This window comes from Vanessa atalanta, chromosome W, assembly GCF_905147765.1.
Source record: "Vanessa atalanta chromosome W, ilVanAtal1.2, whole genome shotgun sequence".
Lineage (NCBI taxonomy): Eukaryota > Metazoa > Arthropoda > Insecta > Lepidoptera > Nymphalidae > Vanessa > Vanessa atalanta.
The window spans coordinates 3,623,955-3,696,043 of NC_061901.1; the positions used below are offsets into that span (position 1 = coordinate 3,623,955).

General features: G+C 38.1%; 7 protein-coding genes across 7 annotated transcripts; 4 read left to right on the forward strand and 3 right to left on the reverse strand.

Annotated features, from left to right (window-relative positions):
• Positions 1-11,823: 11,823 nt before the first annotated feature.
• On the reverse strand, positions 11,824-13,095 carry LOC125075542. The gene has a single exon (XM_047687254.1). It carries the CDS (start codon positions 13,093-13,095, stop codon positions 11,824-11,826), a length of 1,272 nt encoding a protein of 423 aa, XP_047543210.1.
• Positions 13,096-19,567: 6,472 nt separating this feature from the next.
• LOC125075543 lies at positions 19,568-20,221 on the forward strand. Its single transcript, XM_047687255.1, has one exon. It carries the CDS (start codon positions 19,568-19,570, stop codon positions 20,219-20,221), a length of 654 nt encoding a protein of 217 aa, XP_047543211.1.
• Positions 20,222-22,439: 2,218 nt separating this feature from the next.
• LOC125075544 lies at positions 22,440-22,961 on the reverse strand. Its single transcript, XM_047687256.1, has one exon. The coding sequence runs from the start codon at positions 22,959-22,961 to the stop codon at positions 22,440-22,442; it is 522 nt and encodes a 173-aa protein (XP_047543212.1).
• Positions 22,962-24,070: 1,109 nt separating this feature from the next.
• Positions 24,071-24,743, forward strand: LOC125075545. Its single transcript, XM_047687257.1, has one exon. It carries the CDS (start codon positions 24,087-24,089, stop codon positions 24,741-24,743), a length of 657 nt encoding a protein of 218 aa, XP_047543213.1. The 5' UTR covers positions 24,071-24,086.
• A 3,605-nt stretch (positions 24,744-28,348) lies between these two features.
• LOC125075546 lies at positions 28,349-31,543 on the forward strand. Its single transcript, XM_047687258.1, has one exon. The coding sequence runs from the start codon at positions 28,349-28,351 to the stop codon at positions 31,541-31,543; it is 3,195 nt and encodes a 1,064-aa protein (XP_047543214.1).
• A 2,839-nt stretch (positions 31,544-34,382) lies between these two features.
• LOC125075547 lies at positions 34,383-34,799 on the forward strand. Its single transcript, XM_047687259.1, has one exon. It carries the CDS (start codon positions 34,383-34,385, stop codon positions 34,797-34,799), a length of 417 nt encoding a protein of 138 aa, XP_047543215.1.
• A 4,880-nt stretch (positions 34,800-39,679) lies between these two features.
• Positions 39,680-41,149, reverse strand: LOC125075548. Its single transcript, XM_047687261.1, has one exon. The coding sequence runs from the start codon at positions 41,147-41,149 to the stop codon at positions 39,680-39,682; it is 1,470 nt and encodes a 489-aa protein (XP_047543217.1).
• Between the last annotated feature and the right edge of the window lie 30,940 nt (positions 41,150-72,089).

The following is a 72,089-nucleotide window of genomic DNA, read 5'->3' on the forward strand; positions in this document are numbered from 1 at the left end:
AATCCATAGTAAACTCTACAGAATTGTTAACTATTTTAAAAACTATTGGTAATACAGAAAATCTAATGTACGAAGCCAGTGTGAGTAATTTAATTAAATTAGAAAGGATTATTGTAGTTAAAGCATTTATAAAAGGAAACCAGATTACATTTATCTTAGAGATTCCATTAAGCGACGGTAATATATATAACTATTTTAAGCTTTATTCATTACCTAGATTTGATAATACTATTAATAAAACTCTCACAATTATTCCCAAATTCCCATACCTCATGGTAAAAGGGCTGAAATACCTATCGGTCGCGCAGTCCTGCGAGGAAATCGGAGAAAAGGAATTCCTATGCACCGAAGATAACGTCATACCATACACGGAGGAAACTTGCGTAGAGCAATTGAAGAAATTTAGAACTAACATATCCAACTGCAATGCTGTTTCCGTAGATGTGGAAAATATTAAGGTTCAACGAATCAAGGACAATGATTGGATAGTTTACATAAGGAATACAATTATTCTAAAGGAAATCTGCGGTGATAATGTAACCCACAAATCTCTACATGGCTCTCTTATATTGCACATTGACGAAAATTGTATAGTATTCCTAGAAATTTCCGACTCTATTATCGTCGATTCTACGGGAACATCGGTACGACGTTAATACCGATTGCTGATCTTCCCATACTGAAATCTTCAACTGTAACTTGGAATAAAACGCTAGATATGAAGGAGATTAACTTCGATGACTTTAAACAGTTATCTTACATGTTAAAAGTTCAGAATCTGGAAAGTGAAAATAGTGTAGTGAAAATTAATAGCCTAAGTTTGGCCACGGTGTTACTGTATGCAATTCTACCCATATGTGTTTTAGGATATATTATTTTTAAGTATAAATTAAAATTGTTCACTTTCTCGTGAAATAATCCGAATCCTGTAAATCCTAATTCGGATAATTTCGCGCTTGGGGAGGGAGAAGTTATGCAACCAGTACCACGAAGAATATTCACGGTAAAAAGCTAAAAATTGCATTGTTGCATTCTAGTGTTGGGTGGTCGTTGTACTGGGAAACATAACAATGTAAATGAATTCCTGGAATGTAAGATTTTAGTTAAGACAGTGGGAAACATGTATTTCAATAATTAATTAAACTGCGCATCCAAATCTGTTCAGACGTGTTTAATTCAATCCTCAATTATTTTAAATATATGTCGGAATATCTCTATTTTTAATAGTCTGATCCATAATATTTCTCGTATTATATACTGTGGGCTTTATGAGAAGTGTTGGTTCAAATAACAAACAATTGACAATCAAAGATTTTATTAGTAATTACTATTTTATTACGAACACAATTAATTAGACACAATCAATTACAACACTACAACACTGACTCTAATTTATTCAAAATACTTCACTTCACCAATATACAGTCTATATAGAACGCGAGACAGTTTCTAGAAGTGTACTGTCCGCCTGACCGAGCAGAACTAAACTCAGCCCGGAGGACTGCCACGACGTAGACTCTGTCGAGCTCCAATAGATGGAGCTGGCGTTCCAATAGTTGTGATTATGACTTCATTTCCGACACGGCCATCCTGCATTCACACGTCCTCGTGTGTTAATCTGACAACAAAAGAGCCAAAGCAAATACTTGTCCAGCTCGGCCACTCCTGGCCAAATAAAACTCGAACTTTAAATCTGATTTATCTTTATTCAAACAAAATTTAACTTAAAGCGAATACAACTACCAGAGTCATGTACCAACGTCAATCAATCTTTCAACAACCAAACTCACTTTTTACAATACCAACAACTATGTAAGCCACCCTTCACCAACCCACGACTTCTCAAGCTATCAGCAATTACATTGCTTTATCCACGTGTATCATCCTCCTGATGACTACACTACGGTCATAACAGACCCCGACCTCCGCCAGTACTAAACGCGCATCACACACCCACGGTCTAATTGAGATTCTCAGAAGACCGATTTTTACCAGGCTATGACTACGTTATAGCTACTAGTACGGTCGATACTACGGCCCTTCGAGTGCTTACATCAGTTTTCTATCACATCACTAAAATGTTCATCATTATGATCATCACCTACATTCAAATCAATTGGTACATGACCTTCTGGCATCTTCCTTAATCTATCATGAGCGTATTTGTACGTACGCTTACAATTTAAAGATTTTAACGTATAACGGTCACCTTCCAAAACCTCTATTACTTTATATGGACCTTTAAATTTTGGGTCTAACTTAGTTTGGTTTCTTTCTTCATTTGCTAATAAAACAAAATCACCCACGGAAAATTTAGCTACTTTAGCTTTAGTTATATCAAATCGGTCTTTATCATAACTAGCACAGTTTCGAATACTTTCTGAAGCTACTTCACGAATTTGGTCAATATCTACTCTCGTATCTACATCATTACACATTAAAGACAAAGGTCTAGTGACTTTACCGATCAAAAGTTCCAAAGGTGAAGCCTTTGTAACTCTGTTAAAAGTGCAATTAATCGCGAGCTGTACATCACCTATTGCATCCTGCCATGATTTATTTTCATTAACCTCAACTGCCGTAAACATAGTTTTGAGAACACTCATTATACGCTCTACTTGACCGTTAGCGCGACAGGAGCCAGTAGCTATAATATGTAAATTGATATTTTTACTTTGACAGTAATCACGAAATTCTTTACTAGCAAAGCATCTGCCTTGGTCTGCTATTATACGCGTAGGGGCTCCAAACAACGATACACTTTGGTTAACTGCACGGATACTATTTTTAGAGTCGATATTAGTGGTATGGAAAAGTAAAACGTATTTTGTGAATGCGTCAATTAAAACGAAGACATACTCCTTGCGGTCATTTTTACCGCTAAGTTTTCCTGTCACGTCAACATGTACGGTATGCCAAGGAATACTAACTTTCGGAATTGAATGAAGTTCTGCTTGAACCCTACCAGAGTGAGATTTCGCGACTTTACAAGTGATACAATTGTCTACATATTTTTTAACATATTGACTCATACCAGGAAACCAATAATAATGAAAGAGCTTTTCAAGTGTTTTATCAACTCCTAAATGAATAAGAGAATCGTGGAAGTTGTTTATTACAGACCATCTCAAAGCCCGGGGTAGAAAAGGTAAACATTTTGTTTTTCCGTTACGTTGGATTTTACGATAAATAATTCCCGAACGTAGTTCATAAGTCTTAGCAACTGCTAATCTAATCTAATCTAATCGACCACTTTCTAAATCACTAATAATCTTTAAAATTTCTACATCACGTTGTTGTTCAGCTTGTAGCCAGTTTGGGGAAAGTTCTGTGATATTAACACGTTTTTGCTCTATATAAGGAATCCGCGGAATTGATTGAACAGGAATAGGGTTGCGTGAAAAGAAATCTACATGTGACATTCTTTTACCATCTCTATAGACAATATCGAAATCAAAAGACTGAAGATATGCCCACCACCTATGCACCCTTGGAGTCAGATCACGTTTAGTCTGAGATGATTTTAACGAGTTACAATCTGTAATAACAATAAACTTCCTACCATGTAAATATTGTCTAAAATGCTTGATCGAGTTAACTACCGCGAGTTTCTAGTTCGTAAGAATGATATTTACTCTCTGCAGGGGACGTTCGTTTGCTATAATATGCTACTACATGCCGTTGACTAATGACTGGCTCAAAAACTACTTAACCGATAGGAAAATTCGCACGGTAATCGCGGGATTCTCGGGTGAGGAAGCGTCTGTTGAACTAGGCGTTCCGACCGGCTCGGTGTTCGGGCCGGTTGGCTATATAATGCATGTTAACAGAGTGTCGAATGTAGTCGGTAAATGTCGGATGTTTATATATGCAGATGATATGTGTTTATTTTATGCGTCAAAGGAAATAGCGGAGGTACAAAAATATATACAAGAAGATTTCGAAAATATTTATAAATGGGCACATGACAATGGGATTATATTGAACATAGAAAAAACAAAATGTATGCATATATACTCGCCATACAACCAGAAAGCTAAGCACGTTGAAACACAACATCTCGATATAATAGGGCACACCTATGAATGCTTGTATAATAATAAATCAAACTGCAACTGTCTTAAAATAGAATATGTACATAAATTTAAGTACTTAGGCCTAAATATCGATAAACATTTCAACTGGAGGATACATGTAAATTAAATTTGTAATAGTTTAAGAGCAGTGTTAAGTAAATTTTATCATTTAAAACCAGTACTAAATAAACACATGTTAAGAATAGTGTATTTCGCACTCGCCGATTCGCTTATAAATTACGGACTTATAGTATACGGACGGACGTATAAGACATATTTAAAATATATAAGAAAAATACAAATAAGACTGATCAAGTTCCTAGTTAGTAAAAATGTTAAGAAAAGATGTAATAGAGACTATGATAGGCTTTTTCATATATGCAAAATATTATCAGTAGACAAAAAGGTAGAATACTTATTAGGATTAGAATATTATTACAAGGACAAATATAAAATATTAGTAAATAATAAATATAATACGAGAATAGTTACCGACAAAAAGTTATATCAGCCAAAAATAAATAATTACTATGGGGAAAGAACAACTAAATATATGGTACCAAAATTATTCAATAGAAATGTTATGCTAAGACAAAAAAAATGAAATAAGCAGAAAACTGTTAAAGATTAAGTTAAGGGATTTGTTTCTCGATGAAGAAAAAATGTCGCCATTATGTTATTTAAACAAATGTATATGGGAAGTGAATACTGTATTATTATTATTTTTTTCTGTAATAACGAGCGCGTCTCGCCGTTAAGCATACCAGCCTGGCGAGAACTAATGTTTTTGTAAAAACTTTTTTTATAATAAATAAATAAATAAAATTAAAAAAAAAGTGTATGGGCCTTGGCCATACACGGGCGCTCTGCCCGTCGAAGGCGGAGAGGGGAGGCCTGTGCTACCGCTGTGGCTCGGACGGCCACAAGTCAGCGGTATGCACGGCCAAGATGCGCTGCGCGGTCTGCGCGGAGGCCGGCAAGCCTTCGGGGCACCTGATGGGGGCCAGGGATTGTAACCGGGGAGGTTACAATCCCTGGCCAATCACGAAGGGTAAAGCGGTCCAAGGAATCAGGACCACCCCGCGCGAGGAAAGCCGCCAGGCTACGGAGGAAGCTCAGAAGAAACAAGTATGCCAGCACACCTGAGCTTCCTACAGTCGAACGTCAACCACTCCGCCGGAGCGCAGGACCTACTGCTGCAGTCCATGGCGGAGTGGCAAGTAGACCTGGCGGTGGCCTGCGAGCCCTATTTCGTCCCTCCCCTACCTCACTGGCTGGGGGACTCGGACGACACCGTGGCGGTCCTCACGAGGAGCGGAACGGGCCCCACCCCCCTCTTACTCATCGAGAGGGGCTCGGGCTACGTAGTGGTGGGGTGGGGGGAGTACGTCGTCGTCGGTACGTACTTCTCCCCTAACCGCGGCCTGGCTGAGTTCGAGACTTATCTCGGCTTAGTCGCCGAAGCCGATACTGGTTCTCGGCGACTGGTGGTCGCCCGAAATCGCCGACCTTCGGGCGACGTGCTGCCGGGTGCGGAGGGCCTACGTCCGCTGTCGAAGGCGAAACGGCCTCGACACGGACCTGGAAGGACAGATGCTAGACGCTTATCGCCAGTTGAAAAAGGATCTGCGGCTGGCGATAAGCAAGGTCAAGGAGAAGGCCAGGGAGGAGCTTCTGGCGGGTCTCAATCGAGACCCGTGGGGGCGCCCGTACCGCGGCGTACGCGGAAAGTTCCGCACTCAAGGCGCCCCCGTCACTGAGACGCTGCCGCCTGTGACTATTCTTGTATTTAAATATCGGTTTGGCTCGTGATTTCGTCTAGTTAGTTAGGATCCATATAACGTTGACTTTGTGTAATAACCGTGTTCTTCTAGAGCGTCAGAGATTATAAGTTCAATCGACTATAGAGGAGTCAAATAAAACCAGGTTCATCTTTTAAATGCGTTTTTAATATAAATATTATGTTTAATTAATTTGAATAATAATAATCGAATGTATGAGATACCGGTCCCATTTCCTTTAACACCTCTTACGAGTAGCTGGAGGATGTCGCTCCTACCCATCTTTATATATTTAAATGTTTTGAAAAATATAAAAGGGGGAGGAGGTTGAAATGGCCCCGCGCCCGCCATCAACTGTAGATTCCAACCATAGATCGGTGAACCTTCCTCGAACATGGGAAGTGCAATTTTATAGTGTGCAAACACTTTGTTAAATAATATATGAACTAGAACTAAAGTCCAGCAGGTATCACAGTATAAAAGACTAATAGTCTTATAAATAAAACTAGACCGTAGTCCAGTGGATAGCACAGTAATAACTGCGTTATTCAAATCGACGATTAGACTTATAAATAAATCAACAAACTAGACGGTGGTCCAGTGAGTTTCACATTCGTAACTGAGGTGTTTATAAAGTAGCCAATTCCACAACAATAATAATAAAAATAAGGATCAAAGTCCCATAAATAGTCAATCAGTTATAGCTGAAGAAATCTGTAACCAAAGAGTTAAACCCTGGATTATCATTGCATTAAATCACTGTTTCTCATACCAGTTCAAGTGCACGACCGTCAGGCGGCCTAATGCAAGCAAAACGTTTTTCGTTGCTATATCCATTGTCGCAGAGTGTCGTTTTATCGTAAGATAATACGTATTAATTCCAAACATAGTGGAATAATATTCAATTAAACTCATAGATTACCGCGTAGGAATCATTTAAATGGATTTAACATAATTTGTTATATTTTCTACCGTAGTAGGTTATTAAGTATGAATATATATATCATGTATCATAAACGTATAATAGTATTCTTTCTTATAACTAAGACTTATATCTAAGACTTAACTAAATCGAACGTTTTCTTAACTAGATTATAAACCTTATATACGCTTCGCGTATTACGTTTTACTTAAATCTATAACTATACAGTGGATATATTTAACTCTAGCCCACAACAGGCATACACCCGATAGTCGATTACCTAAACCAGCTTAGAACTCAGATCAATATTTGCACGTGATAATCAACTTCAAAGAGATATACGCAGCCTTATTACTAAACCAGGTGTCCTACTACAATATAATATCTTATAATATCCTTAACATTGAGCTTAGGAGGCGTCCCTAAAAGGACGAACATTTTGCTACAAACGACACTTCTCGTATAAAGCGATTAGTGTGCCATATATAGTGTTACCAGCCTGGATGAAATCCATTATTTGGGTCCTTCACTGCATGAACGTATCACTTCAGCATTATTACAGCCTCCGCCCTGCAACATTCGGTCGTGATTGTGGTACTACCGATTGATGAGAGACATCAATAACGACATCGTAACGTCAACCAGCCATAGCTCAGTACCACATAGCACATACACTACTCTAGTAACCCGGTAAGACAGAGTGAGGGACATTACCATATCGCCAAAGACGTTATACAGTAACCTTAAACCCCGAAACTATCTCATGTAGGCAGCCTCATTGGTAACAGAAGGAGGGACACTACCGTATCGCCGAAGACGTTATACAGCAACCCCCGCAACTGCATCACCTAAGCAAATTCAAGACGACATCGCTACGAGGGACACTAATGCAGCGACTCTCGGTCGAGCTACACAGCCTCAGACTACGCGTCGAATCATCAAGAATCCACCAGAGTATATTCAGTACAGTACTCGTGCGCGATCATTTTGCATGTGCATTGTACAAATATATTATAAAGGTTTTGTTATTTAACAATAAAAATCTTAAAACATCAACATCATTAGATCGTTGTCGTTGTGATCGTATCAAGCAGTTATATCAAATTTGAATGAACGGGCTAGTTAGCACACGTTCACTTAATTCGTCAGATGTCAGATGTCAGGTAGATCGGAGAGCAATCGGGGTTGTCGTCAAGCAAAGAAAACAATATGTTTGTCAAGCCAACCGATACTACGGAGCGTCTTTATTACACTAAAAGTACATATAAAAATGTAATAACATAATGATCGTAACTGGGTCATACGAATTGTGTGACGTCAAGTGTCAAAGAACTTACAGGCACGTGTACAGCGCTAGCTTGTACATATTTCCAACTACAAAAAGAGAAAAAATAAGTAAACAAAAATAAGCAATTATCTAAAATTAAAGATACACGTTAGTTATTTAAGTCCCCAGTGCTCGCATTAAGATTAAAGTGAATTTTCCTCGGGATAGTGGGTGATGTCGCAGTGTCGACACTCGTTGTAGAGCCTCGTGTCGCTGTACTTGCGGCTGTCATTCTCGGGATCGGCGAAGAAGATGGCGGGGGCCACGACACTATCTCGTCTAATGTAATGTCATTGTTTGTAGCGGCAGGGTTTGGGTTGACCTCACTAGGTTTCCATTCGCATCTTGGCCTCAGATTAAAATATGCGAGTGTGAGCAGCAACGTCGTCATCAAGAATAAAATTGTATAAATTACAATATAATGTGTAGAGCCATGGGTTTCAAATTTCTTCAAGTCTGACCGCTTCAAATCGTCTATGCTTTTCTTTATTGATTTAAATAATTCTTCATGATTCTCAGCGGTGAAATTGTGAGGCAATGATATGTTCATGAACTCGTTCAGCGTAGATATATCTGGTACATTGATGTGAGTCGTAGGTTGAATGTACATCTGATTGACATAGTCATGTTGAGCGTGAATTGTAAAGGATTCACCTCTAATAGTACAATCAGGGTCAAGGTCGATTACTCCATTATCACGTAAATGTATTATTGTTACATTATTCGGACATATGATTCGTATGGCGCATTCGGTGCAGCAAGAAAACATCCATGTGTCACGAGCGTGTAATTTAATCCATCTGTCGGTGCATACTTTCGCTTCTGACCGACAGTATGGTTTGTTTTCATTGCTAATCTGTAGTTTCATATTACAGAGCGATTGTTCAACTTGCATTGTGTATACAGGATGGTTCAATGGACATAACATTTGTTTATGTGTCTGTCGTATGCACATATTTGTATCCTTTTCTGTCATGGGTATTATTGTGTCCTTGTTCCTCACGTTGACAGCGAGATATTTTGTTTCCGTGGAAGTATAGATGACTTTGTCTCCTCTTCGTTGAGGGATATCGATGACGTCATTCAATTCAAATTGGTCTCTATTTAGCAGGGAAATCTTGATTTCCATTATCAGGAATCTCCTAGTCACTTTAGCTCGTACTTGTAAGAGACCGTAGAGATCTCGAAAATTGTCAGTTGGAACAACAACATCATCCTGTAGATGGCCGGATATAACATTTAATTGTTGCGTAAGTTCTGCCGGAGTTAATAAGTGTATGTTCAGGCGGCCGTTATAAATATCGGTCACGATGTCAAGCAGAGTGTCCTGCGTACGCCGAAGGTTGGAGATAATCACATCAACAGATATTAAAGATGACAGTAGATGGAATGCCTGTAAAGTGCTTTGTCGTTCTTTTTCGACTTGGTGCATCTCAGTAGATATTACTCGCAGATTTTTGTAGATATGCTCAAATTGAGTGTTCATAATTTGTTCGTTTCTTTTCAGGATATTATTCTCCGCTTCGATCAATGATGTTTGGTTTTTAAATAGCTTAAGTAAATGATCTTCTCGCTCTTTTACGGTTTCAATATCCTTCTCGTATCTTCGAGCAAATGTGTCATCCAAGACCCCAAACAGGGTGTTAGCTAGGTAACCGACCCCATTGATTAAGCCTCTCTTGTTTCGTTGCAGGATGTGATGTTGGTTCGTCAGCAATTCGTTATAGTGTCGAAGTTCATAGAGCTCGTGAGCGAATTGCGTCACAACAGGTGCACATGAGTGATCGTTGTTGCAGGTTTTGTTTACCGAGTAGATATATTTTTCAACGGCGGTAATACTATGCCAATATGTTGTCATGTTGTAGTAGGCAATAAGTTTCCATTTGTCCTGTATGATTCGTACGTCAGAGATTTTGTCAAAGAACAATGTGTTATTGTTCAAGCTTTTGATGTAGACATTTGCTTCAATCGTAGATGTTAAACGCATCAGCAGGAAAAGTACCATGTTCATCAGTGTAGTTGGCAGACCTCGATTTTTTTGCAATGTACGTGGTGTCGAGGTGTCATTTTTCTTGAGTTCGTCATTTTCCAAACTGATTTTTGAGAAGTCATGTTCATTGTTTACCGGAAGTGGAATCAACTTGATTATGAGTCGTTTTATTTCTCCACTCTTCGTACGTAGCGTCACGACTCTGATGTGCCCATCCGTTCCTGGATGAACGTCAATCACTCGACCCATAGCCCATTTCGTCGGTGGCAGGTTCTCTTCTTTGATGAGAACAATGTCATTAACCTTCATATTTTCTTGAGGATGTTTCCATTTCGAACGAATTTGTAGGTGTTGTATATTTACAACAACTTTTGGCGAAAATGGTCGGTTCGCCAAAAGTCACGATGCATTTTCTCAGTGTGCTGCCATCTCGTCTGTATACAACGTTCGTCAAAGTCAGTCAGCGGCGAGGATAAAAGTGGTCCTCCTACTAAGAAATGTCCTGGAGTTAAAAAGCTGTCGTCTTCGTTCTCCGTCAGTGCACACAACGGCCGAGAGTTCAGACATGCTTCTATTTGATTGATTAACGTTGTAAACTCCTCAAACGTCAGTTTTTTCTCTCCCAAAACTCGTTTAAGATGGTGTTTAGTACTTTTTACCGCCGCTTCCCACAATCCGCCAGCGCTTGGCCATGCGGTTGTATTTAAGTGCCAAGTGACACCCATCTCGGCAATTTCAGATAGAAAGTCATTGTTGATAGCTTGCAACACTTCTTTGTATTCCCTTTTTCAAAAGGCGTGATGCACCGACAAAGTTCGTGCCGTTGTCACTGTACATGTGCTTTGGGGTTCCCCTTCTTGCACACATACGTTTGCTAGGAACGACGGTGTGCTCAGGTCAGAGACAAACTCGAGATGTATTGCCTTGGTAGAGAAGCAAACAAACACAGCGATATAACCACGAGTGGTTTTTATTCCTCGTCCCTTATTCGCTTTCAATTCCACTTAGCCGGTGAAATCAACCCATGTGTGCGTGAAAGTTCGGGACGGCGTCACTCTGGGCTCGGGTAGGTTAGCCATTATTTGGTGTTGGTTGTGGCTCCTGAAGCGAGTACACTTCACACAGTTTCTCAGGTATTTTTTAACTGTGCCGTTGCCCCCTAAAACCCAGTATCTTTGTCTGAGATATGTCAAGGTAAGACTTGGTCCACCATGCAGTGTTTGCAAATGAGCTTCTTTGATCAAAAGTTCTGTCAGTCTCGAGTCCTTAGGTAAGATCATCGAGTGTTTTGCAGTTTCCTATAATTGCGAATGTCGAAGTCTCCCTCCAACTCGTAAAATATTTTTGTCATCCAAATAAGGCGTCAATGTTAATAAATTACTTTTTGAGTGCACCTTTCCATTTTGTTTTAGTTGCGTTATTTCTGAATGAAATTCTTGTATTTGTACGGCTCTAATTACAAGTCCGGAGGCATATTCAATTTCCTTTGCAGTTAAGTACGTTGCCTTGTCATTATGGTTTTGATGCGTCACCACGTTACGCAAGTTTGTTGTGAAACATAAAACACGAGCTATCACTCGCACAATATGCTTTATTGAACTATATTTATTAATTAATTCTTCAAACATAGTATTTGAAGTTTGAGTGGCGCATATTTGTATATCTTTTTTCAGTTCAAATTGGGGTGTTTCCACCTTTGAGATGTCATTTGTTATGTAATTTTTCAACTACTCAGGTCCTTTCCGAGGTGGAAGCGAGTGTTCGGTGAGCTGTGAAGTAGTGAGTCCTCTCGTAGCGCAGTCAGTGGCATTGGAACTTACGTGACGCCAGCACGATGACGGCATGACATCTAAGATTTCTTTAGTGCGATTAGCGACGAAAGTCTTCCAGCGAGAGGGGTGGCCTTGGAGCCATCCCAAAACCACCAAAGAGTCAGTCCATCCGAAAATGGGAACGTCAGATGTTTGAAGAGCCTTCAAAACTTTTGTCATTAATTTGGATAATAATAGAGCGCCACATAGCTCAAGTCGCGGCAAAGTCATAGTATTCTTGCGAGGCGCCAATTTTGTCTTTGATGCGATTATTCTAACGATAGTTTGTCCATTGTCATTTTGTGATTTGAGGTATATGACGCCAGCATAAGCTCGTTCAGATGCATCACAGAATCCGTGTACCTCGACAGACGTATAGAGATTCCCAATCCACCGGGGTATGTAGAACTTGTCAATGTGTTTCAGATCTTCTCTGATTTTGTTCCAGTCTTGCTGTATCTCAAGTGGAACTTCGTCATCCCATTCCATAGATATCAACCAAAGTTTTTGAAACAATAGTTTGGCTCTAATGGTGAGCGGAGATAGCCATCCCAGTGGATCAAAAATTTTTGAAATATTCGATAGTAATATACGTTTGGTACAAAGGACCGATTCGTCATATTCTTCAATCGAGTGAAATGTAAACATGTCAGTAGCGGGGTTCCACCGTAATCCGAGCGCCTTTGTAGAGTGAGCATTTTTGAAGTCTATTGTTGTCGGATTTATTTGTTCGGTATTCAGGTGTGCAAGTAATTGCGGACAATTACTCGACCATTTTCTAAGGTTAATTTTAGCGCCCTGTAACATCTCGATAAGTTGTCTTTGGACTTCTCTTGCGTGGTCAATCGAATGGCTGCCGCTTAACAAATCGTCGACGTAAAAATCATGAGTCAGGGCTTCAGCAGCAAGCGGAAATTTAGTTTTATCGTCAAATGCTAGCTGTTGCATCGTACGCATAGCTAGATATGGAGCGGCTTTCATACCGTACGTCACGGTGCACAGTTGATATTCTTTGATACGATCTTGAATATTATCTCGCCACAGAATTTTTTGCAGGTGTTGTTGTTCAGGATCCAGCAAAATACAGCGGTACATCTTCTCGCAGTCTGCTGTGTATACATAGCGGTACGTTCGCCATCTGAGCAATAAACTTTGAATGTCTTGTTGAAGCTTGGGACCGCTTTCCATTAGGTCATTCAAACTGTTCCCCGTTTTTGAGGAAGCGTTAAAGACGACACGAAGTTTGGTGGTAAGCGAGTCTAGCTTTTGTACCCCGTGATGTGGTAGGTAGCACATAGGCTCTTTGTGTTCAGTGCATTCGCGCATGTGACCTAGATCTATGTATTCATGTATGAACTGCCCGTAGCTCTAACGTAGTGTGCTATCCTTGATCAGGCGACTCTCGAGCTGTTTGAATTGAGCCACGGCGCGTGCTTTGGAGTGTCCAAGATGCTCTTCAAAGTCAGTTTTCATCGGTAGTCGCACTTCATACCGACCGTCAGGCAAGCGCTTAGTTGTTTTGGTATAAAGTTCTTCGCAAAATAATTCCTGTTGCGTCATCGGTGTGGTTTCGGATGCGATTTCCTCCACCTCCCAGTAGTTGGCGATGTCTTCAACTCCATTTATAAGAACGTGGCAGTTAAAAGTAGTAACAGGCCCAGACAGAATCCACCCTAATCTCATCTGTTGGGCAATGGGCTGTTGTTTAGTTCCCTTGATCAAACCGCTCATTATGATTTCTGCATAAATTTTTGCGTCAAGTAAAATGTCAATTTTGTTTGAAATATTGTAGTCAGGATCACCGAGTTGAATGTGTTGCAAGTGTGGATATTTCTTGGCTGCAAAAGTAGCATGCGGCAAGCTGTTCACTAGTTTTGGCATTACTAAGGCGTCAGTGGTGAAATTGTAGTCATTATAGATCGACATGCAGTGTAGGTGTATTCTTCCCTTGCTTCTTTTTGCTGAAATACCCACTCCTGTAACAGAGGCATTAAAATTTTGGCGTGGCAGTCCTAGGAGTTGCGCAGCATTTTCAGTTATAAGAGTTGTTTGCGACCCTTGGTCTAAAAGTGCTCGCAAAGTCAGGTAGGTATCGTCAATAGCACGTACACGTAATTGTACGGTCGTTAATAATATTTCGTCATCCTTGCTAGTCGCATTGTTTGTCGCATGCTGCCGGCGCTGAGGTACAGAGTTCGATGCCCGTGCAGTTGACGCAATCGGTTCGTTACCCGAGTCATGCAAAGAAGTATGATGACCTCCATTGCAAACTTTACATCGCTTTGTAGAATTACATATGTTTCGTTCGTGCACATACAGGCAGTTTTTGCAAAGTCGATGTTACGCAATTAATTTCCACTTCGCATCTGTTGTCAAGGAGTCATATTTCCGACATTGGTAGAGCGCATGATTTGAATTGCATGAAATACATTGAGTATTGGCAGACGTCACGTGTGCAGCTTTATAAAATTGTGCTCTATTACCAGTTCCGAAGTGAGAATTTTCTTTAACCTTGAATGACGTAGATGATTTCGTCGATGACCAATTTTCGTTCTCTTTCTTATTCGTGGGTTTAAGCGCAATGAATTTCGCCTCTAAAAACGTCATGAATTTGTCAAATTCGGGGAGCTCGCGAGGCATCTTTCGCGATTCCTTGTAGTCACTACGCGTTTCAGGATCAAGTTTCTGGACTAACAGGTAGACCAACAGTGGATCCCAGCTCGACGTGTCCACGCCTAAGTTGTGAATAGCGTGAATACATTCCATCGCGGTGGCGTGTACGCGTTTAATTTCAGCCGATGATTGCCTTTCTATTGGGCGCTGGTTGAGAAACACTTCAATATATTTGTTAAACAATATTTGAATGTTGTGGGATCGGTGATACAAAATCTCCCAGGCAGTTTTGTAGTTCTCTTCTGATACAGTAAGGTGTTGGACGAGGCGATGAGCTTCACCTTTTAATTTGCCTTTTAAATGTTGCATCTTTTGAGAGTTGCTCAGAGTCGAGTTGTCATGTATGCCAGTTTTGTAGAGATCTAAAAACGTAGGCCATTGTTGTAGTCACCGGAAAATGTTGGAACCTCAACCTTAGGGGTGGACTCGTACTGATGCGCTGTAGCAGATATTCTTTTGTTTAGAGATCTTTTCATAGCCTCGAATTTCTCCTCGTACTCGGAAAATTCTTGTTCATACGCCGCATCTTCACCATTTAATATGTTGTCAATTTTGAGGTGCAAAGTGTCAATATTCTTCCATCGGAACTGCAGATTCTTTAATTCGTCCTCCATCTCCCATTTTTCCGTCAGTTTGTCAAGATTGATGTTCTTTATTTGTCGGATTAACGCACGGAAGTTGGTACGTTGCTAACTAAGCAGATCTTGTGTAGAAGAATTTTTCACGTCATCGTCATCGTCCGACGGAGGACAATAATTCTTAATGACAGCTTTAATTCGTTCATACAGAATTTTAGTGTCAGTGTAAATATCTTTCGATATGTACTCTTCAGATGGATCAGGCTTTGTTGCCAAAATGTTGTTATGGTTAATATCAAATTCCGGCCAAAGGCTGTCAAGAGTGCTTACTCGTTTGCGGATGTAGGCTTCAGTCTTCCTAGTAGCAGGATCCTTGTTAAAGTTCTTGTGGATCTTCTTGATGATTTCGATAATTTCCGATTGACGAGTAATAACTTCCATGATTAACTAGAATAAAGTTCACTTCACTAACAGTCACTGTCACGTTCAGATAGCCTGGGCTGATATTCCAGAGGCTGGGGGGTTTTAATCACCTTGTGCCCTTTACGCGTTTCGCCGTCTCAACTTAGGTTGCAAGGATCAACTAAGCCGATGCGCTATTCACACTAAAAAATACAAGATCATCCGGCTCGAAGGACCAAAATGAACGGGCTAGTTAGCACACGTTCACTTAATTCGTCAGATGTCAGATGTCAGGTAGATCGGAGAGCAATCGGGGTTGTCGTCAAGCAAAGAAAACAGTATGTTTGTCAAGCCAACGGATACTACGAAGCGTCTTTATTACACTAAAAGTACATATAAAAATGTAATAACATAATGATCGTAACTGGGTCATACGAATTGTGTGACGTCAAGTGTCAAAAAACTTACAGGCACGTGTACAGCGCTAGCTTGTACATTGAATCTGTTTACTGATAATAATTGTGGAGTTTTAGAACGACCGGTTTACGAACTTACGTCCGTCGATCGACACAGTTTTACATGAAGATTATTGATTTCGACCGCTATACGAACTTGCAACCGTCGATCGTCACAGTTTTACATGAAGATTATTGATTTCGACCGCTATACGAACTTACATCCGTCGATCGTCACAGTTTTACAATATAATATCGCTACAACTTGCTTCGCTTACGGTTCACAAGAATCTGCAACATGGAAGACAAAGTTGACAAGCAATATGTTTAGTTATTTTACAAATTTATTATTAATGAAAAAAGTTAAATCATTATTTATAGCCTTATTGCTATTTGTTAATATACTTGATTTAAATTTCATAATTAATAGTAATATAAGAAATTTAAACGTAAAATTATATTTTAACTAAGATAAGAAGAAAGAACATATGGAACTTGAGGAATTAAATATTATTTCAAGGGCTTCAACGCCTTATAGTAGTCCGCTGACTTTCACATTAAAGCGTGATGGAACCATAAGAGTTCCCTTAGATGCTAGGGAAATTAATAAGAATATGATTACATAGATTTAGTATGACGGGAGATGGGCGGCCATCTAGATACACCTTAATAATATTTTTAGGGAACTATAGTAATAAGTGAGGTTCCCACTTATAATATATATTTTTTGCAATATTTTATACACGTATAATGTAAGAAACAAGATAAAAGGATTAATTTATTTAGGAGTAAATTATATTCCGATAAACTTCATATAATTTAGGGGGTTGGATGTAACGGTCTATACTATACTATTTACATAAATACGTGAGAATGAATTATCGTTATTTTAATACTTTTTTTTATATATATAAAACATAACATCGGTCGCAGCGCCACCTACCGGGTTCAATATAAGCCGTCCGTAGACTCAGTTAAGCACGTATTAAAATTTAATCAAAATTGGTCGAATTGTTTTGGAGAGTTTACATACATGCATACATACATATAGAGGAACATAAAAACATACATACAAATAAATTCATGAGATTGCATAGTAAATGTATACATATACATGGAATAATAAAGGAATGACATTATATCAAGCTTACCTTTTTTCATACGTTTTTGTTGAAACCGTTCGTGTATTCATGGATATGTTCGTGTATTGGCGAAGAAAATGACGTGCCACTTTTTGAGGAAAAATCTCGGCGCCAGCTGACCTGCGTCGAATGTCATACTCGCATAAAAGCATATATAGGGGTATGATGCTTGGCAGCTCGGTTCAAATTGGACGCGTGGAGTGTTGCGCTCGCCGCATCGGCCGCGTGCAATAATGCATATCAAATTACATAATAAGAAATGATACTAGGCGGTGCAGCTGTGCGGGTTATACTGCGAGGCTGCTAGCTATGGTTGATTATTCTGAAGTATGGGAGTGGCGCAGATTCGTGTGTCGGTGTAGTGCCTACTCATATATCAATGGTAGATGCATGGCAAAATATAATTATAATGAGAATGTGCTTCGTGCATTTTACCTATAAATAATACAAATGATTATTACAAATGACGGTATGGCTGGCCGTCATATGAATGAGTGTTCTCAATGAGACATCATATTTATTATATAAAGAAGGTCGGGGTTAACCTCGAATAAAATATAATAATGAAATTGTTGGAGTATAATATAACTAAGTGTTTATTCTATTTAAAATCAGTTGCAATAAAATCTTTGAAGTGAACACACTCATGTTTCTTGAATTACTATAAAGTACAGTCCAAACTCAACCTTAATACAAGGAACATATGGTCGCATCGAGCCGGAACGAGAACTCATTAAGACACCGAGAACGAATACAAAAGGCATCGCATTCCAGAGATAAGGATTCGCTGAAGACTGTGTTTACGCACTACTATTAGAAAAATATATTCATTTGAATGATAACATCGTTTAAAATCGAAGTAATTAGCAAAAATACATATATATACAAGATGACTTCTCAAGAAGTTATGCTGAATATTGTGAAAGAGAAAGCCGGACTTCTACAAAAAACTCAAATTAATTTAAAGAAATGTCCAAAGCAGCGTTTGACGAAAGGATATATAGAATCGAGATTAACTTGTAGTGATGAATATTGGAATTCTTTTAAAAACATTCACGAAGAGTTAGTCAAATCGACGCCACGTGAAAAGAGATCAGATATTTCTTACTTCGTCAATGAAGATTATTTTATTTGTGAAGATCTTTATTTGAACATGCGCGCAGATTTAAAAGATATGTTATATACTATATCATCGAGAAAAACAGAATCAATTCAACAAGGAACTGTTTCGAAATCTATACATAGTGATTCTTCTCATCTGCAAGTAAAGTTACCCAAAATTCAAATGCCGACTTTTTGCGGAAATTATGAAGAGTGGCCGGCCTTCCAAGATTTATTTATTTCCTTAGTGCACAATAATACAGTATTAAGCAATGTACAAAAATTGCATTATTTGAAAACTAGTGTCGGGGTTGAGGCTGAAGCATTATTAAAACATATTCAAATTACCGAAATTAATTATGAGCAAGCATGGATTACTCTAAGAGATCGCTACGGAAATAAAAGGTTAATAGTAAATTCATTAATTAAAAGATTAATAAACCAAAGAAAGGTTATTGCCCCAACAGCAAATCAGATAAAAGATCTTTTAGATACGACAATGGAGTGTCTAAATTGTCTTAACAATCAACAAATTAATACGGATTCTTCGGACCCAATAATTATATTTTTGATATCTCAAAAATTGGATCCAGAGTCTCATAAGGATTGGAAACAATACTCTTACAAAGAAAATAGTAATGATATACCAACTTGGCCTGATTTGAAGCGATTTCTTGAATCCAAATTTAGCACATTAGAACTTACCACACCTTCGAATAGTACCAGAGACAGAAGTATAAGAGAACGAGCATTTCACGTATCGTCACCTTCAACGAACACCAAATCATGCGTTATGTGCAAAGAAGACCATACTATATGTCACTGCAAAGAATTTGCAAAAATGCAACCTACATAAAGAAGCGAATTTGTACAGAAAAACAACTTGTGTTACAACTGCTTACTTCCAGGGCATTCAGTTATAAAATGTCGAGTTCCTATGTCATGTCGACTATGCAATAAACGACACCATTCACTCTTGCACCAACATAAGAACACGAAAACATCGACTGATGTTCAAACTCATCATAGTAACCTGGAACAACATGAAGATAATATTGAAGTATCGACACACTATACAACAAAAAAATCTACAGCATTATTAGCGACAGCAAGTGCGCTGATTGACCAAGGCTCTCAAGCAAGTTTCATTACGAAAAGAGCAGCACAACTTTTGCGACTTGAGGGTTCTGTAGTTAGAGGCACCATAACAGGAGTTGGGTCTACAAGGACGTCAATTAACAGAGTTGTACAATTAGAGGTTCTTTCATGCTATGACAATCAATTCAAATTTAACATAAATGCTTATGTGATGACTTCTCAACTAACAAAGCATCTACCAACAAAAACAATCGAAAAACACGCCTGGCCGCACATACAAGGTCTCTTCTTGGCTGATTCTAAATTTAATCAGTCAAGTAGAATAGACATGCTTCTAGGTATTGAAGTATGTGCTGAAATATTGATAGGTGATATTATAAGAGATCCTCCTGGTTCTCCATGTGCACTAAATACAAAACTAGGCTGGATATTCTTTGGAAACATTGCACAGCACACAGCTTCAGAGGAATTTGTGACCACTCATCATCATGTTGATGTAGAAAATATGTTGAAGAATATGTGGGAAATAGAAACTTCTGACAAAAATGAATACACTAAAGAAGAAAAATTATGTGAAGACTTATACAATTCAACATATTATAGAACAAAAGATGGAAAATACATCGTACAATTACCAAAGAAGACAGCAACTCTATTATCAACAGAAGGAGAAACACGAAATATAGCTATGAAAAGATTGCAGATGTTAGAAAAGCGTTTTACCAAGGATTTGAAATTAAAAAAAGAATATATCAAGGTTATAAACGAATATTTAGAGAAGAATCATATGGAAGAAGTCCCAAATAATGAAATAAATAAACCTTCCGTATATTTACCACATCATCCAGTTATACGAGAAGACTAAGAAACGACAAAGGTAAGGATTGTATTTGACGCGTCGTGCAAGGGAACAAATAATGTTTCCATTAATGATGAGTTGTTAGTAGGACCTCAATTACAGGAATATATGCGGAAAATTATAATCAGATGGTGTTTATGCTATTAAGTTTAATTTCAATTAACAGGTGATTTTTTAAATAAAACGACGTGTGGCTAGTACGCAGGTTTATTTGCTACTAAAAATATTATGAATTTATGGACTGTATATGTAATTATCTAATCCGCTTGGACATTCCGCCCGCCAAAGAACATAGTTATTTAACTACATTTTAACAAAAAAAAAACAACTCATAGATATTTGTACTTAAAAGTAAATTTAACAGATAAATATGCGTATATAAAACTTATGAAAAATGCTCTCAACAATTCTTAATAAAATAAGTCTTCTTCTAGTATCAAATCTATCATAATAAATATGATATTTAAGATGTAAACACATTCAAGTATGTTCCGAACACATGGCTCTCTCGGCTCGGCGATGCAGTTTGAATAACATTGATAATGAACAACAAAACACAATTTATAAATTTAATTTAAGGTATAATAAAAAATACATTTTATTTAGTTATAATACAAATCTTGCTTACTGGACGCTTCAATTCTCCGGTTTTACACTTTATAGATACGACACGAGTTACATTATCAGATCCAGGATATTTATTGATAATCTTACCAAGTAACCATTTAGCCGGCGGTAAATTGTCTTCCTTTAAAACAACAATATCGCCTATTTCCGGTTCATCACGTTTAGTGTTCCATTTATACCTTTGATTCAAATTAACTAGATATTCCTTATACCACCTATGCCAAAAATCAGTTACAATCTTTTGCGTTAATCGCCATCTATCTAAACCAACTACATTACAATTCGCGTATGGCACAAAGCGCTTCTTTCGAAGCTTCCTTCCTATGGGCTTCCCGGGAAATTATGCAATTGGATTACCAGTTTTTTGGCAGATCGGAGCATCAAGGTCGTTGTCGACGGTGCATGCTCTGACTTAAAATTCGTCAATGCTGGTGTTCCACAAGGCTGCGTTCTATCACCCACTCTGTTTCTTCTGCATATCAATGACTTGTTGCAAATCAGTAACATTCATTGCTATGCAGACGACAGCACCGTAGACACCTCATACACCGGCCGTGCTAATATTTCTCGGGATAACGTCGAAGAAAACCGGAACAAACTTGTATCTGAAATCGAGTCTTCGTTAAACAAAGTCTCGAACTGGGGTCGGTTAAACCTAGTTCACTTCAACCCCAAAAAGACGCAAGTTTGCGCGTTAACTGCTAAAAAAACACCATTTGTCGTATCTCCACGATTCGAGAACATTCCGTTAGCCGCTACAGCTAGTATCGGAATACTTGGCGTTGATGTTTCGAGTCTCGTTCAGTTCCGCGGTCAATTGGAAGGCAAAGCCAAATTGGCATCAAAAAAGCTTGGTGTGCTCAGCAAGGCAAGACAGTATTTCACGTCGGCCCATCGTCTAAGACTATACAAGGCGCAAATTCGGCCTCACATGGAATACTGCTCTCACCTCTGGGCGGGTGCTCCCCAGTACCAGCTCCTTCCATTTGACCGTATCCAACGTAGAGCGGCTCGAATTATCGACGATCAAGCCCTTTCCGATCTGCTTGATCCTTTGGCTTTGCGTAGAGATGTTGGATCGCTCTGCATCTTCTACAGAATTTATCACGGGGAATGTTCCGAGGAATTGTTCGGATTAATCCCGGCTGCTGAATTTCACCTTCGGACATCTCGTCAAAATTCCAAATATCACCCGCACCACCTAGATGTCCGAAAATCCACAACAGCGCGATTTTTAAGACATTTTCTGCCTCGCACAACCACTCTGTGGAACCAGCTTTCGCCGGCGATTTTTCCGAACCGATACGACTTGGGAACCTTCAAGAAAAGAGCGTACTCTTTCCTGAAAGGCCGGCAACGCACCTGCAAGCCCCCCGGTGTTGCAGATGTCCATGGGCGGTGGTAGTCACTTTCCATCAGGTGAGCCTCCTGCTCGTTTGCCACCTTATGACATAAAAAAAAAAAAAAAAAAAAAAAAATTAGTATAATCCTCATCTGCAATATTTAGCAATGGTTCACCTACCAAAAAGTGACCTGGTGTCAAGGGTAGAAGGTCATTTGGATTATCGCTCATTAAAGAAATCGGTCTGGAATTTAATCACGCTTCCACTTGCGCCAGGACAGTAGACATTTCCTCGTAGGTAAGTGTACTATTTCCTACTACCTTTTTCAAATGGGTCTTAGTACTGCGCACCGAAGATTCCCATAATCCGCCAAAATTAGGGGAGTGGGGAGGGATGTAGTGCCAGGTGGTATTTTCTAAAGAAAGTAACTCTGCTATTTCTCCCGGAAGAGAAGATCGGGCATTATTAAACATATCTCGCATTTGTTTATCGGCACCAACAAAGTTAGTGCCATTGTCACTATATAAATCTTGACAATGGCCTCGACGAGCAGTGAATCGCCTAAAGGCGGCAATAAAGCCTTTGGCCGTCATATCGGTCACTGCTTCTAGATGGACAGCTCGTGTCACCATGCATACGAAGATGCAAATGTAACTTTTGTATGATTTTGCTCCTCGACCTGGTGAGAATCTGATAAAGACAGGGCCACAGTAGTCTACACCAGTAGACTTGAATGGTTTACTGGGTTTTACCCTTGCCTCTGGAAGCAATCCCATAATAGGAGTAGTTTTGTTTGTTGAATATCTTTTGCGAGATCTCATTCACTAGACATATACACCTCGACGCTCGACACTGTACTGGCCGACCATCGAATGGTTGCCTTAGCATGATGATAAATATAAAACTATTTTAAATTATAAACATTTGCAACAGCTTTTAAACGATATCGATTGGACACCAATCGATCGTATGACATGCCCTGATGATATCTACATGTATATTAAAAATAAAATAAATAAATGCTATAACAACTCAAAAACTAAAATAAAAATAAAAAACAATCCAAATCGTTCATCCAATAATTGGATGAACAAAGGTATAATCAGCAAATCAGCTCGTGTCACCATGCATACGAAGATGCAAATGTAACTTTTGTATGATTTTGCTCCTCGACCTGGTGAGAATCTGATAAAGACAGGGCCACAGTAGTCTACACCAGTAGACTTGAATGGTTTACTGGGTTTTACCCTTGCCTCTGGAAGCAATCCCATAATAGGAGTAGTTTTGTTTGTTGAATATCTTAGACAAATAGTGCATTCTCTAAAATATTTCTTAACACGCTCTCTAGCACGTAAGATCCAGTATTTGGATCTTCACTGTTCACCGCGCTATCGAGCCGTACGCACGCGTACCGCTCTCTCCCATTTTTTGCGTTGCTAATTTTTCATTCATTCTCTATAATCGATTGATATATTTATATATTTTTTTTTTATTGTTCGATTTTAGTGATTTTAGTTAGATTTGTAACAGTGTAACAGTTCGTTAAGTCAACACGTATTTGCGCGGTGTGTAATAGATGCAAAATGAGTAAATGTGATAAGTGTGCAAAAAATATTACCAAACGATATCCTGGATTGGAATGTAATAAATGTGAAAAAACAGTACATGGAAATACTTCGTGTTCTGGTCTAACAAATAAACAACTTGCTGCTTTGCGTGCAACCGAAAATCTACAATGGACGTGTCAAGAATGCAATAGCAACTGTTTAAAACGTAATTCATTTATCGTACCGGAGGAGGATGACGAGGATGAGGATAATACATCTCAGGATATGCGAATAAATATAAAACAAATGGTAAGCGATATGTCCAAAGAAATCGAAAAAGCCATACAACGAGAAATGAAGGACTTTATGAAATCGCTACAGTATCAGAGTGACAAGCTGGATGAATTGGTGGAAGGTCTCGTATTTTGCAAGCAGTCAATTCAGGAACTAAAACGAAAAAACACAGAAATGAGCAATAAAAATTCTAACCTAGAAACTAGAATTGGTGCATTAGAACAACGGTTACAGGAGATCGAGCAACAAAAATTGGGTGATCAAATTGAGATATCTAATATACCTTACAATGATAAAGAAGACGCAAGGTTGATTGTTGAAGAAATTGCAAATAAATTGCAATTACCAAAAGATGATGTAGTAAGTATTCAGACGAAAGTGGGCTCGAGTCGAAATGAAATGCCGGGACCGATACTATTAAAAATGAAGAATGAAACTATTCAAAACAAATGGATTACTACATCAAAAAAGTGTAAGATATCTGTAAAGGATGTTGTTGTAAATACAGGTACAAAGTCCGGTCAACAAATAGTATATATACGAGAATCCCTAACACCGTATAATAAAAATTTATTATGGAATGCAAAACAACAACTTAAGGATAAGTACAAGTTTATATGGAGTAAAAAGGGTGTTATTCGTGTACGTAAGGACAGTGATAGTGTACCTATCATACTAAGATCAATAAAGGACATAAGTCGCTTAGTTGATAATTAAAACTTACTTGTAATAAGAAAAGGTATTTCTCAATTTTTTTATTTATTTTATCCTTTTTCTTTAAATGTTTACGGTTTATAGTTTATAGTCTTTTATAGTTTACAATTTATAATATCTCACAATTAACTAAAATGGAAGTAATAAATGATGATTTACTGGAATTATCTAATTGTACAAACATACAGGATTTTGTTTTTAATATACCACATAGTAATAATATCCAACTGTTTTGCGTCCATATAAACATAAGATCTCTGATAAAAAACTTTTCTGCCTTAGAACAATGTATTAACTTATCTCAGAAATCAATCGATGTTGTTGTAGTAACTGAGGCAAATATCTCCGACTCATTAAGTTGTATGTATAGTTTGGATGGATTTGAAATGTACACAGAGTTGCGTAAGGCGCGCAGAGGTGGCGGTATAATTATATATATCAACAAAAAACATAAATATAGCATATCTAAATCACAAACAAAACACTTTGAAAGTATTCTGGGCACTTAAGTTACACCGAACAGATACGTCGCTAATCTGTGTGCACTTTACCGCCCTCCGAACTTAAGTAAACATCTGTTTATTGAGGAACTCGAACAACTTATTAAAAACACTAAATTATCTAATGACTTGTTTTTGTTGGGAGATATAAACATTGATTTAAAAATAAATAATCCTGTCAAACATAAATATAACAATATGATGTACGGTTTGGGTCTGGTGTGTGGGATTTCAGATTATACACGTATTGAATTACGTAATAATAAAATAGTAAAATCATGCATAGACCACATATACGCGAGATCTCATTCACTAGACATATACACCTCGACGCTCGACACTGTACTGGCCGACCATCGAATGGTTGCCTTAGCATGATGATAAATATAAAACTATTTTAAATTATAAACATTTGCAACAGCTTTTAAACGATATCGATTGGACACCAATCGATCGTATGACATGCCCTGATGATATCTACATGTATATTAAAAATAAAATAAATAAATGCTATAACAACTCAAAAACTAAAATAAAAATAAAAAACAATCCAAATCGTTCATCCAATAATTGGATGAACAAAGGTATAATCAGAGCATGTAAATATAGAGATTAATTGTTTAAAAAATGGAAGAAAGATATAGGAAATGAAATATTAAAACTTAAATATAATAAAGCAAGAAATTTTGCAAATAAAATAATAAATAGTAAATAGATTAACTGGCAAAGTTAAAAACTCCTTGGATAAAATTATTATAAAAGCTTTTAACAAAAATAGCATCCCAATGAAGGATATTGCAAATAACTTTGCAATATCTTTTAAAAACAGTGTTAGAAATATTATACCCACATGTACAATGCCATTACTAAAAATAAATGATTATGAAAGACATGTTAATATGTCATGTAGATTTAAAAAGGCTAGTGTGTATAATGTTTCTAATAGTATTAAGTCACTTGACAATAACAAATCTCCAGGCATACAATATACGTGTCATAGATCTCAAAAAATTAAATGATAAAATTGCTCCAATAATAGCAAAATTGATTAATGACTGTATAACTGCAGGTAAGTATCCGAAAGATTTAAAATTTGGATTAGTCAGGCCCTTATTTAAAAAAGGTAAAAGTGATGACTACGAAAACTATCGACCTATTACAGTACTACCAACAATAGATAAAATAGTAGAAAAATATATTTGTCAACAAATACAATGTTTTTATAAAGAGAATAATATTTTATCTCATAAGCAATTTGGTTTTCAACCGAAAAAGAGTACCACGCAGTTATTATCTAAATTTACCGACTCTGTCAATAAGCATTTAAATGATAAAAAACATGTAATAGTTGTATTTATAGATTATAGTAAGGCTTTTGACACGCTCAGACATACTGTTTTAATGCAAAAGCTCGAAAATAATGGAATTAGAGAACCTTTGTTAAAATGGTGTCAAAACTATTTAAAAGACAGAGCATACAGTGTTAAAATCGGTGAATCGCTTAGTGATGAAGTATACGTCTCACACGGAACGGCACAAGGATCGGTACTAGGACCATTGCACTACATAACGTACGTCAATGATTTAGAAAATGCTATTAAAAGTTGTGAAATGTATCAGTTTGCAGACGCAAATGTCTCCTGTCAGCGCACAATAACATAGACGAAGCATTAAAACAAATTCAATCGGATTTTGACGTACTTACGAAGTGGTCACATGATGTAGGTCTTGTAATAAATGTCACAAAGACAAATTCTATGTACATTAGTTCAAGTCACAACAGATATAATGGTAGTTTAAAGATCATTGCCCATAGTCATACATGTTTACACAGAAATAGTAATGATTATTGTAAATGTCCCTCATTAGATATGGTCCAAAACCAGCGATATCTTGGTTTAATTATTGATAACCGTCTTAAATGGAAAGACCATATAAATAGTGTCTGTGATAAGTTACGAGCCCTTTTAGCAAAATTTAGTCTATTACGTAATAAAATTCCATATTCAATTTTATTGATGATGTATAAAACTCTCGGCGAATCTATAATTTCATACGGACTCCGCAGCTATGGTTTAACAGGGAGAACACATATTAATCAAATTTATCAACTGCAGCTAAGATTGTTAAAAACAATTGTACCAAAAAAAATTAAAGACTTATATAAAACTAATTATCACAACTTATTTATTTATTGCAAGGTAATGCCAGTTAATATTAAAATTGAGTTCATGCTACTAACAGACCAATATTTTAATTTTAATGTAAATCAAACAATAAATACTAATAATTATAACATGCAATTAAGAAATGTCAGTAATCAAAAATTAAATATTCCTAAATACAATAATAACTACGGCAAGCGAGTATTGGAATATGTTATTCCTACTCTAATTAATAAAATCCCTAATGATATAAAAAAACAATTAAACATAAAAAATTATAAAAACAAATTAAAAAAATTCTATGTGGAACATGCTGTATAGTGTAGCTATTCAAATTGTAAATTCCTGGAACTAGTTCAGTGCGCGAGCGTCGACCATTATTACAAAGCTATTATTTTAGTTCTACCCTCAATTTTGTATTTATGTTACTGTACGGTGAATGACCGTACATTCGCGTCAACTCAGCAACAAAACTATTTATATTAATTACTATCTTAAGCAATTAGTCAGTTCACATATAGTCTCGCAGGTGTGTGGACTCATTAGCATTTATTATCATATTTTATTTAATCAATAAACAGTTTTATCAATTATATTATTTCTTATATCATTGAAAGTTGTGTGGAACACCGTACAACTTTATGGTCCTTCGAGCCGGATATGAACCAGCGACCTATGGATATACAGTCCAACGGATCGGAAGCCGGATCGGAAGAAAAAAAAAAAAAAGGACTTTACGGTCTTTCGATCGTTGGACCTCGCGAGTGCGTGGTGACTACGTGTACAATCGAGTTATTGCAACTTGTGAGGCGAACACTAAGTGAAACGTGGAACTTACAGTGACACTTACATCTGAAAGCCTTTATTAACATTTATCATAATCAAACAATCAGTGTCTATTTTATCAAGTGTTCCGGTTATCTTATATCATTTTTGAGCAAAAATGGAAGATATCATTTCCACGCAATATCAGCTTATGCAAAGCATTGAAAATGTTTACACCAACTTTAAAAAAGATGGTGCTGAACGGAAGACATACTCTAACATCCAGAGGCGTATATCAACTCTAGAAGCATATTGGAACGAATTTAACGGCAATCATATGCAGCTTATTGACTATCAAAACGTTGAACATGACTACTTCAAGCACAACTTCTATCAGAGAACTAATGATTATTATCAAGACTTGGTAAAGTACCTACATCTGTACTCCTTATTTGCGGAAAATCCTTCTGTTAACCAAATGCCCGAGAAACCGCAGCTTGGCAAGTTACAATTATTTGAAACTTATATTCTAAAACCATCAGCGTCGCCTGCTAGGAGAAGTGGTATAAAAACGTCAGCTACCGCATCGTCAGACAACGACGCCTTGGGAGATGTTCCTGAGATACCAGTACCGCAACTAAGACCACAACAAAGCTTTCGTTCAAAAGAAATGAAAAGCAGCAGTACCTGTAGCAAATTAGACGAAATGCTTCGCAAGCAAAAAAGTAATTTTAAGGCTTTTTCAAGAACGATCGCTAACATCGACTTCAACAGCATCGCTGAAAAATGGGAATTCGAAGACACATTAAAGCACATCGAGTCACGCTGGTCAACTATAGACAATTTACACTGGGAAATCGACAGTGAGCTGTATGAAGAAGATAAAGAATATGAGCATTCCTTTAATATTTACGAGCGGGAATATACTGAAATCAAAAAGGCTTTAAATCAAAAAATGTGGTCAGCATCGTTTAGAACACAATCAACTCCAACTATGGACATACCAACCTTCCACGGGGATTATCATAAATGGAATTCGTTTAAGGATCTATTTTTAGAAACTATTCATAAAAACCGTTCCATGTCTAATGCGCAGAAAATGCAGTTCTTGAAAAGCAAGGTCAAAGGAGAAGCTGAAAAACTCATACAACATTTAAACATCAGTACAGAAAACTATCAAATTTGTTGGGACATTCTGAGTCACCAGTTCAACAACAAAAAATTAATATTCAGCTCTCATATCAATACCATATTAAATTTACCAGCAATGTCAATTCAAGCAGCAGCATTTATCAAGAAAATTCACGATACCGCCAATGAGTGCTTGAATGCCATAAGGTCGCTTGGAGTCGACATCACTACGTGGGATCCTCTAATCGTTCATATACTTTCTCAAAAATTAGACCAAGAGACACATCAAGATTACATAGAGTCGTTAAAAAACCCTAGAGAATTACCTACGCTGGCCGAATTTTTCGAGTTTTTAGAAACGAAATTCACCTCTCTAGAAGCTTCGAAACGTAAGCAAGATAGTATTGCGCAAAAATCAACCTCGCAATATTCGTCAGTTAGGGCCAAAAAACCGAATCAGCAAAATAATTATAATAATTACAATAAATATTTTACTAACAACGCATATCAACCGAACAAACACATTTCGAAATCATTACTTGTTTCGTCAGCAGTGCAATGCCCTCAATGCAAAGGGAGACACGGCATTTTCAACTGTAAAGAATTTCTAGAAATGTCAAATGACAACAAGTTAAAGACTGTCTATGGCCTACGACTCTGCGTCAACTGTTTGCATGATCACAAGGGAAGCAAATGCATCTCAACCAGGACATGTAATAAATGTACAAAACAGCATAACACCTTACTGCATAACGCGTTCAGCTATTCGTCACGAGCAGAAGCCGGTCACTCGGACAAAGTCAATGTATCTCAGCAGAAAGCAGCGGGAATCCTTCTTGCAACAGCATTAATCAAAGTTACAGCCGTCGATGGTACGTATCACATCATGCGAGCGCTTATTGATCAAGGATCTCAAATATCTCTCATCACTGAGAACGCAGCGCAGCGACTACAATTGCCCCGTCGTCGTTGCAAAGGCGTAGTATTTGGACTAGGTTCTCAGGGAAATAATAGCAAAGGATCCATACAAATAACAGCATCAGCAATGAACAGCGAATTCACGTTCAGCACGACAGCAATCATAATGAACACACTTATCAGTAATCTTCCGAATCTGTCATTCCCTAAACCAACATGGTCGCATATAGAGCACATTCAATTAGCGGACCCCGAGTTTTATATTAGTAAACCGATAGACCTGCTACTAGGGGCCGAAATTTATTCCCTTATTATGATGGGAGGATTGATTAAGGGAGATAATGAATCACAACCCATTGCGCAACAAACTCAACTTGGCTGGTTGCTATGCGGTAACGTTAAAACTTATCAATGTAATGTGATATTAACAAACACAGAAGATATACAAAGATTTTGGTCAATCGAAGATATCGGGAATACTTCTGGAATCATTTCATCGGAAGATCATCATTGTATCAAGCATTATAACGAACACACAACACGTCAGCCAGACGGTCGATACATCGTAAAACTCCCTATGAAACCAGACGCCATGGAAAAATTAGGAGAGTCTAAGCAGAGGGCAACAGCACAGTTTCTTCAGTTGGAGAGGAAACTTACAAAGAACAAAAAAATATTACACGAATACTCGGCTTTTATTGACGAGTACATTACGTTAGGTCATATGGAAAAAGTAAGCAGAATCGACAGTAATCAGAAACCGTCGTATTATTTACCGCACCATTGTGTCATTCGCCCCGACTCCGCTACGACAAAACTGCGAGTCGTTTTCAATGCGTCATCGCCTACGTCATCGGGACTTAGTCTAAACGACTTAATGTTCAGCGGCCCTAACTTGCAGAGAGACTTATTATCTTTAATTTTAAAATGGAGATTGTACGAGATAGCATTTACAGCAGATATAGAAAAAATGTACAGGCAGATCAAATTACATCCTGAAGATCAAAATTTACACAAAATAATCTGGAGAGAACCAATCGAACAACAACCTCGATACTTCACCGAAAATCGATCTCTAAATGAATATAAATTATCAACTGTTACTTATGGTACTAAGGCTGCGCCATTTCTGGCTATGATGAGGCTGAAACAATTAGCAAAGGATGAAGGTCACAAATACTCAATCAGAGCTAAGCAAGCACTAGAAGAGCACTTCTACATGGATGACTTGTTGTTTGGGAGTGATGACGTCATATCTGCTTCCAAACTGAAAAATGAATTGATAGCACTCCTCAGTTTAGGTGGATTTAACCTTAGGAAGTAGTCCTCCAACAGCAGCAAATTATTGACGGATCCTGTCTCAAAGCAAACATCATTCGACTTCAAGCATCATGAATCAACGAAGGCCCTGGGTTTAAAGTGGATCCCTCAGGAAGATGTTTTATCATTCCGATTCGATTTAAGCACTCCGTCTAAATTACTGACTAAGCGGGTACTTTTGTCGGAAATATCCAAAATATTCGACCCGGTAGGATGGCTGTCTCCCGTTACAACTAAGCTGAAACTTTTATTTCAAACAATATGGCTACATGACATCCAGTGGAATACAGAATTACCTAAAGAATATAAAAGGGAATGGCACATGATTCGGGATGATTTAGAATCTATCAACGAGATAAAGGTACAAAGATGGCTGAAAACTCATGAATTTGACACGATCGAGCTACATGGGTTTTGTGACGCATCTACCAAAGCGTACGCCTGTGTGGTGTACTACAAAATAAATAATCATCAAGATCAAAGGTGTACAAATAAATCATTTATTGTCATCGGAGCGGCGAAAGCAAGACTAGCACCTGTGAAGAAAAAAGTCACACTGCCACGACTCGAATTAATGTCTTGCCTGTTACTATCAAAGTTAATGGATGTTGTCTCACGCACATTAACTGACTATAAAATAAAAATGTTTGGATGGACGGACTCTACCGCAGCATTAGGGTGGATTCAAGGTGATTCAAATCGTTGGAAGTCGTTTGTAGCAAACCGGGTTGAAAAGATCAAAACCGTCATGCCATCAGAATGCTGGCGTTATGTAAAATCACAAGACAACCCAGCGGACTGTGCCAGTAGAGGAATCACTGTGAAGCAACTACAGCAACATCCGCTATGGTAGACTGGGCCATCGTGGTTATCCTCGTTCAATTCAAATTATCAACAGGAACGCGAGGTTTACGTCACAGACCAAGAAACAAAACAATTAAATAAACATCAAACAGCTGTTGCTGTTACCAACCAATGTAATATAATTAATGATATAATAAGCAGACACAGCAATTTCATTCATGCAACTAGAGTACTCGCTTGGATACTACGTGTGGTGTCATGTAACCGAGATTTATCAAATAAACAGTTTTATTTATCAATTAAGGAATTGTTACGATCAAAACATTTGATTATAAAATATTATCAACACATCGAGTTTGCGGAGGAAATAAACTGTATTTATAATCAAGAAAAAATCAGTTCGAAAAGTAAAATTATTAACTTAAATCCTTTCTTAGATAAAAAAGGATTATTGAGAGTTGGAAGTAGAATTCAGCATGCGAATATTGAAAGTCATATGAAGACTCCGCTAATCATACCTCACGAAGGTCATTTAACAAACTTGCTAATAGACCAAGCGCATAGAAATACATTTCATGGTGGTACAAGGTTGACTCTATCACGCCTAAGACAGCATTACTGGGTATTAGGAGGGAACAGAGCGGTTAAGAAGTATATCCGCAAGTGTGTTACCTGCAGAAAGCATAACCCCGATAAGCAATACCAACTTATGGGTGATTTACCAGCAGCCCGCACCAATCCAACCCGGCCGTTTTACAACTGCGGCGTCGACTTCACTGGCTACGATTACGTCAAATACAACAAAGGTCGAGGAGCCAAGACGACCAAAGGATACATTGCCGTATTCGTTTGTATGGTGACAAAAGCAGTGCATCTCGAGCTTGTCTCCGATTTATCTTCGTCAGCATTTATTTATTTATTTATTTATTATGTTTTGCTAGCGGATGTTACATAAATTACACACCAATGAAATCATGTACAAAATAAGATACATTATGTACACCCATTCAAAAGCAAAAACTGCATGCATAGCGTTCTTGCTCCGATTACAATTATATAATTAAATATTAAAGTGCTTGATTAACATTAAGTAACAATATTTCGACATTGAAAGGAGAAAAAAAAAAAAAAGAAAAGTGAAGAACAGAAATAACAAAAACCACATTACAAAGTACTATAAGTTTACATATTTACATTTATATGCTATTGTAACATTCTTTCTGTAATAACTTTACGGAAAGTCTTAGGTGAGTCCGTACTGATATCGAGCAAATCACTAAGCCCATTGTATAGTTTACACAAACGTGGTAGTATTGAGTTTTGAGCAAAAACAGTTCTGCAGAGAGGTGGTACTAACAGCGTAATAGGTTTTCGAGGATATCTGTAAGGCACCCTGAAATTTAATTTAGAGAGTAAGCTTGAGCAATCAATTTTATTATGAAGTAGTTTATATAGAAACGTAAGGTCCAGTAAGTCTCTTCTTTGTTCTAAGCTAATCATTTTAAAATATTTTAGTCTATTTTTATAGGATGTTATAGATTTCTGAATTCTAGCTTGATAGGAAATATGCCATAAAAACCTTTTTTGAATACGTTCAAGTCTAAGACAATGGGCAGAATAGTGAGGTCGCCAGACAACACAACAGTATTCAAGCTGGCTACGAACGAGGCTATTGTATAGGATTATTTTTGTTCTGACTTGTTTAAACGGCTTTGTAGTCCTAATAACGAAACCCAATAATTTCGAAGCTTTCTTAACAATTGCATCATGGTGAGATACAAAGGTTAGCTTGTTATCTAATAAAACTCCCAAATCATTAATGGCATTAACTTCATCTAGATTGTTACCGTACAAATTGTAAGTAGTAGGTATATACTTTAATTTACGTGTGAATTTTATGTGTACGCATTTTTTTGCATTAAACTCCATGCCGTTTGCCTCGCACCAGTCAACCACACTATTCAGGTCCCTCTGAAGAAGAACAGAGTCATGTACAGATGAGACAATCCGGGTAAACTTAAGATCGTCTGCGTACATATATGGAGTTGAAAGCATTTATATCAGCACTTCGGCGGATGGCAGCTAGACGTGGGGCACCGCGTCATGTATACTGCGACAATGGAACAAACTTTGTAGGCGCCGGTCGCATCTTACAGAAAGAGTTCTTTAACTTGCAACAATTATTAGATCAACAATTTTATCACCAAATCACTGACATGGAAATAGAATTTCATTTTAACGCGCCATCTTGGCCCAGTGCCGGCGGGCTCTGGGAAGCAGCGGTCAAGAGCCTTAAGCATCACCTTCGAAGAGTACTTGGAGAACAAAAACTCACCTATGAGGAATATTCTACGTTATTAGCACAGATAGAAGCATGTTTGAACACTAGACCTCTGTGTGCTATCACAGATGATCCCGAGGACATAAATTTTCTCACACCGTCTCACTTCATATAAGTGGCCCGACGCTTAGCATCATAGAAACCGAACGAGATGAAAGGACAAGATGGCAGCTAACACAAAAAATCTTTAATGATTTATGGAAACGTTGGCAAAACGAATATCTGTGTCAATTATCAGCTCGCAGTAAGTAGCAGCAGCTCCAGCAGAATCAACAAATAGGCGATTTAGTCATCATTCATGACACGAACTTACCTCCCGGCAAATGGCTACTTGGCAGAGTCGTCGATTTGCACCCTGGAAAGGATGGGCATGTACGGGTCGTAACAGTCAAGACGAAGAATGGCAACATCCAAAGACCAGTCGTAAAGTTATCAACGTTGCCTATTAGTAATAAAGGAAGTTTACTACAACAATCTAAACAATCAACTTCATCAGAAACTGCATCGAAAATATTTAAACCGAAAGTTCGTTCCGGCATCAAGACAATGCTTATAACTTTATCTACAATGTTGCTTATATTACCGACACAATGTTCATATAACATAGCGCAATTGAAAGACAATCAAGCGATCTATTTCGACAAGATTTCTAATATGCATTTAGCAAGAGGCGAATGGAAGCTTATTGTTTATTTTGACATGAAACCGTATTGGGAAGGCTCCGAGATTTTAAGAAAATATTTAAACCATATAGAAACTTTATGCAAAAGATGTAACCAACCACTGTGTGAAACAATTATAACACAGTTTGAACACGCCTATAAGGAACTTGAACATTACAATCACTTGTTGCTTGGTCAGCAGTTTAACGATGACGCCACGAGAAAGTCACGGGCGAAACGTGGTCTAATCAACGGTATCGGAAACATTGCGCATTCACTGTTTGGAGTCCTAGATGATCAATTTGCCGAACAATATAAAAAAGATATCGAATTACTGCGATTAAATCAAAAACATATAGCCACACTCTGGAAAAATCATACCTCGATAGTCGAAGCGGAACATAATTTACTACAAAGAATCGAATCTACAATTAATAAGCAACACAAAGTCATCAATCAACATATAAACAAATTAGATAGAGTTACAAGCAATTTTAGTGAAAAAATTCAAGATATGTTAAACAGCAACGAGTTCGCATCATCAGCTATAATAATAACTAATATGTTACAGAATCTCAAAACCATCCAAGAATACTTACTTGACACAACTGCCGACCTGCATTATGGAACGTTTAACGTACACCTGATAACACCAGAGCAGCTAAAAAATGAATTAAACAGCATATCAGGGCATCTGCCCAAGGAACTATCATTACCAATTAACAACATCATAGGAGATCTTCCGAAATTATATCATCTTTTAAAGGTTAAGGCAAAGGCTACAAGGGAATATTTTATTTTTGAGATTCGGATACCGCTTGTTACAAGAGAGTCAAATGAAATATTTAACCTTATACCTATTCAGAAAGGTAACAAGAGTAGCATGGTCAGCATAAAACCGATAGCAGACTACATAGCCTTGAGTATACAAAAGGACTTATACTTACCTATGACTCAAGCTGATATTCAAAAATGCCGTCCATTTGACGATTACACTTATCTGTGTATGTTACGAACTCCAATATATCGTCTGACGTCAGATAAAAACCTCTGCGTCAGAAGTGACGTATCATCACACTGCGTCACTATTAACGAGTCGTGCAAAGCAAGCTGGCTAGGATTACATGAACTTAACACATATTTGTTTTCATGTTGCGAACAATGCAGAGTTCATATAATATGTGACAATCAAATGTCAGCAAAGATTGTAAATGGCTGCGGAATAATAAATCTAGGAGAAAACTGTGTTCTCAAATCTGAAAAGATCACGATCTTTTCGCATCAACGGCGAGAAAACAGTCTCCATACTGAAATAAACGTACCGAAAATAAACATTCCGCCAATTAATCAAGTAATAGATTTTGAAGTTTCTACGGACAACACTACATCAACATTTATAAACAAAGATGTCGACCATACGCAGTTCCTGTTAGAAGCAAATAAAATCGAAGATCAAATTCAACAACTGAAAGTTACGCCTGCAGAAATCCGTTTGAATGAAGTTTCTGCGCATGACATAACTTTATATGTCCTAATAAACTTTCTTTTCGTCATCATCATCGTAACTGGCATCACCCTAGCTTGGCGCAGATACCGTAGCTGGCGCAAAACTCATACCGCCAGTCTATCAGCAGAAGCAGCGTCAGCGCCGAAGAACGCGACAGGAACACCTCTGCGAGCAATGCAGTCAATACACACATCGTCACCGCCGCCATCGCAAGTCCCGCGCGCCGCAGATCTCGTGCGCTCCTCAGCGACATCGGGCAACTCTACCAATGATCATGTTGAAATGAGCGATCTAAGATATGCCCAGATTGCCCATAAGGCGACGTCTCCTAGTTTTATCAATCATTTTACAAAATAATGTGCTGTGTGAAATTTTTAGTAACTCATATTTTTATCATCATAAGTAACTAAATTTTTGTATTATTTTAACAATATTTTAACATTTTAATTAGCATTATGTTATTTAAGACTTTATCTAAGCGTTTTGTAGCATATAGTTAGTAGTTCATTTTTTTTTTTATCCTTAACTATTGTTAACCCTGTTCCGCATCATCCCTTCATCTCCTGTCCCGGAGCATGTACGGTGAATGACCGTACATTCGCGTCAACTCAGCAACAAAACTATTTATATTAATTACTATCTTAAGCAATTAGTCAGTTCACATATAGTCTAGCAGGTGTGTGGACTCATTAGCATTTATTATCATATTTTATTTAATCAATAAACAGTTTTATCAATTATATTATTTCTTATATCATTGAAAGTTGTGTGGAACACCGTACAGTTACACTTATTATTTTTACTCATACTCATTGTTAATTCGTTATCATTTTAATATGTTGTTATCGTCTTTTGAATCCGCGGTGCGCAGGAAAACCGTCTGTGGTTTTTGTTGTACCGTTTTGTGTATTATTAATGTATTGTTCTTTTGGTTTAATAAATAAATAAAAAAAAAAAAAAGAAATTTAACATAACCTGTGGACCACCGTGCAATGTTTTTTCATGAGCATGCGCAATTAAAACCTTGGTGAATTGATGTTTACCAGGCAAAATTATCGGATGTCTTGTATCGTAACATGCGTCTGATTGTGCTATGCGTCAACTGACTCTTAGTATCCCTTTCTGATCCAAAAAGGGGCAAAGAGATCGTAATTTACTCCTTTTAGGAACATATTCTCGAATCTTTAACTGTTTTATTTCGAATGAAAACTCGCGCTCTTGTATTTGTTTAATGCATGATAATAATGTTTCGCTCATTTCCTTTGGAGTTATAAATTTAGGTAGTTTAGGTCTATTATCCTTTTTTAATTTAACATTCAAAATTCGTCTACAATATGATACAATTTTTAATAGTTTATTTAACGATGAATATTTTAACCAAAATAAATTCTCATCAACATCAGATATAACAGTTAAGGATTGGATTCGTTCCTCTTCATGTGTGTCTTCAATTAGGTTTTTATTTATAGGTATTGTAGTTTCTGACAACCACTGCGGTCCTCTCCACCACAATACATGCTCATTTAAGTCTTTAGGATGTAGACCACGCGAAGCACAGTCTGCAGGGTTTGTTTACGATGAGACATGATTCCACTGATTGTAGTCCATAATATTTAATATAGTGGACACTCTATTACTAACAAATGTTACCCATCGACTTGAGCCTCCTTTCAGCCATGCCAATACTATGGTGGAGTCAGTCCATCCATAGAGATGTTCCTTGGGGATTTCTAGAACTTGTGACACCTCACTAATAAGCTTGGCTGCTAAGATGGCGCCACATAATTCAAGTCGGGGAATCGAAACCTCCTTTACTATTGGGGCAACTCGAGTTTTAGCGGTCAGTAAATGTACATGCGCTCTATTTGAACTATCAACTACTCGTATATAAACCGCTGCTGCAAAAGCGGATTTTGAAGAATCTGAAAATACGTGTAACTCTCTCTTGCAATCTCGTGTAAAATTTATCCATCTAGGTATTTTGACATTTTGTAGATCTACTAACTTATTTCTGTAATTTAGCCACTCACAAAGCAATTCAGCCGTCAAACACTCATCCCACTCAAGACCTGACTTCCACAACTTCTGAATTAAAATCTTAGCATTTACTATCACGGGGGCAATCCAACCTAAGGGGTCATACAATCTCGCGACATCAGATACTATTTGTCTTTTAGTAACCCAATCTTTAGGCTCAGGTAAGTTTAACGTGTATTCAAAATTATCATCCTTTCTGTTCCAACTTAATCCTAGTACTTTTATTAAATCATTTAGTTTTATAGGTTGCTTTTCTTTCAACTCAGTCTTTCCAATCTGCTCTAAAAACTCCTCATTGTTACTATTCCATTTTTGTAACTCAAAACAACCACTTCTCATTAACTCATTCATCTCCTCATAAATTTGTATAGCCTCAGGAACCGTGTCAACTCCCGTCATTAAATCATCCATATAGTAGCATTGTTTTGTTATCCTCGCAGCTATAGGATACCTCTTCTTTTCTAACTCAGCTAGTCTATGCAATACTTTCACGGCTAAATATGGCGCGCATGCTGTACCGAACGTTAAACGCAACAATTTGTAATGTTGTATGGGCTCCGTTTGATTAAACCTCCAGACTAATCTCTGGAATTCGGTGTCTTTCTCTCTCACCATCCGATACATTTTAATAATATCGGCTACGATACAGATTTTATGATGACGCCATCTCATTAATATGTGCCTCAAATCTTGTTGTAACCTTGGCCCAACAAGAAGCTCATCGTTTAGTGATACACTATTGTCACCCTTGCTCGAAACGTCAAAAACGACCCTTACTTTGGATGTGTCTTAATCTTCTCTCACCACACCATGGTGAGGAAGATAGACAGCTTTAGGATTCTGTAATTCACTCTCAGAAACCAATCTCATATGATTCATACTCAAGTACTCACTCATAACCTTATTATATTCTTCTCTCAACTTTAAATCTTTCGATAGTTTTCTCTCTAAATATTCTAACCTTTTTATCGCCCTCTCTTCTGTATTGCCATACTGACATTTCGGATTTTCCGTTGCAAAGGGTAACCTCACTATGAATCTACCTTCATTATCTCTTACTGTAGTTGAATTAAACAAATCCTCACATACTTTCTCGCTATCAGTCATCTCTTTATTTATTAAATTAGGCTCATCTTCCATCTCCCAAAACTTCTTAAGTAATTCATCCTCTTTTATTTGTAAATGCATGCTAATAAAATTATCCTTTCCTAAGGCTCGAGGTCCTTTTGACATTTTTTCAGACAAAATCCATCCACACAATGTATTTTGGGCTATTACATTACAATCAGGATGCTTAATAACACCATCAAGTAGTATTTCATTATAAACCTCAGCACCTAATAATATATCAATTTTACCTGGCACAGCGTATGTAGGATCTGCTAAAGGTAGGTTGTCCATTTCCACCCATTTGGGTGTGCTCAAATTAGTTGAAGGTAAAAGTGATGTTAAAGAATGCAACACATAAGCGTTAACTTGAATATAACTATTAGGATTATGACGTGATTCCAGGCGAAGTAAAACCGTGTATTTAATTCTCATACGACCATCTCCTAGCCCTGACACCCAGCCACTCACTGGTTTACGTACAAGACCTAATAATTGCACAGTAGACTCAGATACAAAAGATGCCTGAGACCCTTGGTCAATTAAAGCACGAATAATATACTTAAAACCGTTAGAATGGAATACCTTAACCTTAGCCGTCGCAAGCAGCACGCTGTTGGGTTGTAGCTCCCCTCTGGAAAATGTAGCAGTTACGTTTGTATCACCTCGTGATGTACTCGCTCTCTCATGTTGTGGTTCGATCGATGACACTACCTTTGTTTGCTCTTGGCTACTGGTTGTCTCCTGGTTACCTCTTTCAAAGTGTAACATCGTGTGATGTCTTCTTCCACATTTTTTACATCTGAATGGTTGACGACACTTAACGACCGCATGAGTCGGTGCCAGACAATTAAAACATAGTTTAGCTGTTTGTACGAACTCCTGTCTTTCCTTAGGTTTCATAAGACTAAAACGATTGCACTGGTTGATAAAATGATTTTCGTGGCACATCGGGCACTCTTGTTTAGCCTTAGATTTGTTCTCTTTTTCCCTATCCTTCTCTATTGATGCATGAAATAATTTTGATTTAAGGGCAGGTTTAGCTTGTTGCACGTCACGTTTTGCGTTCGTATCTATCATCTCTAAGGAGCGGAATCTGTATTCTAAATAATCTCTCAATTGTATCCAAGTGGGCAATTCATCACATCTCATGTTTAAATGCTGCTCCCACTGTTTGATAGATTCCGTGTCCAATTTCGAAACGACTAAGTAAACAACAATTGCATCCCAGGTCTCAGTCTTAATGCCCAAATTATCCAAAGATTTAAGACAGATAGACGTTGTATCCAATAAACTTCTAATTGTATTGGCTGACTCGTGTTGAATTTTCTTTGTGGCAAATAAAGACCTCATAACAGAATTACAATTATAACGCTTGTTATTATAACGCCGAACTAAGTGCTAAGTGCTTCCATGCTTCCTCATAATTAGCATCAGTTGTTGAAAAATTACTCAGCAGATTTAATGCTTCTCCACTCAAATTGCACTTAAGGTAATGCAGTTTCTGTACCGATGAAATACTCTTATTATTATGTATTAACGAGGAAAACATGTCGTAAAAGGTTTGCCAATCTTCGTACTTACCCCCAAAAGTGGGTAGTTGTATGCGGGGTAGTTTAACATCACTGCAATTTTCATTTGCTTTAATAGTAGCTGGTAGATTGGGTAAATCGGTTACTGGCGAAGGAAACTGTTGCAAGGCTTCTCGCAAACTGGATTTATATTGCATATAAAAATCTCATACTTTCCCTCTGTAAAATATGCTTCCTTCTTACCTTTCCCTTTTAAAATAATCTCCTTGTGGCCTTCTCTAAAATCTTTAAATAGCTGTTGTAAGACCTCCAATCTCGTTTCTAAATACTGACGTTTAATACTTTCTATTATTTATTTATTTTTATTTTAATGCTTTATTGTACAATATAAAAGTATTAACAAAAGGCGGGCTTAATGCTACTGCATTCTCTACCAGCCAACCTTAGGATGATGATATGATATGATATGATATGATATGATATGATATGATATGATATGATATGATATGATATGATATGATATGATATGATATGATATGATATGATATGATATGATATGATATGATATGATATGATATGATATGATATGATATGATATGATATGATATGATATGATATGATATGATATGATATGATATGATATGATATGATATGATATGATATGATATGATATGATATGATATGATATGATATGATATGATATGATATGATATGATATGATATGATATGATATGATATGATATGATATGATATGATATGATATGATATGATATGATATGATATGATATGATATGATATGATATGATATGATATGATATGATATGATATGATATGATATGATATGATATGATATGATATGATATGATATGATATGATATGATATGATATGATATGATATGATATGATATGATATGATATGATATGATATGATATGATATGATATGATATGATATGATATGATATGATATGATATGATATGATATGATATGATATGATATGATATGATATGATATGATATGATATGATATGATATGATATGATATGATATGATATGATATGATATGATATGATATGATATGATATGATATGATATGATATGATATGATATGATATGATATGATATGATATGATATTATATTATATTATATGATATTATATGATATGATATTATATAATATAATATTATATTATATTATATGAGTACATATAATGAAGATTCCAAAAATCAACCATTATTGCTTTGATTTAGATAGTATTTTTTCAGAGCAATTTTAAAAGTGTTTCGCGAAGGAGATTTCCTAATTTTTTCTGGTAAGCTGTTCCATAAACGAATAGCAGTCACAGTAAACGACTTCGACATAAAGCCTGAATGGTGCGGTGGAAATGACAACAACAGGTTTTCCGTGGTGCGAAGCGATCTGTCATGTGCGTCAGCCCTTAGCACGAATTTGGATACCAAATACTGGGGATAATTTGGGTCATTCAGAATTGAGTATAGCGTGCAAAGAATTCTGCATGACCTACGATCACGTATCGAGAGCCAATTTAATTGCGAGCGGTAGGAAGAAACGTGATCATACTTCCGCAAATTAAATACAAATCGAATGGCAGTATTAAGGAGTCGCTCGAGTTTATTTACTAGATCTTCATTTGCATCCAGATAACATATGTCACCATAGTCAATTATTGGTAGTAACAGTGTATTGACAAGTTGTATTTTCGTTTTAGTTGGTAACATATGTTTTAAACGCAACATATTATGCATTGTACAGTAAAACTTTCGCGACACCTCCCCCACCTGGTCAGACCAGCTTAAGTGATTATCCAAAGTCACTCCAAGATCTTTAACGGAATCGGAAAACGGAATTAGACAATTATTGTAAAATAGCTTATAATTCGAAGTGTCAATTTTTGCGTGCTGTTTACGACTACCAATGATTATAGCCTGACACTTTGCCGGATTCACCGAGATACCATAGCGAGCAGACCACAGAGATATCTGTGATAGGTCCGTATTAAGCGCAGCAATAGCATCAGACAAACAATCAGTAGTAGCGTGTCGATAAAGCTGCAAGTCATCAGCATAAAGATGGTAGCTTGACGAGATACAGGAAGTAACGGAGTTTATAAACAAAGAGAAAAGCAGAGGAGAAAGTATACCGCCTTGAGGAACGCCTGCATTTAAGCAGCACCAGTCAGAATAATCCTGACCTATGCGGATTGACTGCTGGCGCCCTCGAAGATAAGATGAGAACCATTGCATAGCGGAGTTTGAAACATTTACCTGAGCCAGAAAAGCAAGAAGCAAGTCATGGTCCACAGCATTAAAAGCATTACTAAAATCAATGAGGACAAGAACTGTGACGCGCTTATTTTCCATTGCTTCTCTTATATCCTCAGTTACTTTTAGCAACGCCGTAGTAGTACTGTGCCCTGCTCTAAAGCCCTAATTGTAACGGATTCAATAAGTTGTAAGATGAGAGGAACTGTGATAATTGCTGGTAAACAATGGACTCCAGTACTTTGGACAGGAAAGGTAAGATTGAAATTGGACGATAATGCTTAGGCAGAGAGGGATTTGATATTTTAGGAAGTGGGAGAACAAATGCCTTACGCCACAAGTCCGGAAAGGTGTTTGTTGATAGAGAAAAATTAATAATATGGGAAATTATATAAAGGAGAGAGTCTAATAGATGGGATTTCATGGTACAACTTATGTCATCGCAACCTATGGCCTTAGAGGAGAACGACAGTATACATTTTTTAATTTCAGCTCCGCTAACAGAAGAAAAATTAAAAGGATAAGGATGTTTTGGCAAACTATTTATTTCACACAAAGTCGAAAATTTAGTTTGAACGTCAAGTACTTCTGATGAAGCAAAGTACATGTTTAAATTGTTCAAATTAATATTACAACTGGTATCGGTATGAGAGGGTTTGCCAATTCCAATCGTTTTTAAAAAATTATAGGTACTGGATGAAGAAGGCGTTTTAGATTCCTACACATCTTGTTGCATCGATTCCTTGCAGCCTTATAAATTGTCCAATTCGTCTCCGTTCGGTCTTTTTTGTATTTGCGAAAAGCCCGATCTCGTTTTACCCTGGCTCTGCGAAGTTCGTCATTGAACCACGGACACCCTCTGTGATTAAGTTTAACATCACGTATCGGAGCATGTCGATCAAATAAATTTAAAATTTCACTAGACAAGCACTCGACCTTTTCATCCACCGTCTCCATATTCAATAAAGCGGTCCAGTCAATAATTGCGGCGTCATACCGAAGCTTATTAAAATCAATTCCAGAGTAGTTTCTGAGCTTTAAGGTCTTTTTCTTAAGCTTCGGTACTTTGATCCTGTAGGAAGCAAAAAATAAATCATGGAGAGAGAATGCTGGAGCAGAGTACTGTCCATATTTAGCAATAAGGTTCGCTTCAGATACAATGATTAAATCGAGTAAGGTATCAGAAGTATTAGTGCGATGAGTGGGTTGTAATGGCAAACAATTAATATTTAAAGAATTAAAAATAGTGCTTAATTTATGTGACCGATAATCACTTTTCAGCATACAAGTATTTAAGTCACCCATGAATATGACATGAGTGTAGTTAGAAATAATATTCTCAAATATAAGCTCTAGTTGATTAAAGTAATCGATATTAGGTGGGCAGTAAATCACACCGACAGCTATTTTGATACCTAAGTTAAGTTCAATAAATAAGTATTCGGCTGATGAGCTGTAAGTGGAGGGAGATTGATCAATTACCTTAAAAGGTATGCTACTTTTCAAATAAATTACCACTCCACCACCACGTTTACCGATGCGGTCATTCCTTATAAGTATAAAACCAGAAATAGAAAAAGAAGACGACTTTAAGGAAGGCTTTAACCACGTCTCAGATATTAAGAGAGCGTACAAATTTTTTAAATTAAAAGTGTCGTATATATCCGAAAAATGACTCGGTACACTTTGTGCATTGATATGACAGATGTTAAAATTATGAGAATAAGGCGATAAATTATTCATTAGATGTTCACCTAAAGTTAGACCATCATTATCTATGGAACAGAAAGAAATATCACTCATGGCTGAATGGAACGAATCATCACTGGAGCGCATAATTATATAAATATATCTAATAAAATAATATATAAATATATGTAATAAAATAATATATAATATACATATAAATATTATATAAAATGAAATAAATATGTCAAAATATTCAAAAATAGATAAAATTGAACCTGTATGCTCTTAGTTGCACATCCTGCTGGCTAAAAAAAACACTTTATACAATCAAAAAATATCAAAGTAATGCACACAAAACAACTACAAAGTTATTTTACATCATAAAAGAAATTAAAAAAAAAAATCTAATCTAATGACATTAGTCCCATGGTATAGTAAAAAAAAAATGAACTGAAATAAATCACTAAAAGTATGATATACACAAATTTTATAATTATTTATACAATATTTAACAAAATAATAGATATTTATCTAATAAAAAAAAATACATATCTATATCTAATTCTATATCTAACATCTGTACCAAAAGAGTGGCGTCCATATCAATAAAATCAGAAGTTGTCACAACAAACGTGACAGCTGAAAAGTTAATAACAAATTTCACATAAAATATCAAAATACTTGTTTTTTCGCTTGCGTTAGCTTTAGTTGACACACGTGTTAGTGAGATATCTGTGTTTTTCCAATAACTTTGTGTGATTCTTTCATTAATTTTCAGTGCAAATAGTTCGATTTTATGGTTTTTGGGTTTTACTAACATAATTCGGTTACGGTAAGTGTTATTTTTTAGTTTTTTATTATAGATAAAGTATATTAGTTTAGTTACAGTAGTTAGTTTATAATGGATGTCGATCCTCCTCCTGAACCTCCCGATCCTGGGGGCTCAGAATTACAAACGGACCTCTCATCATCCTCCTCTCGCAAACGTTCCGGGGATAATTCCTCATGTTCTCTTATTTCCTCCTCTAAGAAAACAGTAGTCCACCCTACTACCGCAAGTCCTTCTATTCAAACTGTGTATGTAAATCCATCCTTCATCGATGGCCCTAAAAGTTATACAGATGACGATAAAGGTCCCTTCATAGTTCACATCTCTCGGGAAGTTGCTGATCCAGCTGCTGGTATTTCGATACGAGCCATTAAATTCGGACAGTTCTTACATAATCACAAGATTGGCTCAATTGTTAATGATGGTGTTAAAAATGTTGGTCGCAATAAAATAGAAATACAATTTTCATCAGCACAAGCGGCAAATAATTTTATTAAAAACCCAATATTAGATCTCTGCAAGTATAAGGCCAGTTTACCCACATATAACGTTACCAGAATGGGTCTAATAAAAGGCATCCCAGTGGATTGGTCTATGGAGGATCTCTTGGAGTCAATTGAGCTCCCTCATCGATGTGGGGATATAATCAAATTGAGACGACTAAACCGTAAGACTTTTAACGAAGGAGTTGTGTCCTGGATTCCAACTCAATCGGTTGTTATAACTTTTAAAGGTCAAACCCTTCCTGGTAAAATCTTTTCCTACCATACATCCCTCCCTGTCGAAACCTATAATCTCCCCACTATAATATGCTTGAACTGTTGTCGTTATGGCCACATTAAGACTCAGTGTAGATCCACTCCCAGGTGTTTTAAATGTTCCCAATCTCATACAGGTGAGTTGTGTGAGGTTGTTAAAGACAATGCTACATGCCTACACTGCTCTGGCAAACACTTTGCCACAGATAAAGATTGCCCGGAGTATTCGCGACAGCACTCTATAAAAATTGTAATGTCTCAGGATAATGTTTCTTACATGGAAGCTGCCTCTCGCTTTCCTAGTGTCCGTAGATCCTATGCAGAGGTAGCAAAAGAGTTGTTCTCTGTTCCCACGTACATCCCAACTAACCCTGGTCCTTCTAAGTCCATCCCCTGTCCTAGTAAATCATACAGACAAACCATTGTCCGCTCTCCCTCCCCTAGACTTCCTCAAGGGAAGTGGTATGATAAACATGCCCATCAAGCCATAGTTGGCAATTGCCCCTCCTCCTCTCCTAATGGTTGTGCCTTAAATGTTGCTAACCCGTCCCCTCCTAATAATAATCCTAACTTATTGGAACTACTCACAAAAATCCTCTTAAATATCCTCAGTACATGCAATGAAATCCCTTTACCGTCCAACGTTGCCAATGACCTAAATCAATTATTTAACATCCTCCACAATGGCCCCAATCAGATTCCTTCAATGGAACTGCAAAAGCGTCCGTCCTAAGAAACCTGAACTCCTCTCACTTATTAATTTGTATAAACCTGTCATTATTGCCATCTCTGAGACATGGTTGATTCCCGGTTCTCGATTTCGGATTCCGGGTTTCACCTGTTTGAGGAATGACAGAAGTGATGGGTATGCAGGTAGTGCCATCTTGATCAGGCACTCCATTCCCTTCTCCCAAATCCCCTTACCTCCTTTTAGCCAGCACATCAATGCTGTAGCTATAAAAGCCTTCAACATTTCCTTTTTATCTATTTACATTCCCCGTCCTACTCCTTCACTTGCTCCTGAGTTACATTCCATTTTATCTTCTCTCCCAAGCCCTGTTCTTGTTATGGGGGATTTTAATGCCCACCATACATTATGGGGTTCCTATTTCTGTGATGGATTTGCTCCCTTGTTGGTGGATATCGCTGGTGATGTAAATTTTTGCATTCTCAATGATGGTTCGCTTACTCGTAGGGTTTATCCTAATCAGAATCCTAATTCTGCTGTTGATTTATCCCTAGCATCTCCCTCCCTATCCTCGCAAAATGTTGGAACATCCTTCCATCGACATTTGGAAGTGACCATTTCCCTATCCTTCTCTCATTAAACAACAGATCCATTGCTCCTACCAAATCATCCCCTCTCCTAAAATATAGACTTAAAAACGTTAACTGGTTAGCATATTCTAACTCTGTTGATGTCATGTTGAACTCCCTCCCTGATTTTGTAAATGGTGAAAATGCTGTTGCATACTACGAACTTTTCCTTAATATTATCAAATCCTCCGCTGATACCCATTTTCCACAAAAAACTATTAATAAAAAGATTTGTTTCTCCCCACCTTGGTGGGATGAAGAATGTAATGCCTTGGTCCAACAGAGATCTGAAGCCGAAGAGTCATATACTGCATCTATGACTACACAGAATTTCATCAAATATCAGCGTATAGATGCCAAAATTAAAAAACTATTTTCTAAAAAGAAAAAGCAGGGTTGGATCAATTTCTGTGAATCCCTTAGTCCTCGGTCTCCCCCTCAAACAGTTTGGAGAAATCTTAAGAGATTTCGCCGCTCTCTCAATTCAGAAAACCTAAACGCCTATAATCCGTCCGACTGGCTTAATGATTTTACTACCAAACTTACACTCTCTGAGCTACACACAGCTCTAAATGGACTTAAGGACTCGTCACCAGGGGAAGATGGCATGCCCTACTCCTTTGTAATAAACCTCAGTGATAAAGCTAAATGCGTCTATCTGAATATAATTAATGCTTTTTTCTTAACAGGAATCGTCCCGGAATCTTGAAAGTCCCAAATTATTATTCCCATACTCAAACCAGGAAAAAGCCCTTTGGATCCAAATTCCTATAGACCCATTGCTTTATCGTCTACATTAGTGAAAGTTACTGAACATCTCCTAAAAAACCGTTTGGAATGGATAATGGAAAGCAGGAATATTCTCTCGCCCTCTCAATTCGGCTTTCGAAAGGGTTTGAGCACTCTTGATAGTCTCAGCATTCTCACGACAGACATTCGAATAGCCTTCTCTAACGGAGAGTACCTTGTGGGTGTTTTTCTAGATATTTCTTCGGCATATGATAATGTTTTTCTTCCGGTACTCAGGCAGAAACTGCAACAGCTGAGTATCCCTCCGAGGATTACTCATTTCATATGTAATCTGCTATTTTGCAGATCAATTACCGTTAAACATCAAAATTGTATTCTCCCCCCAGATTTGTCTGGAAAGGTCTCCCGCAAGGTTCAGTCCTCAGCCCTCTGCTTTACAGCATTTATACCCATGATCTCGAATTGTCTGTTAACAACTTTTGTAACATTCTTCAATATGCCGATGACATTGTTTTATATCTTAAATCTTCTTCTATTCAAAATTTAACTTTGCGATTAAACTCTGCTTTGCATTATCTTGACCTATGGCTTTCTGACCATGGCTTATCTTTATCAATAGATAAGACCCAGGCAGTTGTTTTAACTCGGAAAAGACTAATTCCTGTCTTTGACTTGGTTTGTGGGGATCAACGAATCAACTTTGTCAACAAGACGAAATTTCTAGGCATAATACTCGACAACAAACTGAACGGAATTTATCACTCTGAGCATATTATTAAAAAATGTGAAAAGGGCATTAACGTCCTTAGAGCAGTCTCAGGAGTCTGGTGGGGAGCTCACCCCTATTCTCTTAAACTACTGTACAATGCAATAGTTCGTAGTCATTTAGACTATGGACTGTTTGTCTTAGAACCCCTAAATAAAGCCGTTTCTGATAAGATTAATAAAATTCAATACAAATGCCTTAGGATAATTATAGGAGCTATGAAAACTTCTCCCACTAACGCTCTGCAAGTTGAATGTGTTGATCCTCCACTCCAACTGAGAAGACAATTTTTATGCGACCGTTTTGTGGTAAAATCATTACAGTTATCCTCTCATCCTCTCTGGTCCCGTTTAAGCGAATTGTCCCAACTCTGCGTTGGGGCGAACCCCAAAAGTCCATCCTTACTATTAGACAGTTTTTTAAAATTTACGAAACTCCCACATCCTATCTTAAGGTTCCAGTCAAATCCTCTTTTTTCCACTCCATTTAGAGCTCTAGTCTATAATCCATCTATTATTACAGATCTTGGTCTTATTAAAGGGGCCCCTGATTCAAATTCTAAATTTCAAAGATTTTTTAATCAAAATTGGTCAAATCATTTACTTATATTTACTGATGCCTCAAAACTATCCCCTGATAGCTGCGTCGGCTCCGCCTGTTGGATCCCTAAATTCAAAATTGTCCTTCAATTTAAATCCCCTCCTGAAACATCCATCTTTTCTGGTGAAGCGATTGCGATTTTGGAAGCCATCCTTTTTGCCCACTCCCATGACCTCAGAAATACGGTAATTCTGACAGATTCTTTGAGTTGTTTGTTGGTAATTAAGGAAAATCCGTTTCGTAGTAGGCGAAAATTTTTTATCATCTTTAAGATCAGGGAGGCATTGTTTTCCTGTCATCAAAAAGGGCTGGAAATATCGCTTGCCTGGATACCAAGCCACTCTGGTATATCCGATAATGATGCAGCAGACTCGTTCGCTAGAGCTGCTTTATAGCAGGTTTTATCAACAGGCAGTTGTTATCAACTGGCTCTCTTGAACATTTTAAAAATTCATCTCAGGACTTGTGTGCTCTAGCGAAAACTTATCTGGATAAATCCTGGAACTCTATTTGGAAAGTTTCATCAAAATCTAAAGGTAGATTTTACGCATCTCTACAACTAGATATTCCAAGGCGACCTTGGTTTTCTCTTCACAGGCAAGCTAATCGTTGGGTCACCACAACTATCTGCCGACTACGCCTTAGACATGCATGTACTCCCACACATCTTTGTAAAATTAGAGTCAGAGATCACTCTTTGTGTGAATGTGGCCTAGACGAAGGTTCCTTATCCCATATACTGTTTTCTTGCCCCAAACTCCTCCATCCCTTATACGACGTTCTCCCTCCTAAAGCTCCTCGCCCTATTAATGTTCAATGTTTGTTAATGTTTGTGTTCAGTCCATTTTGTAAATTTTTATGTAAATATATTGAGCGTAATAACATTAAGTTGTAAATATTTTTGTGTTTGTTCATATATGTTGTCTTAATAATAATTTATGTTTATCTAATTATTTATTATCGTGTTGTTTTAGCTTATGGGCTAACAGAGAGTCAACTTCTATTATGCCTTCAAATTAAATTAAGCCTGTAATCTTGACCGCACCGATCAATCTCCATCGTGTCTTCTCCATCGCACGTGACATTGGCGAAATAATCTGTGCCCTCTTGGCATAAATAAAAGCCAAAATAAAAAAATAAAAAAATCAAAATACTTTTGTTGCAAAATTAAAATAAAGGACATTGCGGGTGTATTAAAAATAAAAAGAATTATGAAATAATAAGTGAACATATACCTTGTTATGTGTACAGATTTAGTAAAATGACAGTGTGTAATACGACGATAGGAATAACTGCAAACTTTTATTTACTACAATGAAATGCAATTAAAACAAAAGTCTGTATTACTTCAATTAAGCAAGAATCTACACCATGGGATGAAAGAATCACTATACAGAATTATACATATTACGGTTTTTTAAAGTTCTATCTCGTGACTGGTCGAACACTAGTGCTAGTCATGGGCCTTGGACTAATTACTTTGGGCTTCTCAACACTGGGTACTTTATCAGCGGGTGATACTGAGGGGGTTGAGCATGGAAACTGTATAATAAGCTCCTCGAGACCATACGGAGTAATAACTTTTTTGCGGTCACCGTTTGGCAACTTAATAAATATGATAAGTTGCTTCATACTCATGTCATTGAAGCGAACCAATATTGGGCGAGGACGGTTGTTAGTGTGAACACCAAGTCGCTGGCAGTGCTGAATTGCTGATGCCTGTACATTAGGTAGGCCCATCAAGACATGAATAGTACTGAGCACTGTGGATATTAGATTCTCACCTTGGGCTTCATCTATCCCTCCAAATAAGAGAACATTTTTCCGGGATTGGCTGTCAACTTCGTCTATTTGTGCTGCCAGGTTGGTCGTCAGGGACTTCAGAAGGCTCAAAACATTCCAAACAGAAGATTTAAAGTCTTTGAACTCGGTTGCAAGCAATACTAGTTTTTGAAGAGTCACTAGTGTTAGATTTTAACTGTTTTTCAAATTCTGTCATACGTTGACTTAGAGACTCACCAATACTTCTGTGCATTTCTGAAATGTCTTCTAACTTAGTCATAGTGTTTTTTGTGATTCCTTCAAGAAATGCAAAATTCAAAAATTATTTTGTGTCAGCTATAAGAAGAGCCAGCAGGTAAGTGCAGGTGTTAGCTCATATATTCACATAGGAGCCATAATTCTTATCACAATTGTAGGTAAGCACTTGATTTTACTTTAATTAAATACTTTGAACTAGAAAAACTGGTTTTATTCACTTAATAATTAATTATAATATAGGATCACAGTTTGAGAAAGTGTGCACTTTTTGACACCTACCGCCAAAAAGTTCTTTTTGTTTTTGTCAAAGTTTTGCAGTTTTCTTAAAATTTCTTTCCGCTTTCATTAAATTTTCGAATAACTCATCTTGTAATATATAAAGCGCCTCCATCGCAGTAACAAATAAACTTGCGTAGTAATCTCAATAATATTACGATCGGTCACTAGTTTATGTAATATTCCAGTTCCACAATAATAGCTTATTAATTTTGATTCTATAACACTCACTCACTCACGTACTGAAAATCACATGTACTTCGTAATAAAACAATTTCCCAATAAAAAATAATCGTTTCTTAAATTGTCTTATAACTTGCACTTTGCACTTAGATAAACAAGTCACCTTATTCTCAGGTAAAAAAAATCTTTTGTTCTCGCGCGTCGGCCGGCTCGATACTCATTAACACTATCCGGATCGATTATGGACCATATGTTTATGCTATTAAGTTTAATTTCAATTAACAGGTGATTATTTAAATAAAACGACGTGTGGCTAGTACGCAGGTTTATTTGCAACTAAAAATATTATGAATTTATGGACTGTATATGTAATTATTTAATCCGCTTGGACAGATGGCGATTAAAAAGAATATGTTTTGTCGCTGATATTCAACAAATGTATCGTCAAATTTTAGTAACTCAAGAGGATGCCGATTTCCAAAGATTACTTTGGCGTGAAAACTCGGATGAACCCGTAAAGGACTATCGTCTTCTCCGAGTAACGTTTGGAACTTCTTGTGCTCCTTATTTGGCGGTAAAAACACTACATTATGTATATTTTGTAATCGTTTGTGATTGTGCTTGTGGTGTACAAAAAAGTGTTAAATAAATAAATAAAAATACATGAAGTCGCCGATGATGAAGGTGAGTCCAATCCTGAAGCTGCAAACATTATCAAACATGACTTTTTTATGGGTGACTTAATGTCTGGTAGAGATACAATAGAAGATGCTATAAATATAGAGAAAGAAATAAAACATATTTTAGAAAAAGGTGGTTTCAAATTACAAAAGAGGGCTTCAAATAGCGCTAAATTCTTAAATGAATTTAAGCAATCAGAACGAAGTAGTCATGTCAATATCAATATCAGGGTCGACGGAACAATCCGAGCACTCGGTCTTGTCTGGAACATGGGGAACGACCAATTCCAATATGATTTTCAGTTGCCTCTTAGTCCTGAAACAATAACAAAAAGGACAATCTTAGCTGAAATCCAACGACTATTTGATCCTCTGTGTTGGCTCGCTCAAGAAATAATACCTGCAAAAATCATTATCCAGAAATTGTGGCTTATCGGGACCGCTTGGGATGAAGAAGTTATACCTGAAAAATAAGAAATAGTTACAATAATTTAAAAAATACTTACCTGCCAAGATGGTTAAATACTTCACAAAATTTGGTTGATGGAGTTTCCGTACATGGATTCTGCGACGCATCTGAAAGAGCCTATGGAGCTGTTGCATACTTAAGAGTCCAAAATGAAGATGGTAAATATGAAACTGGAATCATAGCAGCCAAAGGGCGTGTGGCACCCACGAAACCTCTTTCTCTTCCACGTCTGGAACTTTGTAGTGCATATTTATTATCAACTTTAATAAAACAAATCGAAGAAGCTACTGGAATAAGTAGAAATCAAATCTTTGCGTGGACTGATTCAACAGTAGTATTGTCTTGGTTGCGAGGAGACTCTACGAGATGGCAAACCTTCGTCAGAAACAGAGTAGTAAATATTTTAGAGAACATAGGAAATAAATGGTTTCATGTACGCTCTGTAGATAATCTAGCAGATCTAGTTTCACGGGGAATGTTATTACAAGAATCAAACAATTGCCAGTTTTGGTGGAAAGGCCCCAAGTGGCTTAGAGAAAGAAATATAAATTATAGTTTACCGGAAAATTTATGTACACACATTGAAAGAAAAATTGATAAAAAAAAAATACAAGCTAATGTAACAATAAATACAACAGAAAAAGATGGAAAAAAAGATTTAAGTGAATATTTTGAACAATTTGATTCTCTTCCTGAAATGTTAAGAATAATAACATATTGTAAAAGATTTCTAAATACGAAGAACATTTTGAATAATAATAAAACACCACTTCCTATATCAAAGGAAGAATTAGACAAAGCACTTTTATGGTGTATTCAAATAGTACAAAATAAAATATTCAATGAAGAGATAAAAAGATTAAACAAAAATAAAAAAATAAAAAGAGGACATATACAGTCGCTTAACCCATATTTAGATGCAAATAATATTCTCAGGGTGGGCGGACGATTAAAACATGCAAATATAAATGAAGATCAAAAACATCCTATAATTTTAGATAACAAAAATTCATTAACAAAATTAATTGTAGCACAAGCTCATACTGCGACATTGCACGGAGGAGTACAGTTAATGCTTAATTATATACGATCTAGATATTGGATAATTAAGGCAAAAAATTTAGTAAAAAACTACATACATAATTAAAAAAAGGCGGTAGGTTGAAATATCAACAAAAAAAATTTTTGCTCTTAAGTTTTTATTTCATTAAAATTTCATTTTTCTGCAAAAATATATGAAGTGTTAAAGTTAATATAAATTCCCACATTACCTTTTCACAATCAATTCTCAACATTAATACAAGTACAATGGATTTACATAACCAGCTCTTCCCTTAGTATGCTTCGTCAGCAATTACAGTTGCTCTCGGTGGGTTTTGATATGCAGGAAGCTCGTTCCCGCAGCAGAGTGCTGCTTTTTCACGGTCTGCCGGAGAGTACTGACGAGCAAGTGGAGAGCAAGATTCAATCCGTGTTGCACAATCAATTAAAGCTGACTAGTATTGATTCTTCACAGCTGGATATCTGCCATCGTCTTGGCACAAAGAAGGAAAAACCAAGACCAATACTGGTTCGTTTTATTGCCACAAAGCACAGAAATCTTGTTTGGAACTCTAAAACATCTCTAAAAGGGTCTGGAGTTACTATATCGGAATTTTTGACTAAGCCCAGGCAAGAATTATTCGTTGCTGCTCGGAAACATTTCGGTTTGAAAAATTGCTGGACATCTGACGGAGCAATCATTGTGGCGATTCCAGAAAAAAACCGTAAAAAGATCCTTACATCGGCTGAATTAAAGGATCTTTGCGAAAAGTTTCCTCAAGTTTCCAGTGCGCCGGACCAGAAGACAAGATCTCGGCGGGTTAAAGTTACTACAAAGTAAAGGTTTCTCATATATTTCTATAATTGCTGTCTGCCATTCATTACGTCACCCGTGTCTATTTATTTGTGTCCGTGTAAATAGTTTTTTGCTGCCAATTAATAATATGTTAGTCTTTTTTTTTCTTATTTACGAGTCGGTAGTCTAAAAATTCGTCAATTTCTTTAAACAGTATAATTTAACCTTAAAGACAAGAGACTTGAACAACAGTCAATTCAATTCTTAGTTTAATGGCTTTTAGTTGTGCCATAGGGCACAGATTATTTCGCAAATGTCACGTAGGATGGAGAAGACACGAATGAGATTGATCGGTATGGTTGAGATAACAAACTCAATTAAATTTTAAAGCCAAATATAGTAGTAGTAATTTCCTTGTTAATCCGTAACCTAGAACAACACAAACATTAAGGGTTAGTAATAGAAACTAAACTAAACTATATATAATAAGATATATCACTCAATTGGACTATTCACAACTTAATTTTATTACATTTAATATATTTACACAGAAAAGAACAAAATGGACTAAACACAAACGTCAACAAACATTCAACATTGATAGGACGAGGAACTTTAGGAGGGAGAATGTCGTAAATGGGATGAAGAAGTTTAGGACAAAGGAACAGGATATGGGTATCGGAACCTTCGTCTAGGCCACATTCACACAGCGAGTGATCTCGAACTCTTATCTTTGCTAGGTGGGTAGGTGTGCATGAATGGCCGAGGCGTAACCGACAGATAGTGACCCAACGGTCAGCGTGCCTGTGAAATGAAAACCAAGGTCGCCTCGGAATTTCAGGTTGTAACGCCGAATAATACTTACCCTTAACCGATTTTGATGAAATCCAAAAAGTATTCCAGGATTTATCCATATGAGCTTTCGCAAGAGTGAGCAAGTCTCAAGAGGAATTGACAAAATGCTCAGACGAACCAGATTGGATAGCAATCTTAGCATATGAGTCAGCCATCTCATTTCCAATAATACCGGAATGACTTGGAATCCAGGCCAGCAAAACTTGAAGACCTTGTTGGTGACAGGACAACAGGGCCTCTCTGATCTTAAAAACGATAGAAAGTCTTAATTTGCTACGAAAAGGATTTTCTTTAATGGCCAACAGACAGCTTAATGAGTCACATAAGATAAGTGATTGTTGTATGTTGTGTGACTGGGCATACATAATAGCTTCCAGTAAAGCAATGGCCTCACAGGAAAATATAGAGGTTTCAGGGGGGCATTTAAATAAAAGGGCTATTTTATATTTAGGTATCCAACAAGCTGCGCCAACGCAGCCGGTCGGTGAGAGCTTAGAGGCATCAGTATATATAGGGAGGTGATTTGGCCAATTTTGATGAAACATTTTTTGAAATTGGACACTAGTATCAGGAGAACCTTTTATAAGACCAAGATTTGTTATAACAGGGGTATTATAAATAAGAGCTTTAAAGGAGGTGGAAAAGAGAGGATTAGAAGGAAAAGTTGTGAGGGGATGAGGGAGGTTGGTATACTTAAGGAAACTGTTTAATAGGAATGAGGATTTTGGACTGTTTGAGTTGTAAAGGTGGGATAATTTGTTTAATCGGGCCAATAGAGGATGGGAAGATAGCTGTAACAATTTGATGACAAAGCGGTCACATAAGTATTGCCTCCTTATATGTAGAGGAGGGTCAACACACTCAACCTGCAGAGCATTAGTAGGGGTGGATTTCATCGCACCCAAGATTATGCGCAAACATTTAAACTGAATTTTGTTTAATTTTTCTGAAGCTGATTTATTGAAGGGATCTAGAACAAACAGTCCATAGTCCAAATGACTACGAACTATTGCGTTATAGATCAGCTTCAATGTATAAGGGTGAGCTCCCCACCAAACTCCAGATACTGCTCTAAGGGCATTAATTGATTTTTCACATTTCTTGGCTAAATGGTCAGAGTGTGAAATTCCGTTCAGTCGGTGATCGAGAATAATACCAAGAAATTTTGTTTTGTCTACAAAGTTAATGCGTTGACCCTCATAAAACAAATTAAAAGTAGGTATACGTCTTTTTTTAGTAAATACCACTGCTTGACTTTTAGCTATCGACAGCGATAAGCCACGGTCAGAGAGCCATTGGGATAGGTAATGCAAAGCAGAGTTTAATCGAAATGATAAATTTTCTATGGAACTAGATCTATAATACAAAACAGTGTCATCAGCATACTGGAGTATTTTTTTTTAGCATTAGCAGCCCGTAAATGTCCCACTGCTGGGATAAAGGCCTCCTCTCCCTTTGAGGAGAAGGTTTGGAGCATATTCCACCACGCTGCTCCAATGCGGGTTGATGGAATACACATGTGGCAGAAATTCATACTGGAGTATGTTACAAAAATTGTTAACAGACAAATCGAGATCATGGGTGTATATGCTGTAAAGCAGAGGACTGAGTACTAAGCCTTGAGGAAGACCTTTCCAGACAAGTCTGGGGGGAAGTGAGAGATGTTGGTGTCTAACCGTTATTGATCTGCAAGTTAACAGATTACAAATTAGATGTACTATCCTCGGTGGAATACTCAGCTGTTGCATTTTCTGCCTGAGCAACGGAAGAAGTACATTATCATATGCAGAAGATATATCTAGAAAGATTCCCACGAGGTACTCTCCTTTAGCAAAGGCAATTCGAATGTCTGTTGTGAGTATGCTTAGACTATCAATGGTGCTCAACCCCTTCCGAAAGCCAAATTGAGAGGGAGCAAGTATATTTCTGCTTTCCATTAACCATTCCAGGCGGTTCTTCAACAGATGTTCAGTGATCTTTGCCAAAGTTGATGATAAAGCTATCGGTCTATAAGAGTTGCAATCTAAAGGGTTCTTACCCGGTTTAAGGATCGGGATAACAATTTGTGTCTTCCAAGATTGCGGGGCAATTCCTTTAATAAAAACCGAGTTAATTATATTTAAAAATCATTTTTTCGCTTTACCATTTAATTTAGAAATAAAAGAGTAAGGAACGCCGTCTTCCCCAGGAGTAGAATCAGACAAACCATTTAAAGCACATTGAAGTTCGGAAAAAGAAAAGGGGGCATCCATTTCATCCAAAATGGATGTGGATGCTGGCGTAGAACTAAGAAAACTGTCCTCATAAGGGACAAATGGGGGGGCAAGCTTATCAGCAAAATTGTTAAGCCACTCAGAAGGAGTATTTGAGGAAGGGTCAATAGAATTAAGGCATCGGCGGAATTTTTTAAGTTGGGACCAGACTACAGAGGAAGAGGAAAGAGGACTCAGGGATTCACAGAAATGAATCCAACTAACTTTTTTCTTTTTAGAAATTAATTGTTTAAATTTGGCGTCGATTTTCTGATACTTACAAAAGTTATCCAAAGACATACACAATGAGTATGATGCTTCAGCCTCTAGTCTCTGTTCAGATAATCGTTTGCATTCCTCATCCCACCAGGGGGTGGAAAGCAAATGATTTTTTGAGGTGTGTTTTTTAGGGAAGTAGAGATTAGCTGCAGTTAAAATACCATTAAGGAAAAGATCATAGCAAAGAATTACATTTCCATAGTCTTGTGAAACAAAGAGGGTGTCGATCATTTTTTTTTTTTTATAGCCCGGGAGGGCAAATGACTCTGCTCCACCTGATGGTAAGTGGTAGTAGAGTCCAAACGCGACGACGGCTAGTGCAGTTGGGAAAGGTGATCTGCTCTAGCCGCCCCCGCCTTGCCGGCACGCAAGATGCCTCTTCATGTCTCGTTTGAAGGAACCCAGGTCATAAGAGGAGGGGAATACGTGCGCTGGTAAAGAATTCCATGTTTTGGAAGTGTGACAAAGAAAAGAGTTGCCAAATTTCTTTGTACGCGATGGAATTGATGTCACAGTTAGGCGGTGACATCGAGAACCAGCACGCGTGGACTTGTGAAGGAAAGGGGAAGCAGGAATAAGGGAGAATAGCTCCTCTGAGCACTCGCCGTGACACATTCGATAGAAAGCGCTGAGTGCCGCTATCTCTCGACGCAATTGTAAAGGCTCGAGGGTGTTGGTGACCTTTACATCGCCAATAATGCGAACCGCACGTCGCTGCAACCGATCCAAGGCCTCCAGTAGCTACTTAGCGGAGCCATCCCAGAGGTGCGAGCAATATTCAACGCAGGACCGTACCTGTGTTTTATACAGCAGGAGCAGTTGAGCAGGCGTGAAAAAACGCCGCACCTTGTTCAGGACTCCGAGTTTACGTGAGGCTGTTTTTATAACAGCCTCGATGTGATCCTTTGGATTGAGGTCGCACCGAACGTCGATTCCCAGTATGGCGACTTTGCTATGTATCTCCAGCGTAGTGCCACAGAGGAAAGGAGGAGGGGAAAATGGTGACTTTTTCGCTGTGAGAGCGCACACCTGTATTTTCTTGGCGTTAAACTCAACAAGATTGTCAGAGCCCCATTTGGCGATGAGTCCTAACGTCCTATCGAGTTCAACAACAAGATCCCTCCGTCTCTCCTCAGTTTCCGCCCGTCCAGCCGCTGCGCGTCCGTGGTATCCCCCGTGCACTGTACTGTCATCTGCATAGCAATGTATGTTCCCGAGAGAGAGCATATCATTGATATGCAGAAGAAAGAGCGTGGGGGATATCACAGACCCCTGGGGGACTCCAGCATTCACTACATGGGATTTTGAAGCGCAACCATCAACTAGAACGCGTAGGCTGCGCTTGTGTAGGAAGCTAGCAATCCAGGTGCAGAGCTGAACCGGCAGACCGTATGCCGGCAGCTTGGAGAGAAGACTTCTGTGCCAGACTCTGTCGAAAGCCTTGGAGATTTGACCGTTTTGGTCGAAACCCGTACTGACGATCATTAATTAGACAGTGATCTTCTAGGTAATGGATCAGTTGGTTGTTTAAGATCCGTTCCATCACCTTACAAAGAACTGAGGTGATAGCTATTGGCCGATAATTTGCCGGGTCAGATCGATTCCCTTTTTTGGGAATCGCTTGCACATTAGCCTCTCTCCAAGAATCCGGCACACATCCTGTAGAAAGAGACAGCTGGAACAGGCGCGTTAACACAGGAGACAGCTCCGCTGCACACTTAGTCAGCACTATGGCTGGTATTCCATCGGGACCGCTAGCTTTCCGCACATCAAGTGATTGTAGCTCTACACGTACATCACGTTGCCTGATTTTGATGTCAGGCATCGTGTAGCCACATGAAGGAATTGTTGGTGGCAGCGCACTACAATCATTGATTACGGAATTATCCGCAAAGAGTTTTGCCAGAAGATCAGCTTTCTCCTGCGAACTGTGAGCTAGCGATCCGTCCGGATACCTGAGCGGTGGCAGCGAAGGTTGGCAGAAATTGCTTTGCACAGATTTGGTCAGACGCCAGAAGCTACGGGAGCCTCTAGGATGTGAAATAAGGTCATGGCCAAACCGCGCAATGCGCAGTGCATCCGCTCTTGTGTATGCCTTCCTAAAAGACTTGGAAGTTTTATTGTAGGTTGCTTTCAGTGAGTCAATGTTAGATGCCCCACTAACGCAGCCATTGATCCACGCGCGATATGCCGCCTGCTTAGAAGACACAGCATCGGCACATTCGCGAGTGAACCAACGGTTACGCGTACCCTTACTGGCGAGGTCTGAGTTAGGAATATAGTATTCCATCCCCAACAGGATCTCACCAGCAATAGCAGCGGCGCTAGCTGTCGGGTCATTCTCACTGAAGCAACGCTCCTTCCAAGGGACTGACGCATAGTAATCGCGCAAACCGTCCCAATCTGCCGACTTATAGTGCCAAATGCGACGTTTGCTTACCGTTGGTGGCGGCAGCTTGGCCTGTGGCACTTTGGTAGATATCAGGCAGTGATCCGAAGAACCAAGTGGAGCCCGAACCTCAACCTGATATTCCACTGGGTGGCTAGTCAGCAGAAGGTCCAGTAGGGAAGGCGCTTGCCCGTCAATGTCTGGGATCCTGGTGGGCTGATCAACCAACTGGGTCAAGTCATGCGTGAGAGCGAAAGCATGGGCAGTCCTTCCCGCATGGTCAGTTTTGGAGGACTTCAACCATGATTCATGGTGAGCGTTAAAGTCCCCCAAAAACACCAGTTCCGCGTTAGGAAACTGCTCTTGCGCAGCATCTGCCACCCGACTAAGATGGTAAAATAGTCGGCTTGCCTCAAAGTCACCATTGTGGGATCTGTAGAGGCACACGCAGACCCGACTCTGACGAACCAAGTCCACACGTACCACTAACAGGGAGAAGGAAGGGTCCTCCAAGCAGCGCAGACGGTGACAACAAACATCCGTCCTGACGAACAAGCATACTCCGGCTTTCGCTTTGAAGGATTCTTCAAGCATGTAGCCGGGATAATTAAGGTAGCTGGTATCGACAGGACGGAGTATTTGAGTCTCCGTCAGAAACAACATTGCTGGCCGTGCTGTCTCGAGATGGTGGTGGACAGCATTGAGGTTAGCGTGGAGTCCACGGATGTTAACGAACTCAACCTCAAACAGCGTGGCTGTACGACCGTCATTTCTTTTATGCACTGTCATGAATAGGGGGAAAAAAGAGGAAGAGACGTGAAGCGAGCGATGCATTGCCACGATAAGGACGGTCAAAGTGTGGAGCTGTGTTTCCCCAATAAGTTGCCAGAAGAGAAAATAAACCGACCCGCCGGGCGGAAGGGCCCCCGAACCCTCCCGGTAGTGGCCGCCGGGACCCCACCGTCCGGTCACCAACCGGCACGACGGTCCACACCGGGATTATGCGTGGCCTGGTGGGGCAGCCTCGCGAGCTGGTTAGGAACGCTTGGGCCCCTGTACTCTGCCACGGGCGGCCAGCGGAACAACCGTTTCTACGGGTCTCCCTGACCGGCGGGTCAATATACTTTCCTCCAGCATTGGTTCAACAGCAACATCCACCGGACCAACACTTATCGCGACAATGCGCGCTCGGGCACTGGCTGTACGCCGGCTGATCTCGAAACGCGGCTGCAAGCAGCCACTTCACGAGTGTTTCACCATGCGTACGGTGGTAACAAGCCAGGCGGATGATTGACATCCTACCACCAGATGAGCAGATGGTCGCTCAGATGTCCCTTAGTCACCTCTTACGGCACCCATGGGAGAGAGAGGGGCAGTGAATTGTATTCTTACTCCGTCACTGCACGGAGAACTCATGAGATAAATCATGGAATCAACAGACTCAGCATATGCAGACCAGTTAACATTTTTTAATTTAAATTTTAATAAGGGATTTGGATTGATGTGGGCAATGGATCGGTGATTTAAAGAAAGGAGGATAGGAAAGTGGTCACTGCCAAAAGAGGATGAGAGGACATTCCAGGATATTTGAGAAGCAAGGACTGGTGAAGTTAAGGATAAGTCTACAGCGGATTTTGGGTTTTGGTTAGGATATACTCTACGTGTTGGTGAGCCATTATTGAGGATGCAGAGGTTTGCATCATCAAATATGTCCTTCAACAAGAGAGCAAATGGGTCACAGAAATGTGAACCCCAGGAGGTGTGATGGGCGTTAAAATCCCCCATGACTAGGATAGGACTAGGGAGAGAGGAAATGATGGCAGATATATCAGGAATTAAAGCTGGATTAGGATGAGGAATATACAGGGAAAGAAACGAGAATGAGAAGAATGTTGAGGGCTTTAACAGCAACAGCATTAATATGCTGGCTGGGAAGGGATAAAGGAATTTGGGAGAAAGGAAGGGAGTGCCGAACGAAAATGGCACTCCCAGCATAACCATCACTTCTGTTATCCCTCAAACAGGAGAAGCCTGGGACCCGGAATCGGGATCCAGGGATCAACCATGTTTCAGAGATGGCAATAATGACAGGTTTATGGGTGTTTATGAGAGAGAGGAGTTTATGTTTTTTAGGCCGGACGCTCTTGCAGTTCCATTGAAGGAAGCTGATTGGGGCCATTGTGAAGGATGGAGAATAATTGACATAAGTCTTGAGCAGCGTTGGACGGTAAGGGGATATCGTTACATGTTGAGATAATACTAAGAAGTATCTTAGTTAGCATTTCTAAGAAGTTGGGATTGTTATTAAGAGGGTTAGGAGTGTTTTGGTTGAGAGCACAACCATTAGGAGCAGTAGAGGGACAATTACTAACGATCGATTGATGGGCCTGTTTATCATACCCTTTCCCAAGAGGTGATCTTGGGCGAGGAGTACTGATAACAGTCTTCCGATAGGACCTGGTAGTTGAAGGGATAGGTTGACTAGGGAGAATTGGAGAATATGTGGGAGGGGTAAACATCTCCTTTGCAATCTCTGCATAGGATCTACGTACAGGAGGGAACCGAGAGGATGCTTCAATATATGATATGTTGTCCTGAGACATAACAATTTTGATCGATTGTTGGAGAGAAAACTCTGGACAGTCCTTGTCTGTTGTGAAATGGTTACCAGAGCAATGTAAGCAAGTGGCGTTATCCTTACTTACACTACAAGACTCACCTGTGTGGGATTTGGAGCACTTAAAACACCTAGGTTGAGATGGACACTGAGTTTTAATATGACCATAACGGCAGCAATTAAGGCATTGGATAGTGGGCAGTTTGTAAGTTTCTACTGGAAGGGACGTATGGTAGGAATACACTTTTGAAGGAAGTATTTGACCTCTGAATGTAATTACAACAGATTGGGTAGGAACCCATGTAGTAACACTATCAGCAATTGTTTTTCTGTTCAGGCGTCTTATTTTCATAACTTCACCACATCCAGTGGGAAGCTCAAGTGACATTGCCAGTTCTTCCATCGTCCAGTCTACGGCAATACCCTTAATCAATCCCATTCTAGTTACATTAAAAGTCGGTACAGTAGCTTTATACTTGCACATTTCAACAATAGGGTTAGCTAGAAATGAGTTTGCTGCTTGGGATGTTGAAAATTCAACTGAAATTTTGTTTCGGCCTATGTTTTTAACACCATCGTTAATTATTCCATTAATTTTATGTGTGTGCAGGAATTGTCCAAATTTAATAGCCCGTACAGTAGTTCCTGAAGCTGGGTCAGAGACTTCCCGGGACACACGAACGATGAAAGAACCCTTGTCATCATCAAAATAAATTTTTGGGCCTTCAGGGAAGGATGGATGGGTGTAGATCGTTTGTATTGAAGGATTAGCAGTACTTGGATGTATTATGGTTTTTTTTGCATTTAAATCGGAATTACTCGAATCATTAGCTTGGCGTTTTCGAGAAACAGGTATAGCGGGAGGAGGACAAATATCGGGAATTGATTCTATTGAACCACCTGGATCAGGGGGTTCTGGAGGAGGATCAACCTCTATTATAAAATTTAAAAGCTAAATAATATTAAATATGATAAATACTTACAAGATTTACAAATATTAGTAACACCACTTAACCCAACTACCAACTAAAACACTATTAACAATAAAATATACTATAGTACTAAACGAAAACACTCAAAATCTCTTAACACGTGTGTTAACCAACGCAAGCGAAAAAACACATATCAAATTATCTGTGGGAATGAAGTAGACATTAAGACAATGACAGATTGTGACAGACATTTATTTATTATCTTTTTCAACTTAAGATTATAAAAAGTGAAGAAAAAAAAATGGATCTACCGGACCTTATTCAATTAAGTGGATAAACATTACAAGTCAAAAATTGAACTTAGTGCAATAAACTATGCCTACCGTCGTTCGGAATAAGTAATAGATGAAAGTGTAATAATAAGAAACTGACCACATAGTACCCTCCAACAAGGTATACAATTACTTAGCTGATGTTTTAATATTTCGACGAGATCTTGACGGTCCAGCAATTTCTCATTCCGAAATGCTTACGGGCAGCCACAAATAACTCCTGCCTGGGTTTGGTGAGAAATTCCGTAATTGTTATGCCGGAACCTTTAAGTGCAGTTTTACAGTTCCATACTGCATTCCTGGCCCTTAAACTAATAAAGCGGACGAGTATGGGTCTAGCTTTATTCTTCTTTACACCTAATCGATGGCAAATATCAATATGAGAGTAATCAAGATCAGATAGTTTTAAACAATCACGCAAAATGGATTCAACTGTGTTATTGATTTGTTCATTGTTATCTTCAGATACATCGTGAAGTAGAAGTATATTTCTTCTGGACAATACCTCTTGATTGTCGAATCCCGTGCTGAGCAATTGCAACTGATGCCGTAACATGGATAGAGCCTTCCAAATAAGCTCCTTGAACACATTGAAGTCGGCCGCCAGCGAGGAACAATTACCCGAAGCACTTTTGTCAGGACTTGATGATGCAGCTTGTGTTTTAGCCAAAGCTTTATCGAAGAGATCCATACGTGCCTCAAACATTTTCGTCATATCCTCCATATTTTTATTTAGTTGAGTGTGTAGATCCATTGTAGTGTAACCAATAAAATTGTGCAAAATAAGGATGATATGTTGAGTAAATATATGTGCCAGCTGACGTAGGTAAACACTAAATCATTTATATACTTTTTATTTAAATAAAATAGAGAAAGACTATTTAAATTAAAAAAAAAGTGCAGAGCAATTATTATGATGTTATTCTTATGACCTACCCCCAAGTCTTCGTATACTCTCGGACATAGACATATTTATAAAATTAGCTATAATAGGACTTAACTGTTTACATAAATACTTAATGTCCTGCACCCGTATTCCATCTACACCGGGCGATTTGTCGCACGACAACATATTAATTATTTTTTCTACGTCCACTGCACTTACTTTAATAAATTTAAAACGAATATATACATGGATTCACATATTGCTTCCTATCTAAAAAATTTACATTACATACATGTTCAATAGCCTGTATTTCTTTTGTAAATATATTAGAGAAATTTGTACAAATTTGGTTAATACTATCTTTTTTACCTAAGTATTTTAGTATAATATCATCTAGACTAATTTTATTCCGCCCCAACCATAAATTAATATTTTCCCATATCTTTCTGAAATCACCGTTACATTTTTTAATTTCCGTCTGTCGATATTTATTTTTAGCAATATTTAACAATTTAGTTAACCTATTTCTAAATTTCGTATATTCTAATCTCTTACACATATTTTTTGGCTCCGCTTTCCAAATTCTGAATAAATGATCCTTACACATTATCAGTGAATATAAATATACATCTATCCATGGTTGTTTTGTTCTTTTGTCATCTAGTGTAACAGTTACAGTACTATCTTTATAAATCCGATCAAACACCGCACACAGTGTTTGATATAAAACTAAAGGACATTTAATTTTAAGTAGTTGAATCCAGTCATATTCATCTAATTTCTGTTTTATACTTTTGTCACTTATACGTACACTATTGCATTTAATAATTTTTGTGTCTTTTTTATTCGCACGTAAGTTCAAGGATAGCCCTACTGCATGGTGATCGGAAGTGTGTGTCTCAAGGACGAACGCCGCCGAGCCGCTCTCGCCCTGTCCCGCTCGCATCCACACGTGGTCCAGGCACGACGTCTCTAGCTGACCGTCCACGATCGCTTCGCGCGTTGTTTCCGTACTCGGTATTACACACTGTAGGCCGAGTGCACACATATTGTTTTTGTATTTGTTGATTGTTGGGTTTACCGCATTATTTAAGATTATATTCGTGTCGCCAATTACGACGACGTTGTCGCGTGCCGGTATCGATCTTATGATAGTTTCCAATTGTTGAATAAACAATAATGTATTGGTGCTAGGTGGTCTGTATATGGCATTTATATGTGTCATACTATTTTCGACACTGAGTCGACCATGTAGCGTACATGTATGTACAGTTTTAGTATTAAGTTTTTGGGCATCGAAATTTAGTTTTTCCTTCGAGTATATCAATATTCCTCCTCCTCTAGTTATTTCTCTTGTATGTATAAATGTATTATATTCTGGTATTTTGTAAAACTGCAGTTCATCTTTTGTAATATTTATTTCAGTTAATATCAATATGTCTATTTTATCCACGTTTTTATTTAATAACACTAGTAAGTCGATGAAGTGTTTTCGAAGTGATCTTATATTTAAGTGAAAAATGTGCGTATAACCAATATTTGTATTTAAATCAGTACCAAATTCAACTATCCTATAATATCTTTTAAACTTATAATCATTATAAAAGTCATCTGTAGTATCGAATGTTAATATTAATAAGTCATCTAGTGTGTACCCCTTGCCTTATGTGCGGAATTTATTTGTTGTCGTCGAAGTTTTTTAAATCTTCTTCCGACCGTATATTATATATTTTTTTATCTTCATTGTTTTTTTTTTTAACAAGAATATTATAATTTTGGTTTTAGTTTGTTTCTCACAGTCCACAGGAGTTGGCGCTTGTATTTCGGTAGATCTTCATTTATGTATACTCTTTTATCATTACTATTGCCGTATACTTTATTATTAGAAATCATGTTACCATTCTTTGCTGCCATCCAGTTTTTACGAGCAGTTTTGGTCCGAAGTGTAATATGAAGTATGGTTTTCGGTTTTGTAACAATTCTTGCACTACAGCTAATGTACTTTCATTATTACTACGCATCTCCAATCCATGTAATTCAATATTTTTTTCTTTTTCTGCCATCTCCAGCTCCTGCACCCTCTCTTCTAATGCCTTGTTACATTTATTTAAGTATATGTTCTTTTCTTCCAGCGTTTTTATTTTCTTTTGTGATTCCTCTTTAAATTGTAACAATGTTTGGTACATATCAGCGTAAAATTCGATAGTATTTGTCATATCTTCTATTTTTTTTTTTCAACTTTATAAAGTACCTCCAGTTTCTTGTTTATTTCTTCTAAAACTTTTTCGCTTGATACTTTTATCCTGGAGTCCTCATCCGGAGAGAGCGAACCACTTTGCTGGCATCCATCACAATATTGATTTTGCAAAAATTGCTTATTTACACATTTTTTTGTGATAAACCGCCTCACAAGCACCTTTAAATTTTACTGTATCGTAATGTTGTCTTAGATTTTCGCGATTATTACACATTGAAATAAAACTAGTTTTTAACGGATTTAATCGCGTATATTAATTATTTTATTATTAGAAATCGTTGGCGGTAGCTGTAAATAATATTTCTTTTGTAATTCGAACAGACAAATGTCACCTTAGTCTGCCCGTGACCACGAACACTGCAAAGTGCTCGAAACGTCGGGATGTTAAAATAATTAATATACGCGATTAAATCCGTTAAAAACTAGTTTTATTTTAATTTACTGTATCGTCTTTAGACACAGACACAAAGAGTTTACATTTTTTACATTGAACCATTTTCGTTTACTTTTATTACGCACACTCCAATTAAAAATATAAAAAATATTTCACGTGACCGTACGCCGAGCGCGCGCGCCGAACACTGTTGTTGTTGTGAACTTGTAGCAGCGCATAGGGCGCTGCTCCACGACGGCCACCTTAGCCGAGCTCCACCCGACGAGGAGGCGATCGCCGCGGCCAGTTTCTCCGAGGTGACGGAGTCGTCGAGCCCCGTCACCTTCAGATCGGCCTTCTTCACTGGCTGTGCGACATTGGCGACCCCGTCGAGCACGGGCTTCTCAGCCAGCTTCCCTGCCTGCTCCGCTTGGGCACTCGGTAGCTCGAGTACCCTGGCCCCTGTCGCCGTCTGTCTCACTTTCATGCCGCCGCAGATGCCAAGGTCCTGGAGCTTCACTCCTTGCTCCGCCCTCTCCAGGACCTGAGCGTAAGTGACGCCCTTCTCCTCATCCGCCGGCTGCAGCGTGAGCACGATAGCAGCCTTGCGCGGAGTGGACAACTTCAGCTTGGCCACCTGAGGCGTCTTCGGCGGCGCCTTTGCGGCCGAAGCGTCTGCGGAAGGGGTGGTCTTACTCCCCTTCCTGCCCTTCTTCACCACCGTGGACCAGGACGTCTCCTGGTTCGGTGGTGTTTGGGACGTCGCCGGTGCAACCGGGGCGCTCACCGTCGCACATGCAAAATTACAAATAAAAAATTACAAAATGCACGGAGCAATTAAGAGAGCAAAGTAAGATTTAATGAAATTTTTTCCGCGAAGAAAACACGTTTTTTTTTTTTTAATTGTACTTCAACGTTAACGTACGTGTTACGGCGCATCTTCCGACTCCGCCTCCGTCAGAACCGCGACGGACTCCCCCCGAGTCCGCCGCTGGAGGCTAGGCGGCAGCGGATGTAAAGTTCCGCCGCCGTCCACACTATCCGGTTAAGGCATCCGGCCCAGATGGTCACGGCGCCGTCGACCAGGTCTCCGTCGACGCAGCGGAAGCGAATTGGGATCGTCCTTCCGCTGTCGCTCCGCCTCCTCCTTTGCGGACATTACGGCTTCGCTGAAGACCCGTAATGCCGACCACGTGACGGTACTCTCGTGAGATTAATTATTTTATTTAATAGTTTCTCGAGTTTTCCTTTTGTTTTTCCGGGTTTTTACTTCACACAGTTCATTACAAGTACTATCTTACTAACAGTATTTAAAACGGGATATTTACCATGTTTTTTATTTTTATTTGTTGGAGCTCGATATTTCGACATTATTTACGAATGTCTTGTTCACGAGACATTCGTATCGAGCTCCAACAAATAAAAATAAAAAACATGGTAAATATCCCGTTTTAAATACTGTTAGTAATAAAAATAACCATGTTAATTTAAAAAGTACTATCTTACTATAAAGGTGAATAAGTAGTGATTCTGTGAAGGTTTTGTGCTTGTTTTTTGGCAACTTTTCGCCCACCACGTGGTGGCCAGGCACGTGGTGTATATTGCCGTGCGGAGTTGGATGAGTTGTATCTGACTGCCGCAGGAACTACAACACAGGAGAAAGGTATTTATTTATAACTTATTCTTATTCTTCATTATTACTTAATAATTTAGGACATAATAGTTGTGGCACGTGGCGCATAACTTAGGGTATCTCGGCGCGTGCGAATCTATATCTACCCTCATTTTAATTATTTTTTTCGGCTGTCGCGCGTCACCTGTCACTCAGCGTTTGCCTCCTGACAGCTACCACATTTGACGTTTGGCGTTGACGTTGAAGTTTAACTTTGACGTTGACGCTTGACGTTGGCGTTGACAGTTGGCACTGACGTTGACGTCTGACATTCGGGACAGACATTGACAGTTGACGTCTGACGTTGACGTTGGCATTGACGTCTGACATTGACGTTGTCATTGGCGTTGGCGTTGACGCTGTCACTGGCGTTGACGCTGTCACTGGCGTTGACGTTGACGTTACTTAACTTAAATTGATAAGAAAATATTTAATTAAGAAGGGAAAGTTAAGATATCAAGGTAATGTTATAAAAAAAAAACAAGTTAGCGAAAACTGAGAAAATATTTGAGAAAAGTTCGAATATAATCCAATGTTTTACTTCTAAAGAAATAAAGCCTAAGTCTCTTACATTCATTGCTTCAATAAGCGATGAAATAAAGTCATACTACTCACAAATTATCAATTTATGTTCTAAGCCTGCATGTCATATGAGTAGTAGTGACAGTGATTCTAGCGAAACGTGTTCGAATCCTGAACTAAAAATGGAGTTCCATTTGAAAACAGCATGTAGTTTAATTCCTGTTATGAATAATAACGAAAACAGCATTTAAGGTATCATTGACTCTATAGAAATGTATTCGGATATGTTGTCATCATCAGGTCAAAAATTACTAATTACATTTGTTTTAAAAAGTAGGCTGTCACAGAATGCTAAATAACGAATGTTACCCGAATACAGTTCTACAAAAGACTTAATTAAGGATTTAAAAAACAAATTATTGGTAAAGAAAAGTCCTACCGCAATACAATCACGGCTACAAACTGTATCTCAAGGATATCGCACTATAGAACAGTTTGGAACCGAGATAGAGAACTTATTTGCAGATTTAACGATAGCTCAGGCAGACGGCGATGCTGAAAAATACAAAATTTTAAAACCTATTAATGAGCGATTCGCAATACAACGTTTTTCTGATGGTCTAAGAAATTCAAGACTAAGTACGATTATTGCAGCACGCAACTACAAACACATAAACGAGGCGATTCAAGCTGCGAAAGATGAAGAGCTGTCAGCTGCA

Bases quoted from the DNA above. Each gene is read 5' to 3' on its own strand.
- LOC125075542 (XM_047687254.1), bottom strand. From the start codon at position 13,095: ATGGAAAGCGGTCCCAAGCTTCAACAAGACATTCAAAGTTTATTGCTC.
- LOC125075543 (XM_047687255.1), top strand. From the start codon at position 19,568: ATGACTTCTCAACTAACAAAGCATCTACCAACAAAAACAATCGAAAAA.
- LOC125075544 (XM_047687256.1), bottom strand. From the start codon at position 22,961: ATGGGATTGCTTCCAGAGGCAAGGGTAAAACCCAGTAAACCATTCAAG.
- LOC125075545 (XM_047687257.1), top strand. From the start codon at position 24,087: ATGAAGGACTTTATGAAATCGCTACAGTATCAGAGTGACAAGCTGGAT.
- LOC125075546 (XM_047687258.1), top strand. From the start codon at position 28,349: ATGGAAGATATCATTTCCACGCAATATCAGCTTATGCAAAGCATTGAA.
- LOC125075547 (XM_047687259.1), top strand. From the start codon at position 34,383: ATGGAGTTGAAAGCATTTATATCAGCACTTCGGCGGATGGCAGCTAGA.
- LOC125075548 (XM_047687261.1), bottom strand. From the start codon at position 41,149: ATGAGATGTGATGAATTGCCCACTTGGATACAATTGAGAGATTATTTA.